The sequence below is a fragment of the Styela clava genome, chromosome 2, assembly GCF_964204865.1.
Source record: "Styela clava chromosome 2, kaStyClav1.hap1.2, whole genome shotgun sequence".
Lineage (NCBI taxonomy): Eukaryota > Metazoa > Chordata > Ascidiacea > Stolidobranchia > Styelidae > Styela > Styela clava.
In genome coordinates, this window is record NC_135251.1 from 19,487,308 (window position 1) to 19,559,396 (window position 72,089).

General features: G+C 36.6%; 5 protein-coding genes and 1 long non-coding RNA gene across 9 annotated transcripts; 2 read left to right on the forward strand and 4 right to left on the reverse strand.

Moving 5' to 3' along the window:
- The first annotated feature begins 3,641 nt into the window (after positions 1 to 3,641).
- Positions 3,642 to 5,681, forward strand: LOC144432014 (uncharacterized). The gene has a single exon (XM_078120020.1). It carries the CDS (start codon positions 3,642 to 3,644, stop codon positions 5,679 to 5,681), a length of 2,040 nt encoding a protein of 679 aa, XP_077976146.1.
- An 18,956-nt stretch (positions 5,682 to 24,637) lies between these two features.
- Positions 24,638 to 27,273, forward strand: LOC120335925 (cleavage and polyadenylation specificity factor subunit 5-like). Its single transcript, XM_039403550.2, has 3 exons — positions 24,638 to 24,868; positions 25,736 to 25,915; positions 26,606 to 27,273. The coding sequence occupies exons 1-3, from the start codon at positions 24,684 to 24,686 to the stop codon at positions 26,919 to 26,921; spliced, it is 681 nt and encodes a 226-aa protein (XP_039259484.1). The 5' UTR covers positions 24,638 to 24,683; the 3' UTR covers positions 26,922 to 27,273.
- Positions 27,274 to 29,948: 2,675 nt separating this feature from the next.
- Positions 29,949 to 35,084, reverse strand: LOC120335890 (uncharacterized). The gene is made up of 3 exons (XR_013471684.1): positions 35,011 to 35,084; positions 33,418 to 34,021; positions 29,949 to 33,141 (listed from the first exon to the last, which is right to left on the reverse strand). It is a non-coding gene; the product is annotated as an uncharacterized LOC120335890 (long non-coding RNA).
- Positions 35,085 to 38,579: 3,495 nt separating this feature from the next.
- Positions 38,580 to 46,118, reverse strand: LOC120335927 (uncharacterized). Of its 4 annotated transcripts, none has more exons than XM_078109733.1 (6): positions 45,978 to 46,118; positions 41,433 to 41,566; positions 41,019 to 41,104; positions 40,671 to 40,736; positions 40,216 to 40,299; positions 38,580 to 39,845 (listed from the first exon to the last, which is right to left on the reverse strand). In XM_078109733.1, exons 2-6 carry the CDS (start codon positions 41,492 to 41,494, stop codon positions 39,688 to 39,690), a joined length of 456 nt encoding a protein of 151 aa, XP_077965859.1. In that variant the 5' UTR covers positions 41,495 to 41,566; positions 45,978 to 46,118; the 3' UTR covers positions 38,580 to 39,687. The 4 variants fall into 4 exon arrangements, with proteins under 4 accessions (XP_077965859.1, XP_077965860.1, XP_039259486.2 ...); XM_078109734.1 differs by lacking the exon at positions 45,978 to 46,118 and adding an exon at positions 42,355 to 42,408; XM_039403551.2 differs by lacking the exon at positions 45,978 to 46,118 and adding an exon at positions 41,823 to 42,307 and having other exon boundaries at positions 38,587 to 39,845.
- Positions 44,482 to 50,455, reverse strand: LOC120335929 (uncharacterized). Its single transcript, XM_039403557.2, has 6 exons — positions 48,684 to 50,455; positions 48,279 to 48,412; positions 48,051 to 48,133; positions 47,504 to 47,569; positions 47,012 to 47,095; positions 44,482 to 46,234 (listed from the first exon to the last, which is right to left on the reverse strand). Exons 1-6 carry the CDS (start codon positions 48,807 to 48,809, stop codon positions 46,098 to 46,100), a joined length of 630 nt encoding a protein of 209 aa, XP_039259491.2. The 5' UTR covers positions 48,810 to 50,455; the 3' UTR covers positions 44,482 to 46,097.
- Positions 50,456 to 50,590: 135 nt separating this feature from the next.
- On the reverse strand, positions 50,591 to 55,923 carry LOC120335888 (GPN-loop GTPase 1-like). Its single transcript, XM_039403509.2, has 9 exons — positions 54,742 to 55,923; positions 54,004 to 54,204; positions 53,692 to 53,808; positions 53,449 to 53,589; positions 52,721 to 52,867; positions 52,477 to 52,559; positions 51,975 to 52,099; positions 51,024 to 51,119; positions 50,591 to 50,924 (listed from the first exon to the last, which is right to left on the reverse strand). Exons 1-9 carry the CDS (start codon positions 54,847 to 54,849, stop codon positions 50,839 to 50,841), a joined length of 1,104 nt encoding a protein of 367 aa, XP_039259443.2. The 5' UTR covers positions 54,850 to 55,923; the 3' UTR covers positions 50,591 to 50,838.
- Positions 55,924 to 72,089: the final 16,166 nt, after the last annotated feature.

Consider the following 72,089-nt stretch of genomic DNA (forward strand, 5'->3'; position numbering starts at 1 on the left):
TAACCCCGAGTCAACGTGAACAGTTGGTCAATTTGATTTGTGAATTTCATGATGTATTTGCAGGACCAAATGGTGAACTTGGCCGTACTCCAGCAGCAAAGCATAGGATCATCACAACAACGCCACAGCCGATTCGGCAGGCTCCTCGTCGAATGGGGTGGGCGCGTAGGAAGATGGCCGAAGAAGCGGTTGATAATATAATATGCTGGCTCAGGGTGTCATAGAACCCAGTGATTCTCCATATTCTTCTCCTATTGTCCTAGTTCCTAAAAAGGATGGTTCTACTAGATTTCGTGTGGACTTTAGATTGCCTAATGACGTCACATACAAGGACGCATATCCCTTGCCGCGTATTGAGGATATCATCGAGTCCTTAAACGGTGCACAATGGTTCTCAACACTTGACCTTGCAAGCGGGTATTGGCAAGTGGGGGTTGACCCTGCAGATCGCGAAAAAACAGCATTCAGCATCCCTGGCCGTGGACATTTTCACTTTGTAGTGATGCCATTTGGTTTAGCGAATGCCCTCGCAACATTCGAACGGATGATGGACAAGATCCTTGGTGATCTCCTGTGGAACGGGTGTTTCAATTTTCTTGATGATGTTTTGGCTCATGGTAGTGATTTTTCAATGGCACTCTCCAATCTTCGGGAAGTTTTTATAAGACTTCGCCGTGCCGGTTTACGATTGAAGCCCTCGAAATGTAAACTTTTCCGTCGAAGCACCTCTTATCTTGGTTATCTTATTTCATCTGAAGGTGTCTGTTGCGCCCCTGGAAATGTTGCGGCTATCAAAGAATGGAAAACGCCTAATTCTGTCAGCGATATTCGCAGTTTTCTAGGCACAGCGAACTACTACCGGAAGTTTGTTCAAGATTATTCAACAATTGCTGGACCTCTTATTAGATTGACCAGGAAGAATATTCCTTTTGTATGGAGTACTGAATATCAAAAGGCTTTTGAAACTCTGAAACACTGTCTGACGTCAGCCCCAATTCTTAGCTTTCCTAGAACAATCGGCGAATTTGTATTGAATACTGATGCCAGTGGTTTTGGAATTGGTGCAGTGTTATCTCAAGTACAGGGCGACCATGAACGTGTTCTTTCTTATGCTAGTAAGACTATGTCCAAGTCTCAACGTAGATACTGTGCTACACGCCGGGAATTATTAGCCGTGGTGTGGGCTGTTCGTTATTTTAGCCATTTTCTTCTTGGAAGACCTTTTAGAATTCGCACAGACCATGCTGCTCTCAAATGGCTGATCAATTTTTGTGAACCTCAAGGAATGTTGGCAAGATGGATATTAACACTTGGCGCTTATGACTTTAAGATTGAACACAGACCTGGCGTGAAACATGGCAATGCTGATGGATTGTCACGCCAAGTTCGCAAATGCAAACGAGAAGATTGTTTTGATTGTGGTACCAATGGTGATGTGGCTGTGAGTAATGTTAGTGTAAGTGCAAAATCAAAACAGCCCGGTCAATCATCGTCAGACGGTTCCGATTGTAATTGGCTAGATACCTACACGGATGAGCAAATTGAAACTTGGCAAAGTGAAGATCCAGATATTTCTGCTGTTTTGAAATGGAAACAACTTACTGCTCAGAAACCTGACATTCAAGAATACATGCCTGAGTCAACAGTGACCAAACGGTTGATGTCGCAATGGGATTTGATTTTTGTAGATAATGGACTTCTGTATCGTCGTTGGATTCCTGATTGTAAATCGGAGGAATCGCATATCCAATTGATTGTTCCATTAAATTTGAGGCAGTATTTGTTCCATAAGCTCCATTCTTTGCGCACTGCAGGTCACCTTGGTGCCAATCGAACTTTCAAGAGTATAAGGCGCAGATTTTATTGGCTTGTGCTTCAACAAAGAAGCTTTACGGAAGAAGGCAAGGAGATCTCAAACAACTTATATCTGGAGCTCCTATGGAAAGGATTGCCATTGATTTTCTTGGACCATTGCCTGTAACTGAAAATGGAAATGAACACATTTTGGTTTTGTCGGACTATTTCTCTAAATGGGTGGAATGTTTTGCTTTACCAAATCAGCGAGCTGACACCACTGCTGATTCATTGGTTACTCAATTCTTTTCGAGATTTGGGGTACCAAGAATTCTCCATTCAGATCAAGGAAGAGACTTTGAATCAAATTTATTTTCAGAAATGTGTCAATTGTACGGGTTTCAAAAGACTCGAACAACTCAATATCATCCTCGTTCAGATGGACAAGTTGAACGTTTCAACAGGACCATGCAGCAGATGTTGAAAGCTTTTGTAAATGAGAATCGAAATGATTGGGACGACCATCTCCCATATCTTTGCATGGCATATCGCTCCACTGTGCATGATAGTACAGGATATTCACCGAACAAGTTAATGCTTGGACGAGAAATCGAGATGCCTGTTGATGTTATGTTTGGCAAACCAGAGTCATCTACTCATCCTTGTTACACTGAGTTTGTCGAATGGTTTTCCTGTGCAACCGAAAAAGCTTTTCCTCATGCTAGGCAACATCTAAATGCTGCTGCAACCAGACAAAAGCGAAATTTTGATCTGGGTGTTAAACCACTTACATTCCAGAGAGATGAATTGGTGTGGTACTATTACCCACCTAAGCATCGCAAGCTGAGTATTCCTTGGATTGGACCTTATCGAATTGTGGATTGTTTACCTAATCACTTGTATAGGATTCAGAAGAATTCGGGGACACGTTCTCGAGTTGTACATGTTGACAAGTTAAGACCTTACCTTCATGAAGGTGAAGAAGACAACAACATTGACTTAACCGGATTTGACATTTTACCTGATGTGGAACCTATTATGGAAAAGAATGAGCGGATTGCTCATGATATATTTGAAGAATTACCTTTCTCTTCAAGGCCGGACACTGTACCACAAGAGGTTACAGTTGATGCGAACTCTGATGAAGGACAACGTACTACGTGAAGGCCTAGATATTTGGATGATTACATTTAATTTGACTGTGATAATGCTTTTATCAAGCTTTTAACAATTGATTGTTTTGATTTTAGATAGACATTTCGTTTGAGTGTACAGTTCTTTACAGTTTCTTCACATGTTTATGAATTTTCAATTTTGAAGATGGAAAATTGCTTCGTAATTTCCCATCTGAAAAAGGGGGGAGTAATGAGACGACCACGTCTATAACTCTGTTTTGTTCTGTATGCCCATATTTATTCTTACCACTTGAGTCATTAGTGAGCAGCTGAGTATCTTTCATTTTTAGCTGGTTTGTCAGAGTTGTCATACAATAGGTATAATATTGTATTATTGTTATGCTCTAATGACTTTTCATGCGTGCCCTATTTTCTTTATGTATGTTGTGGCGCATGAATATCTTGTTTGAGTGTGTCTTCGTTTCGCTGTTTTAGGAGTAACACATAAATTTGATGCTGTGCTGTGTTAGAAGTAAATGTGAATACTTGAATATATGAGCGGATTGTTGGTGTGGATGGTTGGGAAGTAAGGTGCCTCAATAATAATAATTATAGTTGCCATCAACAAGGAGAACTATAACATGGTGTCAGAAGTGGGATTATAATTTACTGAAAACCAACGCTGGATTAAAACTTCGTACCGGTAAGCCTATTTTGCCTTAACAAAGCATAATGGCGGATAAATTTAAAACACCGGAGATGGACTGGACGAGTGCAGGCAATATGCATAAGCGGTTTAAGTTATTCAAACAGAAGTTCGACCTTATCTTCGACGGGCCACTTGCTGATAAACCGGAAGCCTACAAGGTGAGAATGTTATTACTCTGGATCAATGATAAAGGTCTTGAAATTTACAATACATCTGTTTGGACAGAGGAGGGTGATAACATGAAGTTGGCAAGAGTATTGGAAAAGCTTGAAGCCTATACTAAACCGCAAAGTAACCAGATACTAGCTCGTTTTCAATTGCGAAGTTTGAAACAAGGTGACACATCTCTAGAAGAGTTTGTCACAAAAGCACGATCTCTCATTGATGAAAGTGGTTATGCTGCAACTGCAGTAGATGAAAGACTACGAGATACATTGGTTTTTGGTTTAAAATCCGACAAAGTGCGTAAAGATGCAATTGCTTTGGGTAATATGTTGACATTCAAACAAATTTATGATCTTGCTAAAACAGAGGAAAGTACCAAAGCACAAATGGAGATTATTACAACAAATAACACAACCAATGATTTACATGCAATGAAGAGACAACCAGCATATAGAAAATCCAACAACAAGTCAGTGTTTCAAAGACAAAGACACAGTAAGCCAAGCATGAAGGATGAAAATAAGTCCAGTGCAGATAGATGTCAAAAATGCGGTGGAAGACACTACAGATATGATGATTGCCCTGCAGCAGGAGTACGATGTAATCACTGTGGGCGAATCGGGCACTTCAAAAGAGTTTGCCGCATAATGCAAAGAGAAAGACATAAGCTACACGAAGTAGTGGATGAATTTGATAGCCATTACATTGATGATGGTGGATCAAGCGAAGACGAAACAAGGAATATTGGGTGCATAAGCTCAAATAAGTTGCATAGACAACACAGTATAGTGAATGGTATGAGTTCACGAAGAGGATCAGTCTCTGTCAAAAAGAAAATATTTGTCCAAGTGAAGTTGAATGATAAATTTAATGTAAAACTAAAAATTGATACAGGAGCAGATATATGTACAATCACGAGAGATGATTTACGATGCTTGGATATAAAGCTCCATGTAAAAGACAATAGCTGCATACTACATAAGTATGGCGGTGGAAGAATAAAAACATTTGGACAAGCAAAGATAAAAGTTACTTTCAATGGAAAATCAATGTGGATTAATTTCATTATAGTTGAAGGTAATGGAAGCCCATCAGTTCTTGGATGCAAACAGTCGCAAGAATTGGATGTAATATCAGTAAATATCCATGATATTGACAGCGGAAAGCAGAAAAATGTGAATCCGTGTAATACAGAAAATTCTTGTCAAGAAGCTGCTGAGAAAGGAATTCTCACAAAAAGTCAATTGCTTGATGAATATAAGGATTGTTTTGACAAGATTGGTCGTTTTCCACATGATAGATACCACATTCAGTTAAAAGATAATGCACAACGAGTTGTACATCCACCTCGAACAGTGCCTGCACACATTTTACCTTTGTACAAAAAGGAGTTGGAAAATATGATTGCAAATGATGTGGTAGAACCAGTTACACAGCCTACTGACTGGGTAAACTCAATTGTGTGCAACGTCACAAAGACAAGTGATGGAAAACAAAAGGTACGCCTATGCTTAGACCCAAAGGACCTAAATAAAAATATAAAGAGGGAACATTATTACAGTCGAACAATCGATGAAATCTTGCCAAAATTGCATGCGAAGAAATATTTCTCTGTTGTCGATACAAAAAAGAGATTTTGGCATGTAGAGCTAGACGACGAGTCAAGTCTACTATGCACATTCAATACACCATTTGGAAGACATAGATTTAAGCGACTCGCATTTGGCACATGTGTTTCCCAGGATATATTCCAGAAGAAGCTGGATGATATATTTCAAAATATCCCCAATGTGACTGGTATATCCGACGATATAATCGTGTATGGTGAAACACCAGAAGAACATGACAAATCATTCATAAAAATGTTGAATGAATGCAAAAAAATAATATTGGACTGAATAGTGAGAAATTGCAGTTCAAGCAGAGAAAAGTTGAATTCTATGGACATTCCTTGTCAGATAAAGGAATACAACCATCTGAGGATAAATTGAGAGTGATAAACAATATAAAATCACCGGAAAATGCAAAGGAATTGCTCACCATCCTCGGAATGATAACATATCTCAACAGATTTCCAACGAAAATTGCAGAATTATCAGCACCGCTGAGAAGATTAACAAAGAAAAGTGTACAATTTGTTTGGGAGTTTGAACACCAACAGTTCAGTGAGTTATGTAATAAATATCATTCTGCTCAAGCAAAAATGCCAATGATGAAACCTGATTTACCTTCAAGGCCATGGAAAAAACTTGGAACAGATATTTTTGAGTTCCAAGGCAAGAAGTATTTAATGATTGTGGATTACTTTTCAAGATTTCCAGTTGTGAGAAAACTGCAAGATATGACAGCTGAATCAGTATGTGAACAATTTAAAATGTACTTGCAGAATATGGTTTATGTTACACAATACTAGCAGATTTTGGATCTCAATATGTGAGTCAATTGTTCAGAGGAAAATGTGATGCTAATGGAATTACAATGACCTTCAGTTCACCTTATCATCACCAAGCAAATAGTCTCGCAGAAAGAGCTATTGGCACTTGTAAATCATTATGGAAAAAAGCCAAAGAAGAGGGGAAATCTCTGGAATCAAGCTTATGGATTTATCGAGTCACACCACTTGATTATCAAACACCATCACCATTTGAATTGTTATTTGGTAGAAGACCAAGAACATTTATGCCTATGAATGAACGGTCTTTACAATCGAAAAGTACAGAGCTTGAAAAGCAGCAAGAGATTAATGAAAATAAACAGGTGAAACAAAAAGAATTTTATGATCGAAAAGCTTCCATTGACAGAAGACCACTGTCGAAAAATGAAGATGTATATGTGTGGAATGATCTAAGAAGAATATGGGAGCAAGGAAAAATTGAAAATATACCAAATCCTGTTAGAGAGCCAAGAACCTTCACAGTTCTATTGAATTCGAAATTATATAGAAGAACTCGTGAACACCTAAAACCAAGAATTACTGCAAATAAGTCAAAGTAAAATGAAAAGAAATTTGAATTGAAACCATTTTATTATACACAAGCTCCAGTGATTGATAATAATCTAAATAACAGTACAACTCCTGAAGAAGTACAAAATCAGGAAAAAGAAATAAAAGCAGAAGAGACACATAGAGAACCTCAACCTACAATGGATAGAAATACTGGATTTATACCAAAAGCTCAGACAACCAAGTCAGGAAGAACTACACAAGTTCCAGCCAAGTTTAGGGATTAGAGTGTACCCCTTTTATGTGCATATAATGGTTTTTTTATTTATCGAAAAAGGGGGGATGTCATACAATAGGTATATTATTGTATTATTGTTATGCTCTAATGACTTTTCATGCGTGCCCTATTTTCTTTATGTATGTTGTGGCGCATGAATATCTTGTTTGAGTGTGTCTTCGTTTCGCTGTTCTAGGAGTAACACATAAATTTGATGCTGTGCTGTGTTAGAAGTAAATGTGAATACTTGAATATATGAGCGGATTGTTGGTGTGGATGGTTGGGAAGTAAGGTGCCTCAATAATATTAATTATAGTTGCCATCAACAAGGAGAACTATAACAAGAGTGCCGGCAGTGTGGAATTCCCTCTGTGTTTTAGGTTATTATTATAGTGTTTTAGTGCCGTTAATCTGTGTAATTCTTGTTGTAAAATGATATTAGTAGTACAGGTTTACTATTTCTCCAGTTTGGCATAGCTCTGTTCACTAGTTAGCTTGTATTTAACACTTCCGTAACTAGTCTATTTTTTCAGTTTATTTCCTGTGTGATTTCTATGCGTATTTCCATGTATATTACGTGTTTGTCGATTAGATAGGATTTGTGTTGTATCTTTAGTGTCATGCTAGTTATTCTTATGTATATCTAGGTATGTTTTACGGGGTTTTTAGTATCCCTCTATAAGTAAATAGTTCATGACGGTGACGTCACAGACCAATTCCGTATCTTGTGTTACGTATGTATCCTACGGTATTTGTACTGTGTTTTTATTTGTTTATTGGCGTGGCGGTGTGGCTCAACGGGCTAAGCGTTAGGAATACGCTCGCCACCGCACCTCTAATTGCTCTGCGTGGGTTTGCAGGTTTGAATCCCATGCAGGGATGGTTATGTGCGAGAGGATTGCTGGACTCCTCGCCGTCGTTGGGTGGTTCACGTAACCGCTGGTCGGTTACGGCTTCCTCCACCACCAAGTCCATGCTTCCGAAAACAAACAATACAGTAAAAAACTAAATCCCATACCCGACTTGGAATGGTAACCGGACGAGAGGCCGTGGTTCGCCATATGGATAAGCCGTCTTATCGCCTTTCCTCTCCCCCGGGATAAATATGTAAATCATATCCTATTTCTTATTGGAGTATTTGGTTGTATTAAGTTCTTACAGGTGTATAATTAATCTAGTTAGTTAACTTAGTTACTCTGCTGTAATTGGAACCGCAAGAAGATTGGAACCGCAACAAGAACCTGAGTGGTGATACCAATTCCGGCACGCCACATACGCAATTCGGATATTAGCGTGACGATATATTGACCTGGGGTCGCACTGGACACTTGAAAGTTGTCTTTGGGGTCGTCCTGAAAAAAAGCTTGGGGAACCCCTGCTATAGAGCGTCCAAGATTCCCATGCACAGACCAGCGTGCGTAGAATTACCCCTTTTAACATTGCGCACCTCGTCTCCAACCTTCTCACTCCGAACTCGCCTCTGCATTCTACCATATGTAGCGTACCGGCAGTCTATGTAAGCGACAAGTAGCAGGCATCACAATGAAAAAAACAGAATATACACAATAAAAACCCTTTGAGCAGTAGTGATGATAGTTAATTTCCTGACAACAACCAAAAATACAACGCTAAAATAACTGCAATGGCACTGTACTGAAAAAATAATATCAGCCTACTGTCTAGCATAAAACATCCAACAAATCCCCATCCCGCAGTCACAAAACCACAAACAAACATCCCTGATAACCCACCGCAGACCAGAGGCACTCCCACAGACACTCATGACCAGAATCCAACCAAAAATCAACCACACTGTACCGGTACCAACCACAGCACATTGTCACAGCGCCCTCAGTACAATAAAAAATACAAAATATAGAGGACTTGCACGGGAGTGTGACTTGTTCACTGGACGGCGAAAAAACAAAAACATCCAGCACGCTCCTGTCAGTTGCAAGTCGGATTATAAATTACCGTTTTGCTTGGCTGTTGAGAATGGTTATTTCGTATTGTGCTGTTGAAAAAGGTTATTTCGTGTTGTGCAGTTGGCTGTACGTATAGAATAGACAACGAAATGGATCTTCAGGTATATTCCACTGTTTTCAAAAGATCCGGAACGTCGCGCAATGTGGATATCATCTCGCTTGTGTTTCACTGTTTGCGGACAGCGCTTCGTTGATGGTGAATGATAATGTGCCGTTATCAATTTCTTCAAATATTCATAAGCTTTGGGAAGCAGATGGCAAACTACTGTTATTGGTAGGCCTACTTGCGTGTCCAGTTGCAGACTTGACTTGTGTAAAGAATTAATCATCAGTTGCCATATGGTATTGTTTCCCTAGTTAACAGGTAATCTATTAGTAAGTGTGGGAGGTTGAATCGATAACTAAAGTTTAACGCCAGTGGTCATGCAAAAATAACCAGAATTCAATTGATTTCGCCAGCTAGGAATACGCTCGCCACCGCATCACCGATCACCCTTGTAGTTTCACAGGTTCCAATCCCATGCGGGGATAGTTATATGCGAAAGAACATAAATATGGACATAAATTTCACAACTTGATCGTTATGAAAACTTTACAATTATTACAAAGCTAGTGCAGGATCATGATATCGAATGAATCTGTATTCATTATCTTACAGATATGGATGTGACCATGGAATAGATGGATAGCAAAATATAAGTTGCAACAAGACCACAGTGGCACAAGACTTCAGCTTGTTTGACTTGATAAGACATCCTCAGTATCCATTTATTGATGCTTATCATAATGACAAAGTAACTCGTGATTACTGTGGATTGGTGGAGATAAAGTGTCCATTGTGCTTGAACGAAAGCAACTTCAATACGGCCCTGTCAAAAAAATTTTCTCTTTCGGTGGGTCTGGTATTGAAGATTTCAGTCGAAAGTTGGACACAAATACTACAATCAAATACAGTTGCAAATAAAACTTAGCGAGGTGTAATATTCCGACATTGTGATTTGAAAGAAAATTCTGATAAAAAGCCAGATAGCGGCAACCTTTTGTTCAAAGAACATTATAAGATATGAACTAAGAGTCTAAAATTTTATTTGAGAGGGGTGTTACCCAGGCTAATTTGCAAATGGTATTCATGGTACCAAATGTATCACACACTTTACAGTAATAATAAATTATATTTGAAAAATAAAGCACATCAAAAATGTATTTTTAAAAAACAATTGGTTTTATCTGCAGATACCAGGTTTATATTGAGGTTGAACATTTCAATCCTAAATTTTCCTTAGTCAAATCCATCGTGCTCAGATTCGACTGTTTTCATGGTATGAAGGCTCCAGCAACTGCTTAATAATTGGGTAGGGGAGATGCGGGTGACTTGAGCCACGAGGAGACTTGTTCCACCCTCAAATTTAGCAACATGCATTAGTAATAGAATGCTCGCGCGCCCTCTGTTGGTAGGTTGTGTCATTACTTTATATTTGGCTGTGAGAAGCAGACGTTCTGTAGCCCTGGTGAAAAACAGTTAATGAAAAAGCCGGAATCGCAGCAAAAAGTGAATTTCATGATCTCAGGTAATAATATTGCAGGTCGTGGTTTAGTCACATTAAGTCATTGTGTAGTCTATGTTGTGATGCTCTAATGGAGTCTATTGCAGCGCACGTCGAGTAGTCATTCGGCAGTAGTCGAGCTCAAATGTGAAGATGGCCGATCATGGGAGGGTTGATCCAGTGGTCACCAGGAGGGTTGCTCCGTGGCTCAACGCTCCTGCATTGAATATATTTTTCATCACATTTTTTCTTTATCAGACTATGCCGCAAACATACAAAAGAAAATCAACCCATGGAAGTGATCCGGCATTAGTCGAAAGGGCGGTAAAAGAGGGATGCAGTATTAAATCGGCAGCAAGAACATTTGATGTGGACCGAATGACGCTTTAGCGATACATGGATAAACAAAAACATGACCCGCTTGGTATTGAGTCCTGAAATGGAAGCTGAACTAGCTAGTCACATCAAAACACTTGCAGCAAACTACCATGGCCTATCCAAGGATAAATGCCAATGTTTGGCGTATGAGTTTGCAGAAAGAAACGATGTTGATGTGTCACAAAATTGGAAAATCAACAAAAAAGCTGGTCAAGGGTTTTGACTTGAAAGCACGCAATAACCTTGCAATTCGAAGTCCAGAAGCTACTTCATTAGCCAGAGCAACGGCATTTAATCGCCATACAGTGGGACAGTTCTACAAAAACCTTGCCAAAGTAATGGACCAACACAAATTCGAGACACAAGACGTATATAACATCGACGAAACAGGGTGGCATACGGTGCAAAAGCCTGAGAGCATTGTTACGGAAAAAGGGGTTAAGCAGATTGGTTCTGTCACATCAGGTGAAAGAGGTGAGCTGGTAACCGTAGTCAATGCGATCAACGCTGCTGGTGTATTTATTCCGCCCTACATGATATTTCCCCGTGTCACAAACTCCAGCCTTTAGACAAGACTGTTTATGGACCATACAAAAGAGCCTACGTGCGCGCGATGGAATCCGGGTAAGACTGTGTCTATATACGATATAGCTCATTTGGTGAACGAAGCTCACATCTGCGCATTTGTACCGCGTAATATCCTAGCTGGCTTCCACAGCTCTGGTATTATGCCTTTCAACAGCGACGTATTCTCAGATGAAGACTATGCGCCATCTTCAGTTACAGATCGCGAAAATCCAGTTTGCTTGGCAGTAGACAATGTTGAAAGTGTGTCAGGTTTACAGAGAAATTCCGATACACCCAAGAACCAACAAGATAACACAATTCAATCAGCAACTGGCGTTGAGAGCAATACTGGTTTGACTAGAGCAGTGCAGACTACCAACGCGGCGACTCCTTATGTGTCTCCAAGTGATATACTATCTTTACAGAAAGCAGGGCCAAGGAAGGTGAAAGCTTTCAATAGGAAAAAAGGTAGCACGAAAATTTTGACAGACACGCAAGTTAGATATGAAATAGCAGCGAAATCAGTGGCTAGGATAAAAAAAAAATAGAGCAAAGAACTTCGGCCGGGCTAAAAAAATGCTCTTTGCAAACAAGAAAACAGTTAGAGTGAGGGTAGCAACATCCGGTTGTAGCACTTCTTCGAGCGAAAGTGAATCTAACGAGAATGTATTGTGCGATGATACTGATGACTCAGAGGAGGAAGATCAAAATATTATCGAGGGCAATTTTGTCATAGTCAAAATTAGTGGAAAATCTCGAATTGTTCACTACGTCGCAAGAGTTGATGCTTTCGAAGGAGAAAAGTTCGAAGGATTATATCTCCGCCGAAGATGAAGCACTCTGGTCGAAGAAAGACATTGCAAGAAAGTTACCAATCCCTAGCATTATTGGAACTTCACGTCGCACCCAGTTCACGTTGTCGTGTGACCTCGATGAATGGAATCTTTGATTTTCACATACTCTGTCACACGCTATCTCAAATTATGAATAAACGTTTCTTTTCGATTTCTAGGTGCTACCAAGGTGTAATAAGAAGGCTTCGGTGGTATAATTCGTTTCCATTCTGTATTGGCTGACAAAAATAAATAAGATTATAGATGCATTGATTACTATTTAAGATTAGCTAAGTTAAATTTGCCCAGTTGCCTCACGGTTCCGATACAGAAGTATTTGCATCTCACATTTGTGAAAGATACTCTCCCGATTGCAACTTAAACGCTACTTTCCGTGCCATTCTGCATGTAGCGGCTCAACACTCATCAATGGTATGCACAACTCTCCTCAACATGCAGGAGACTTGTGACATCTGACATCCCTTTTTAAAACTGGTATACTCAGAAACAGGGTCAGTTGGATTAAAAAAGACATAACTGTAATATAGCAGAGGTAATGACCTTCGGACGATATGAGCGTCTTCAAATTGCTACGAACGATTAACCAAATATATAAAAAATGGCTCATCTTTCCCGCATCTCCTCTACACATGGGAATTTTCAGTGTGGCATGCATGGGTCACAATTGGAATCACTAACATCAATTTATATACCTATTAGCAAGGATAAGATAACCTGACAGTAACATTCCATAATTTAGAGTAAAAAATGCCTCCACAGCCCTTTCAAATGGAAGATATGATGCCTTGAGGGGTAATTTCCATCAAATATTTTACAGTGTTATGGTTCTCCTAGTAAAATAGGTTTAAGCGGCTTCTTTTAAAGTGCGGTAGGTCTAGTCGAAAGACACATTAAATGTTTATGCTAACAACTGCAAAGTGATATTGTACCGCATAAAAGTTAACAGAATTTGTTGAAATGGTCCTGCCTTTTACTTTTCTCCAAAATCCACCTTTTTCTAACTATTCTTTTACTCTCTGGGGAGGGCGAAAATTCAATTTCATAATCAGCTGATAATGGGTTATCTTTCCTTTTTCCTTAAAATAAATTACACACTAATCATCATTTGACAGTGCCAAGTTTGTGTATCAATAAGTTGATGTCGCTGAGCGCTTCTGGTTATTTAACACTGGTGTTATTTTCACGTTTATTAATAGAGTAATAGATTACCTCCTAACTTACGAAACAATCAGACAACACCTTCTGACCATTGATGAAGTTTTCTTTCAAGTTAAAACGCAAATATGCCTACCAATAAAGGTATCATATGGCGAACCACAGTCTCTCGTACAATTACCACTCTATGTCGGGATTTGTTAGCCAGTTATTTGTTTTCAGAAGCATGGACTTGATGATGGGGGATGTCGTAACCGACCAGCGGTCGTGTGAACCACCCTCAGTGGGAGGAGGGCTGCAATCCTCTCACACATAACTATCCCCGCATGCAACCTGTGAAACTACCAGGATAATCAGTGATGCGATGGCGAATTCAATTGAATTCTGGTTATTTTTTGCATGGCCACTGACGTTAAACTTTAATTATCTATTTTTCACACTTACTGATAGATTTCCTGCTAACAAGAGAAACAATACCTTATGGCAATTGATGACTAATTTCTCACCTCACACAAGTTATTCGCCAATTATTCGTTGTTTAAGTTTGCAGATGTTATTGTAATCTTTGGTTAGACCGACAATACGATAGCCTACTACTTTCTGCAACACGATACCTAGCTTCTGATGCTTTTTTGGAGACTGTGGAAGACGACTTCACAAAGGACTCTTGGTCCCTATTTTGACTTAATAACCGCTGGAAATAATTTATATTCTTGCGTGCATGAACGGCATGTTTCGTATTTAAGTGGCCCATAAGTTAACTCAGAAACATTGCATCATTTAAAAGTTGCTCCCAACAAATAACCCACTCTGGTTTTGGAGCATCTCCGTTAGCACAGCAAGAAAATTCATATTCGACGTAATCTTCCCTGTATTTCCTTTTGACAAGTTTTTTTTTCTAACGTTGCTTGTTACAATATGTTGCTCTGTATCAGTTATTCTTTTTTAAACTTAATCCATTTTGCTAAACTTTAACGTTCCTGGACTTTTTAATCAAATACCACTGGACACTGATTCTGCAAACTCACACTTTATTTGTATTCGATTACTACGCGTGGTATGTTTTGGCCGCGACAATAGACATTACATATACCTGTTTGACATAAAAGCCCACTCCTTGTTACGTCACAAATGCACAGTGGGGCGTCAGGAATTTGAATTGGTCTCGCTCAAGCTAACGTAAAAGCAGGTTAACTTTACGTTAGTATTAGTAGAGTAGTAGACTAACGCAAAATTAGCAAAAGATAAAAAATGATTTGTAAAAGAAAGAAAAAGTAATTCCTGTGTGGCACACCTGGCATCCTCTCGTGTGACACCGGTGGCCCGCGGCACACCGGTTGCGGAGCACTGCTCAAGATGTACAAGGAAATCCAAAGCCAGATTCTGGCAGCTATCTCGTCTCTCCAGGCCAAGCATCATACCGCCCTAATTGATTTTAATTATAAATACCGGTACTTTTATTGATTAACAATATTTAAAATAATTTGGAGGATTTAATTTGGTTAGTTTTGGCTTCTATCTGGTGAGTGAAGCAGGTCTAGCCCACTTATTCATGCATCCAACTTGGCAATTCTGTTTGGGCAATTTGGCATTAGGTGACTCCTACTATAATCAGCTCGGTGATATCTTTTGAGGAATATTTTTTTCTATCCACAGTACAAAACTCTTTTTGACTAATTCGGTATCCCATTCGGCAATCCTCATAAAAATATTAATTTGGTGTGGCAGAAGAATTTATTCATTTTTGTTTATTTGTTTGTATATTTTTCTTCTTACTGAGTAATTGATTTTATGTCTCGCTTTTTTCACTCCTGACCTTATCATGTCTCGATGATTGTATGTTTGTGTGTGTGTGCGTGCGTTAATTAGTTTTATTACTTTTGGGTGAGCGAATACGCACTACTTCTTTTATCAATACCTCCCCACCTAAAATATGTGCGATTTAAACCTAGCTTGAGGTTTCGTTTGCTTTCCCGACCCTATAATCAGTTTTATTTATTATGTTTTTATCAATTGCTTCATATTGCTGATTATGGAGTCGAAATAAACTCATACTTATTATACTTTTACTTAAGTCAAGTGGACACGCAAGTAGGCCTACGCCTACCAATAGCAGTAGTTTATCATCTGCTTTCCATTGAAATGGGGAAGCCCCATGAATATTAAAGAGACTGATAACGGCACATTATCACTCACCAGCAACGAAGTGCTGTCGCAAACAGTGAAAAAGCGAGATGACTTCTGGACTTGGACACCAAGCAGTTCAGCCAATATAGATGATATCCATCTTGCGCAACATTTTCAACAGCCAAGCAAAACGGGAACGTATAATCCGACTTGCAACTGACAGGAGCGAGCTGCACGTTTTTGTTTTTTTGTCGTCCGGTAAACGAAGTCAAAGCTTTGGAAAGCAGATGGCAAACTACTGTTATTGGTAGGCCTACTTGCGTGTCCAGTTGCAGACTTGACTTGTGTAAAGAATTAGTCATCAGTTGCCATATGGTATTGTTTCCCTAGTTAGCAGGTAATCTATTAGTAAGTGTGGGAGGTTGAATCGATAACTAAAGTTTAACGCCAGTGGTCATGCAAAAAAATAACAGAATTAATCATCAGTTGCCATATGATATTGTTTCCCTAGTTAGCAGGTAATCTATTAGTAAGTGTGGGAGGTTGAATCGATAACTAAAGTTTAACGCCAGTGGTCATGCAAAAAAATAACGAAGTCACGTGACCCGTGCAAGCCCTATAAATAGCAATAATATCACATGAAATCTTTTAACAGATAAAACAAGGGTCGTCACAAATAGGAGGAGGCATTTGTCCTTGGAACTCAGAACGATATTTATTGGTTAAGGAAGTGACATAATGACAAGCCACAATCAATGTATAGTGTTGAAGAAACCACCTTTTGTTCTGTATGATATCTGGATGTGCGGGTCTGTTTCCTTGAAGGCAGAAAACCACATGATGCTAAGCAGAATACGAAGACTGTAGAAATAAGTACACATCCTTGCTTTACTACGTTGGAGACTTGGGAATCGTTTTCGAACCCTCTATAACTCTCATGGCATTATTAATGCACATTATTATCTGCACCATTCTATTGGAGATTTCGATTTGTGTCAGGATACGCCAAGGACCATAAATTACCATGATTCTTGTTTTACTCTTTTCGCATCTACTGGATCTGTCTGGCCCACAATGCTTAAAAAAATGCCACAATTGTTGTCACAGTTGACTTTATCCTTGTACAAAACTACAAATGTGAGATTCTAGCATCGTTCATATCTTGAGACAGATATCCATCCTCTTAGCAAATGCCAAAAAATTCAAAGAATTTTCTTACCAACGGATAGCTACGGTTTCAATTGTTTTAGGTGGGACCCCATTGGATCTTGTTTTTGGCCGTACCAGAATTTCGAGTCAAAAGACATTTGACAGCAATAATAACTCTTACATTCCTTATACTTTCTCGATCTGGTCATTGAATTTCTACATTTGGAAGGACACACTCAATGTTATCGTCCACAAGATATTTTAATTAGTTTGAGTCCAAAAACTCTTCTTTATTAAAAAACTCCCGGCTTTGCTGAACACTGAATAAATTGCTGAAATACGATCGCGGAACTTCCACATACTGTGCCATTTTCAATTTAGATATGTCGTCAGACGAAATATCGTGGTGAAAACTAATCTCACGGAACCCTATTTTTTTTTAAATAAATAAAATTATTAGCTCAGTTCTAGCAGCAACAACAATCCTCAACAATAAAGCAATTGGTCTAATGGAAGTTTCCCCGACCCATGAGGTGACCCCTGAACGATTCTCCCTGTACTTTAAAAATTGTCTCTGTCTTAGCCATTGAGGTGTAACACCTCAATGGTCTTAGCGAAGTTACCTCACCGTGATTGTGATGTAACTATGGTCGGAGTGACATTCTAAACTTTCTATTATACGCCGTCGTGAGCATCTCAATGATTATCTAATGTTACGAAGGTGAACAAGGAAGTCTGTTCGGAGAAACATCCATAAACACGCTTGAAAATGCGGCTGAGTAAAAAAAAATGTCTCAGCGGGTAATAAAATTTTATTTGTAACGTTGCGACTTGCGAGTATTCATTTTGGCAGACTTAATAAAACAAGAAAATCGATCATCAGAAAAAACATGCATGTATGTTTCCTAGACATCATATGTTGGTAGAAAATATTTATGCACATATTCTACACATATTTCGAACTGAGTTCATCCAATGTCATTGGTTCATCTAATGGCCGAAATTTGCTCCGGTTTTGGATGTCCGGTAACATTCTGGTATCTCCTTCTACTACTTTGGCGCCACATGTCCGACAAAATAAACAAGCGCGATCGTCAGCTCTTCTGACCACTGTGAAGCTAGCAGCACTTTCAGCCAGAATATTTTTACACATTGAATATAGGTTCCACGCGCATATAATGTTCACTTATAGGTAAATATGAAAATTGAAAATGCTGATCAAAATATAATATTGTCACGAAAACAGATGAAAAATCTTTAAACTGAATGAATACATTAAATTTAACAAGAAAATAGTGTTAAAAAAAGACTAACTAAGCGAAAAATGAATTTTCAGGTATTCCGCAAATACAAAGTTTCGGAAAATTATCCTTTTCGGAACCTCGATTCCTCGAAAACCGCCAATAAAGGCAGCACCACGACACATTTGGAGAAAAGCAGATACCCCATCAATTCGATTTTTTTTTATAACAGAACAGTAGCAGCACGTTTTGGCTTGACCATATATATTACCAAACATATCGTGTAATCTAAATTTTAATAACGGCATGGACGTAACAAATTTAAAATTGATTTTGTATTTCAACTAAATTTGCTAGATAATGGATAAAATATCATTTTCTTTTTGTCACACATTAATACTGTACATCTTTTAAACTTGGAATACGTTGCGGGAAGTATAAAACAGCAAAAAATCATTTGCGACTCCTAGTGGATTCTGTCCTGGATTACAAAAAATTATCGTTTTTAAAATGGCGATTTTTCGAAAACCGCCAATAAAGGCAGCACTACGACATATTCGGATAAAAGCACATACATTATAGATTCGATTTTATTATGCCAGAACAGTAGCAGCACGTTTTGACTTGGCCATATATAATACCAAAAATAGCGTATATTCCTCGATTTTTAAAACAAAGGTACGTAACATATTAAAAAAGGGTTTGTATTTCAACTAAAGTTGCAGGATAATTGATCAAATATCTTTTTCTCTTTGTCGCACATCAATACTGTACGTCTATTAAAGTTAGAATAATTTTCAGAAAGTATAAAGTAATAATAAAAAAAATTTTGCGCACCCCCTTGAATTAGTTTGAGAATTTCGAAAATTATCGTTTTTGGATTAGTGATTTCTCAAAAACCGCCAATAAAGGCAGCATCACGACACATTCAGAGAAAAGCACATACCTTATAGATTCAATTTTATTATGTCAGAACGGTAGCAGAACGTTTTGACTTTGCCATATATAATACCAAACATAGCGTATACTCTTCAATTTTATGAACAATGTGGACGAAACAAATTTAAAAAGGAATTGTATGTCAACTAAATTAGCTGAACAATTGATAAAATATATATTTTTCTCTTTGTCACACATTAATACTGTACGTCTATTAAACTTAGAATGAGTTGCAGAAGAAAAGTATAAAATACCAGAAAAATTTTTTACGCCCTCTCGTGGATTCTTTTCAAAATTTTGAAAAATTATCGATTTTGTAAGGGGAATTTCTCGAAAACCGCCAATAAAGGCAGCACTACGACACATTCGGAAAAAAGTATATACCCTATAGATTTGATTTCACTATAACAAAACAGTGGCAGCATGTTTTGACTCGGCTACATATAATACCAAAATAGCGTGTATTCTCAGTTTTATAAACATTGTCGACGTAACAAATTTAATAGGGATTTGTATTTCAACTGAAGCTGCTGGAAAATTGATCAAATATATTTTTCTCTTTGTCACAAATGAATACTGTACGTTTATTAAACTAAGAATTAATTGGGAAAGTTTAAAATATAAAAAAAAACATTTTACGCTCTCTATGATGGGTTCTTTTCTGAATTCCGAAAAATAATCGTTTTTGAAAGGGCGATTTCTCGAAAACCGCCAATAAAGGCAGCACTACGACACATTCGGAAAAAAGCAAATACCTTATAGATTTGATTTCATTATGTCAGAACAGTAGCAGCACGTTTTGACTTGGTCATATATGATACCAAACATAGTGTGTATTCAAAATGTTATAAACAATGCAGACGTAACATATTTAAAAACCGTTTGGTATTTCAACTAAATTTACTAGATAATTTATCAAACATCATTTTCTTTTGGTATACATACATACTGTACGTCCATTAAACTTGGAAGGAGTTGCGGAAAGTAGGAAATACCGAAAAAATCATTTTACGCCCTCTTGTGGATTTTTTTTGGAATTTCAAAATAATATCGTTTTTGAAAGGGCGATTTCTCAAAAATTGCCAATAAAGGCAGCACTACGACACATTCGGAGAAAAGCAGATATCTCATATATTTGATTTCATTATGTCAGAACAGTAGCAGCAAGTTTTGACTTGGCCATATATAATACCAAACATAGTGTGTATTCAAAAAGTTATAAACAATGCAGACGTAACATATTCAAAAAACGTTTGGTATTTCAACTAAATTTCCTATATAATTTATCAAACATCTTTTTCTCTTGAACATACATATATACTATACGTTCATTAAACTTGGAATAAGTTGCGGAAAGTATAAAATACCAAAAAGCATTTAACGTCCTTTTGTGAATTATTTACACGTTATATTTGATATTATATATGGCCAAGTAAAAACGTGCTGCTGTTGTTCTGACATAATGAAATGGAATCTATATGGTATTTTCTTTTCTCCGAATGTGTCGTAGTGCTGCCTTTATTGGCGGTTTTTGGGAAATCGCCCTTTTAAAAACGATATTTTTTCAAAACTTCAAAAAAAAAACCACAAGAGAGCGTCAAATCATTTTTTGTTATTTTAGGATTCGCCGTCTTATTCCAAGTTTAATGAACATACAGTTTTGATGTATGACCAAAAGAGAAAAGTGTTTGGTGAATTATCCAGTAAATTAAGTTGAAATACCTAACCGTTTTTAAATATGTTACATCTACATAGTTGATAAAATTATATATGGCCAAGTCAAAACGTGCTGCTACTGTTCTGACATAATGAAAACAAATCTATAAGGTATCTGCTTCACTCCAAATGTGTCGTAGTGCTGCCTTTATTGGCGGTTTTTGTGAAATCGCCCTTTCAAAAACGATAATTTTTCGAAATTCCGAAAAGAATCCACAAGAGGGCGTCAAATCATTTTTGGCATTTTAAGATTTGCACACTAATTCCAAGTTTAATGTACCTACAGTTTTGTTGTATACCCAAGAGAAGAAAGTATTTGATGAATTATCCAGTAAATTTAGTTGAAATACCAAACCGTTTTTAAATATGTCACATCTACATTTTTTAATAAAATTGAAAATATACGCTATGTTTGGAATTATATATGGCCAAGTCAAAACGTGCTGCTACTGTTCTGACTTATTAAAATCGAATCTATAAGGTATCTGCTTCTCTCCGAATGTGTTGTAATGCTGCCTTTATTGGCGGTTTTCGAGAAATCGCTATTTCAATAACGATAATTTTTTGTTGAAGTTTCGAAAATAATCCACAAGAGGACGTAAAATGCTTTTTGGTATTTTATACTTTCCGTAACTTATTCCAAGTTTATTGAACGAATAGTATATAGGTATGTCCAAGAGAAAAAGATGTTTGATAAATTATCTAGAAAATTTAGTTGAAATATCAAACCGTTTTTAAATATGTTACGTCTGCATTGTTTATAACAGTTTAAATACACGCTATGTTTGGTATTATATATGACCGAGTCAAAACGTGCTGCTACTGTTCTGACATAATGAAATCAAATCTATAAGGTATCTGCTTTACTCCGAATGTGTCGTAGTGATGCCTTTATTGGCGGTTTTTGAGAAATCGCCCTTTTCAAAAACGATAATTTTTCGAAATTCCGAAAAGGATCCACAAGAGGGCGTCAAATCATTTTTTGGCATTTTAACATTTGCACACTAATTCCAAGTTTAATGAACGTACAGTTTTGTTGTATACCCAAGAGAAGAAAGTATTTGATGAATTTTCCAGTAAATTTAGTTGAAATACCAAACCGTTTTTAAATATGTCACAACTACATTTTTTTAATGAAATTAAAAATATACGCTATGTTTGGAATTATATTTGGCCAAGTCAAAACGTGCTGCTACTGTTCTGACATATTAAAATCGAATCTATAGGGTATCTGCTTTTCTTCGAATGTGTCGTAGTGCTGCCTTTATTGGCGGTTTTTGAGAAATCGCCCTTTCGAAAACGATAATTTTGTGAAATTTATCAAAGAATCCACAAGAGGGCGTAAATTTTTTTCAGTATTTCAAACTTTACTCAACTTATTCTAAGTTTAATGAAGTGCATTATTGTTGTGTGACAAAGAGAAAAATATCTTCTTTGATGAACTATCCAGTAATTTTATTTGAAATACAAAATCAGTTTCAAATTTGTTGTATATACATTGTTTTAAAAATTGAAGAATATACGCTATGTTTAGTATTATATATGGTCAAGTCAAAACGTGCTGAGACTGTTCTGACATATTGAAATCGAATCTTTGAGGTTTCTACTTTTCACCAATGGTGTTGCAATGCTGCCTTTATTGGAGGTTTTCATGAAACGACCATGTTACACGACGAAAATTCAGTCATTTTTAAACATCTCTCAGAGAATTATAAAAAAATTTTGTGCACTGTAACAGTCGCTTTAGCTTGTTTACCATATAATAATAATACGAGGAGTGTAGTTAATGATTGTTTTGCTTTAATTGCTATTGTGAAACTAATCAAAATATACATTTTCTTATAAAAATCATTGGGAACATTTAATTTTACGCGTGGGTATTTTCTGCGATTCTGTCAGTCACAATTTCGTGTTTTGCTGCTAGCTTCACAGAGGTGCTCTTCTGGTATGTGCTTAGTTAGACAGTATTCGGATAGCGATGATTATAGCATGTGATAAACATGCAGTTTGGAAATTTAGAAATTCTGTGAAATATGACAAAATACTTGACATGCAATTCGTTCTGGGAACTATGATATTTTTCTGAAGTGCCTACATACAGTCTGACCGTACCAGTACTGCAGTACCGGTACCGTAAGTCTGTAAGTGGTGATCCAGCGCATGCGACTTATTTTAATACAATACTAACTACTGTGATCCCGTAATGCATAATCGACAGGGGGTCTCCTGAGGTACGGGTCATCAAGTAGCATGATGATTTTATTAATATAGCCTAATACTCCTAACCCACCTGACTTGAGTACGGTACCGGTACGTCACCCCAAAATTACATCACTGCCACTTGCTAGTCTGCGACGTCACAACCGCGTCATAGAGCTTGCTAAAGTATAGCTACGATCGTCCGAAATGGAATCTGTGGCGAATATAATGAACTTACCAAAGTCAGCGATCTCTCTCTTATCGATATCATTTCGACAAGAAAACGACAGAAATAGCTTGCTCGATTTCTGGTGATCGTCTGCACGTGTTGGATGACCGTTCGTATAATTTGAAGGGCAATATTACGTCACTGACGTCGTGACGTAATTTTTGGATGAGGTAGTCAGGTGGGGGTTAGGATTGACATACCGTATATGCTCGTTTTACCGCCCGATCTTGATTAAGGGCCTGTTTGAATAGCCGTCCGTGTGAACAGAACATAAAAATAAATAAGGGCCGGTGTTTGAATACCCGCCCGATGTAAACGCTGATTTTTCAGTGGTAGAGAACAATAGGAAATAAGAAACGCTTTTGTCACAAGGCTGTTAAATTTTAAGGACCGGTATAAAACACTCACGCCTTAGGTGTCCAAGTACATACCAGATAGCATTGATTACAAAACACCATGATTCTCAAACTGCGTCTCAAATGATTCTCAAGTGCGTCTTTTCAATATTAGTTTAAATATATATCGGCGTCGCAAAACTTTTCTTCTTTTGCAGATTTGTACCTGCGGTGCGTAGAAAAAGTTAAAATTTTCTATATTCTTGTTTAAATCATACTTGAGAACTAGAAATAACAATATATTAATTATTGTAACGATTGAAAATAACAAGCGCCCGTGCTTGAATAAGGGCCCGGTTAGTGAGTTGGTTGAAAAAATATGGGCCCCGGGCTACAAAACGAACAAATACGGTATGCCAAAATTGTTGAGCCAGGCCAACTAGAAGTACTTGCGGACCCCCAACATGGAACATGTGGAATGGTAACGGGATGAGAGGCTGTGGCTTGCCATATGGGTAAGCCATCTTATCCGCTTTCCTCTCCCTTTGGGATAGATATGTAAATCCCATCCTATTACAGTCATAGACTCATAGGTCTGTCTGCCTGTCTGTAGTTGATGCTTCTCGATAACTATCACTGGTTTATCTAGTGTCCCCATTACACTGTAATGCTTTTTTTATCTTTCTCATTGTACAAATGTGTACTTTCGGCACGTCAAAAAATAAACTACTATATAACTGACAATCACAATAAAGTACTAACTGCTGGACCAGCTATCCATCCTAATGAACTAATGAATTTAGATTAAGTCTGTAAGTTAACCGATGCACAGGGACAAAAAAAAAGTAAAATGGACGTAATAACTTTCAAAATGACAATGAATTAGTTTTATCAATCTAATCAAAATCAAATTATGTGTTGAACACGCAAAATGGAACAAGTAAACCCAATAATGATATTCAAAACATAAAATTCCATGCTTCCGAAAACAAATAACCACCGTATGGGGAAGTGAGTCTAACATAAAATCATTATTGCATGTTGGGTAAAAAAGTCAAACATAGAATACGACGGTACCAGTAACAAAAGCCAGATTTTGAGATATTACCTGACCCGATATTCTGATGTCACTCTTGGTAATGGAAGAAAACGACTGATGAATGCAGGACATGACATTGTCTGCCTTTAATATTATCAACATCCTCCCTCTTTCGAACAAATTTTTAGTTGTATTTAAATCTTTGAATATTAGTACTGTAGTATGTCAACAAGACGACAAAGCAGTGGCGGTACTGGATGGCCAAGATATGGAACACAGACAGCAACTTATCCAGATGAAAAGAACTCATTACCTTTGAAACGAATGATCAGTCTGTATCCTCTCACAAATTATACTTTTGGAACTAAAGAACCATTGTTTGAGAGAGATACAAGTGTTCAATTGAGGTGAATTGTAAATTCTGAAATTGATTCGGGAATTTTATCCTAAATCAGTAAATAGTTTATATATCAGTTTTGATCAGCCTTTTAGTTGTTTCCTTAATTCTGCATTTCTTGACCCTAAATATTGGTATTCATATCTAAGAAACCAACAATAATCTGATGGAGGGCTTGCTTGTTCAGAGCTAACTGATTCTCAAACAGCAAGAACATTGACTACCACTTTTAGCAGAATAATATTAGGAAAACTTTTGTTTGTCCAGCAACCAAGTAAATTTTTAGCAGGGATATACAAAATGAACCGGTTACAGTATTCGAATATGTACGAAATTAATTTTGTTTAATATTCTTTTTTTTTTTCAGAATGATTTCATTCAAAAAATTTACAAATAAACTAAAAATCATATTCCGAATCCTGATAACATTTTAAATATAAAATCAATCTGAACAATATTTAGCTGGGTATTATTCTGTGTTTCAAATTTGTGATTCAAAGATTTCTTATATTGAAACTGAAGTAGGAATAACATGATTTATACTCAATTTTTACATTAACGATGCTGCAGTTGAAAACTGTTGTTAAAGATGTTCCACAAGGTTATTTTATTAAAATAGATGAACAGTATGTTAACATATCGTGTAACTGAATGCAAAAATTGTTCAACTTTTTATTTTATAGCAACTCTTTTTATCTTGAACCCATTCACACTTGTCTTTGAATAAGGCTAGAATGAATTCAGTTAAATTTTTTTTTTTATATTTATTTATCACCCAAACATAGATCAGGCTTTTTAATGAACTACGGTAGGTCTCCAAGGATCATTGCAATGGCTAAATGTTGTTACAAGTTTTATTATATTTTTCACTGTTAAGATTTCAACGTATGAGGGAAGAATTTGATAAATGTGGTCAAAGAAGATCAGTTGAAGGAGTTTTAATTGTTCATGAACATGGATTACCACATGTATTGCTGCTGCAACTTGGAACAACTTTCTTCAAATTGCCTGGTGGCGAATTACACCCTGGAGAAGACCAAGTTTCGGGATTGAAAAGGTAGCATGTGTATTTCATTTAATTCATCGGATTACAGAGTGTTATGGGATAAATTATTTCCACATTTCTAGTACATCTATCAGAGAGGATTTAACACGCTTTGAACAGGCATCTGATTGCGAGGTTATTGTTTTCATTTTACTAAATGTATTTCTGCTCGCTCCATCGTGGTTGAAATGTGAAATTCTGTTTATGCGTTTTAATAATGACTGGGGCCTAGTTTTCTTCATACTCCACCTTGGCATAGTGTTCATTAAATAGTCTTATTCAAAAGATCTCTTTCCCAGAATATTGCAATATCAAATCCAAGTCATGTCCATTCATCTGGAATATTTATGTAGGCTGTAGTTGATTGGTGTTCACCTTGTCAAAAATAGTGTTTCTTCGCAAATTGCAACTAAACAATTGTTTTCAATAATTGCTCAACGACTTGCATTGTTTCTGGGAGATATATTGTGCATCATATTGTTTGGTTCCAGATATCTTAAAATTGACAACTTGAAACTGTTTAAAGTCTTGCGTCAACCAGGATTTACAAGCATGCAATGCACTGCCAGACTGCCACAATTTTTTATGATTTGAGACTTTGAGTAGCTTTTGGCATTTAGGTAGTTGGTTACCCTTGACTTTGCTCGGGGGTCACTTTACTTTATTTTTGAGTGAATGCATGTTTCCATTCTATTGTCTTAGATTAATGACAGAGACCCTGGGAAGACAAGATGGAATAGCACAAGACTGGTTGATTGAGGATTGCATTGGGAATTGGTGGCGTCCTAATTTCGAACCACCGCTTTATCCGTATATTCCCGCACATATCACAAAACCGAAAGAACATAAGAAGCTGTTTTTGGTACAGCTTGGAGAAAAGGCTCTCTTTGCTGTCCCAAGGAATTACAAACTAGTTGCCGCACCACTTTTTGAGCTTTATGATAATTCGCCAGGTTATGGTCCAGTGATTTCAAGCTTGCCACAGCTTTTAAGTAGATTCAATTTTGTGTACAACTGAATTGAAATGCGGCTCTCCTACTATTTGAAGGTATCAATGCAAAATAAATTGTTTGAAACTGACCTGAACAGAACTGAAAAGGGGGTTATGGATTAGAACTCTGACGGGTGAGAAATTACCATCAATAGTTGTGCATATTTCAGAATTGTCTGTGTAACCAGATAGTCCAGATTTCTGAATTCCCAAATTGTGATTTCTTACAAATACGATTTTTACTATTAAAATGATGATCAAAATTATCTGAGAAAGGAAAATTTGTAACACATGTTTTTAATAATCATTGTTGTTTTTTTTTTTATCTTTTTGTGTCTTGTATGTTATCTTGAGGAACAATTAATGTTTCAATGAGCTATATGTCGACTTGACTTATTTATGTATAAATGTAAGATGCCAGTTCTATACAAAACATGAGGTGTCATTTCACTATACTAATTATCATGTACACACAAAAGAAAGTATGTTGAACTGCAGGTTAATTCACGTAGATTTCGAATTTGTTTGTGCCGATGCCGTTTGAGCACCAAGTATATGTTGACTTTCCCGCGAAAAAATCATACACAAACAATGAACACACAGAAGATTGGGAAAATCGGGAAACTGGCAAAGCCTTTAGAAAGGTTCAATACATGCGCCAGTTTACCCACATTCAACACACAAACATATATTCAAAATAAAAAAGACACGAACGGGTATCGTTCGGGCGCCGAACTTGTGTAACATAAACACCCGGTGGGTCCCAATTAAAAAATTACTTTGATAGGGTGAAATGCATGGCTATGGTATGTGTATCACACCAATGCTTTTTCTACAAAAATATGGAACAAAAAACACTCGTTGACGTGAAATGGTGATGATGTAGTTCAATTTCATTGCAAAAATGACCCAGTGACAAAAATTGTTACTAAAAAAAACAAGATCTGTAAATAGATAGAATGTGTCATAACAGTCTATGCACAAACATGGGTTGGGGTATCACACGTGTACTTGTGTGCTCATTATTATTCTCATGGCTGTACACACTGGTGTTGGGAGACTCCGGTGTTTCCCAAACTGTGTGTGTGGCGCGAGGGATTTTCAATTGTGCTGCGGAGGTTTTTGGAAAATAAGCTGTTTGTAATACACATAGGCATGCATGCGAGGGGCAAGCTTGTGAGACTTGAGTATCCATATTTAATTAGACTGAGAGTATTGCATTTGCCCTGTGGTTGTAGTAAGAGGGATTGTTTCGGCATAACTGTATTGCGATGTCATAATGTCTTTGTAAAGTAAACAAGACGTCCACCTTCCACCATGTTGACTTGCGCGCTCAGTTAGGCAACAGGAAAGCAAGTTTGGACGAGTTCTGGCTATCTGCATGTTTTCAAATTATATTCAATCATCTGATTGAAATTAAAAGCAAAAAGGTGGCGACGGAACTTTGTTTCTCAAATCTGACTCGCATTAACATTGTTGCAGAATATCTTGTTTAAGGTCAGCTTTATTTTTTCACAAGTGTGCTTCAAGATTTTTTTTTATTTGCTTAGTGCGCTGCGAGCAAAAAAAGTTTGAGAACCACTGCTCAGACAGATGTTTCAAAGACTCACTCTAGTCATCAAAACAAAATGACTTGAACTTGTACTCGACTCACCGCTTGAAAGACCCGACCTAAAAGGATTAGACTCTTAAGATAATTCTGAGAGTCTTGGATTAGATGAAAAATCCAGCTGAATAATATTTATTCTGTCCATTAATGCTGTAGTGTAAAAAAATCAATAATTCTTTATCTTGTTGCAGCCGTAATGCGAAATAGACGGTGTTGATTCCAATATTAAGTTGTTGGGAATAAAATGCCAGGATTTTAACATTCATCCCGGGAGCGGAAAGTCGATTTGGCGAATTAATTTTATGGCAAGCTGGGGTCTCTTAACCACTAATGGCCCATATCGTAATTTTACGTAGTTAACCAGTTAAATACTTCAAAAGAATTGACTCGATGGCAGAGGAACGCCAGATCATGCACGCGGAGTGAAATAATCTGGCCCGCAACGCTTCACTGAATTATAGTAACAAAACGACTGTTTTGACGATTAAAAAACTTAGCAAGTATTCAATTCACAACTAGTCGTTAAATAAGCATATTATTTAATTATATTTAGACAAATGGCAACAAAACGCAGAATAGAACGATAAGTGCAAAGGGCACAGGAAATATCCAAATGATATTTTTTGAGATACAACGCAATGAGAAAATAATTGTATATTACATTCGAGAAATGTGTCACTGCTAGATTTTTAAAATGAGTATCTTCTGGAAGGAAATCTCTATTCAAATTTGACAAATCATGCGAAAAATTTCATATCGATGTTTGGAAGCTCAGCCTCAGACGCATGCGAACAATTATTGGACACGTAGTGGACATAACGATCGTTTTGTTGTTCTTGTTCTTTGACACGTTTTGAAGAAATTGCTTTTCTCTTTGATTACTGGACCAATTGCTTTGAAAAAGATGCAAATTTTCTTCAGAAGGCTATTACTTTTTTGCTGTGACGTCATCAAAATTATTGCCTTTAGGTGGCGCTACATGTTCATATATTTGAGCATAGCTCTCTTGTTTTCGAAATGAACGTTGCAAAAAAAAGCTGAGAACTCGGATTATTAATTTCTATTTATAAAATATTCTAATCTTGACTTTCACCAGTGTCCCATTTAATGATGCCGAAAACCTATCGAGCGTGATGCAACAAATACAGTCACATTAAATATCATTTGTAAGTTTTTTTTTTAAGTGAGACGACTAAGTTGAGTTCAAGAATTGTTGCGGTTTTCACGCGCTGCTTGAAATTCAACTCCTGATCTGTGTGGAAAATAGCGATTCATCGGCCATCCGTTCAGTTTTTAACTTTCCAAATTTGTGCGGGCCGCCAAGACTTGCAAGTTGCAACCCTTAATTTTGGCCCGCGAGCGACTAAGAGTTGCCGACCCCTTGTTTACAGTGTCAAAATCTTTAGTCAAGTTTAAAAGTCAGTACTGTATAGTCTGTTAAGCCATTGTCTTAGGTGGGCTGGCGCAATTTAGGTACCGATATTGCTGATCGTTTCTATACTGTTAAAAGCATGTTGGTTCATAGTCATACCAAAGATTAGAAAATAAGATTACGGTATTTGCCTTACTGTTTCTTCAATATTGGACAGTTTTTATATCCCCTCGTATTGTAAAAGGTAAGGTAGACTGCTGCTTCGCTTTTCTTGTCGATATATTTGAGCATCGCTTTTTTTTCGAATCTGTTCGTTAAGCGGCGTCTACTGGCCAGTGGCCACACAAGAATAAATTGAAGAGCAGCTCAGATCGCGTCTGTGGTTTCTCCTGAGTACTCAGGTATAGCACTTTGGGTCGTTTGAACAATGTGTATATTTCTCGTTGCTAACTCTTATTCGATCCGATTTAGGTTGTTAAAGTCACCCCGAGAGGATGAAAACCAATTTAAAAAGGTACAAACAAAACCTAGATACTAAGTGCCTAAAACATTATCGCTCTCGACACGGAAGAAAAAAATTGACAATATGGTGCAATCCCTGAAATTACAGTAATTAAGTTCTTAAATCGTAAATATGTATACCATGCATTATAAAACGAAGTTGATTGAATATTCACATTACAGTATGAAATATGAGTACAAGTATGAAATGGCAGGGACGTAGCCAGAAATGTTCAAAGGGGGGGGTTCTGACATTTTTTGTTTGTCAAGCTAGATCGAAACAGCTAGCTGGTCCGATCGAACGCTGAAATAAACGTGTTTTTAGTAGTCTTTGGGGTCTAAAAAGCATTTCAAGCTACGGGAAAGGGCTACCTATGATACAGAAACATGATTTTTTTCCTCAAAAAGGGGAGGGGGGTTCGACCCGAAAACTACCCCCTGGCTACGCCACTGTGAAATGGTACCTTTCAATTTGTGTCAAGTATATAATAAATGAAGCCATTTTTGACATATATTTACACCCACGAAACAAGGCTGGTGAATACGTATGGCTCAGCAGGCATAATATTAATGTGATACGCGATGCAAACATTCCAAAACGTGAACATTCGTTGTGCGCTTACAAGTGATTCTGCATACATTAGGTTTTTACGACATCTCATGCAAACTAGAAGCTTTCCGAAACAGAAGCATCCATTTCTTATGTGTGCATGATTATGATATTTTCAATGAAATGACAAAATTTGAACAAAACTATCTAATAACACCACGAACACGTGTCACATGCGGTTGTCTTCAAACAAAATATTTGCAGTTAACTAAACACTGGATCAGTAGTCCGACTATCGTTTAAATCAATGCAGCAATCAAACATTTTTATCTTCGTTGAAAGAGTATTTCATCTAGTTTACTTGCGTATTTTCTTTCTTAGAAATTTATTTTTGTAGTAATAAATCCGTACGTATTCCTGATTAATATACGTTGATGATCAATGTACGATATTAATGAAATGAAAATTTTACTAATGATATACCGTATTTGCTCGTTTTATAGCCCGGGCCCATATTTTTTTCAACCAAACTCACTAACCGGGCCTTTATTCAAACCGGCCCTTGTTATTTTTAAAGTAAAATTACACACAAAAATATTTAAAAAAAAAACATATATGGATAAGATAGATCGTTACAATAATTAATATATTGTCATTTCCAGTTCTCAAGTATGATTTAAACGAGAATAACGAAAATTTTCACTTTTTCTACGCACCGCAGGTACAAATCCGCAAAAAAAAAAAAATTTGCGACGCCCTATCAATATTGAAACGACGGACTTGGCGTCGCGACGGCCAGTTTGAGAACCACGGTGTCACGTAATCAGGACGCCTAAGCGTTGTGACAAAAGCGCTTTTTATTTCCCATTGTTCTCTACCACTAAAAATCAGCTTTTACATCGGGCGGGTATTGACGCACCGGCCCTTATTTATTTTTATGTTCTGTTCACACTGGGCGGCTATTCAAACGGCCCCCGAATCAAGATCGGGCGGTAAAACGAGCATATATGGTATATAAGTGAATTACTTATGATTTGAATATGAAACAAACGATTAAAAGATTTAACTTTGGTCATGCCGCCCGGAATATGTCATAAATATGATCGTGCACTCATATTTCCGTCCTATCAGTAGGGATGGCGGAATCGAGTCCGGATTTGATTACAGAATCGATTCTTCGCGGAATCGACTAGAATCGATTCCGATGCACCGGAGTCGATTCTCGAGTTTGAAACTTGGATTGCAAACAATGTGTAACGTTTTGTGGCAATTTCTTCACATATATATATATGTATAAACTGCTTCACTGCTATGTTGAGTTGCTACGACACCGCAAACCTCACTATATATAATATATATATTATAAATATCGCTAGTAGGCTTTAACGTTTATTTATTTTAAAAATCTCTGTGGGTTCTGAGGGATTCGTTTTTTTTTGTGCGGTTTTGTCTCATGTGGCAGATTGGATACCCATACTACTTAGTTTCGGCCCTCTTGTCCGTCCAGAATTTGAACATCGCTGTCTTGCTTGATTTCATATGGTATTGCTTGGGTGGGTATATTTTTTCGGTATCGAGATTCGGAATCAGAATCGAAAATTTAGGAATTGGATAAGAATCGAATACTTGTAAGTACTCATACTTGGCATCCTTACCTATCAGCCGATATAATAAGGGAATCATGTCTTAATCATAGAAAAGTACCATATCATTCATACAGTTAATGTTGTTGTCACTGTTTCTGGCATCCCACGCTTTTTTGTAAGCTTATGCTGTGCTTCTATTTTTATTCGTTTGTTTTGTATCCAAACATGCACTATTGACATTCGCTCTGAACGATTCGAAAAATTGCAAATAACGCAGCATGTTTGGATAATCAAATTGATGTCATATATCATATTTCCGATGACCTCGTCATCAAATGATAATACAACAACTACTAGTATGACTGTCAGAACATGTGATGCAATGCATATGAGAGTCAAAATTAAAGCTCTTTTAATAAGCTTAACTCCTCGTTTAGCATTTTCATCTAATTGTGAGTTTTTTCCATGTAGGTGAATTGGGTAGCTCAACATACCCAGCAAAGTTATTTGTCCAAATGATGTGGATGCAACGAAAATACCATGCTTGATGTATTGCTCCGTTCTCCCGAGGCAAGTTTTTTTGAAAAGACAGAGGGTATATTCTGGCGTCCGAGTGCTGATGAAAATACCTGAAATTAGACGTTCAAGTATTTTACGTTGATTATAAAAACAACTTTTCGTGTAACTTTGCTTTAAGCTAGGTCATTATCGCTTATCTACAAACATTTAGGTATAGCTGAGTTATCGGTAGAGTAGTAATGGATCACCAGCTTGCCTCACCAACAGTTTAAGCCAGCTAAACGTTTCCAATCTATGTATAGATTTTCAGTGAATGTGTTGAAATCGTATAAATATTCTAAATAGTTATAAGTTGCTATTACCGTAGCCAGAAAAAGTTCTCTCACCGGCACTAAGCACACACAATCCTAGAAGTAGGATAAAGTACAAGTTATTCCCGACGAGGCAATATTTTGGAAAGTAAGTCTTCATTGTAGGTAGATTGTAAAACGCTCTTTGCCTTGAATATAAAAGTATGTAGATGCAAGACTGTCCGATAGAAAATATTGAATACTTTAGCAGAACCAAAACAGAGTAAGCTTTGTAATGTATGGGTCCGGATATAGCGGATTTTGTTAAGTCCACGTACACCACTAAACAGGAACAGACACATGTTATTGCAAGCAGAATGTCCATAACTTTCAGGTAAAGTACATCGGATGAAGATTTCCGGGTCAGAGATTTCCTGCCGCATTTAAACATATACAAATAGGTGGATACGGATATATATGTTATGAGAACACCAAAACATGAAAGAACCGGTATGACCCATTTTGGCGAATCAAACTTCACTGTTAGGTCCACGCCACCCGTGCTGTTGATAATGCTCCCCGTTCCACCAGTGGTGTTGATTATGGTAGACGACGCGTTCATACTGATATCCTTGCTAGATTCCAGTCTTCTATCATCTTCACACTAATATCTAAACTTAACATTCTGGTCTGTGTAAATCTAAATGTAGAATGCGCATAGTAATAATAATAATTGCGCTGTATATCAGTACAATCGGCTGGCTAAACTTTCAAATCAAATTAACGATCCAACGTGAGAAAAAAGGCATATCTGGTGCTAGAATTATGAAGCAATCTTAATTTTTAAATCCAATATTTACTTCACCTTCTATAATTTATTTGCTCTGAGTTTAGGAAACGATAGTTACTAGGGCCTGGAATTCCACTCTTTCAAGAATTTTTATCAGTTTTTGACCTAATTTGGAATGAGTAAATAATCCCCATATGTAGAACACATAAAGAAAAAAACACCATATATTGGTAACTTGGTCAATTATGCAGTCGTTTAAATTATTTCACCTGTTATGATGTTGTGATTCTATAGATAACACATAAAGAACAAGTGGGTTGTCTCTCAGCTGGTCAAGAACCTCGCAGAATCATGCTTGGCTTTAGCGAAGTTAACAACTAACAGCATTGGTAAGTGAAGGCATGTTTAAAGATGCGTATCTTTAATCTCATCACATTCATAAAAATATATCTCAGTTTCTCTAACAATACCTAATTTATAATACCTAAAGTTAATTTAACACAATGATAGCATGATCTACTGAACCAACTTTAGCTTTTTCGAAGCTACTGAGGATAAAAAAACAAAAAAAAAGTTTTTGCTTCTACTTTATAAATTGTAATATTAATATGAGACTATATGACATTTAAAAACTGCATTCATTATACGAATCAATTAGTTACCAGCCAATTTCAGTTCATCATTCCGAATACCAATACTCCGTTTGGCGTCGATTGCTTTAAAATGGGTAGCCCAAACGCATATTTAGGATCTGAACAGCTCTCTTAATGCACCACTAATCCTATTCGTTCTTTCTGAGAATTGCAGTATGGTACCCTTCGTACTAATAATCTCCAAGATACCATTTATATGCTATATCACGACGTGTCGGATCCTGAACAAAAGTAATTTCGTCTCACCTGTTTATCATTCGCTGAGCTCATCGGACGCACAAATCATGAATGTTCGGATTGACTCATCATGCTCATCGGCGCTTATACCAAAAACATACCAACCTAACGACTCAATTGCTTAAATGATGGTTTGTGAAAGATCCTTCTATACTCTCCGATTTCGTGCACGGTAAATTATTTCCGCCTGTAAATTGATATCTGCCCACGTTCAATCGTCCCACTTTCAACAAATGTACACTATGTATACCAGTCGGATTGTTTTGATAACATATGTCGCATAGTGTCAAACGTTAGTGAAAACTGAATGTTCGTTGGTGTAAACTGAATAGTAATTACTCTTTGAAAGCCCAAAGTCTTTATCAAATCAGAAATAAAATAATTTGATTCCGTACACATGTCACAAAAAACTTTGCAGAAATTTAGATGGACAAAACGCGAACTTTTTGTACTTTATGGGTCACATGTTATATTTGTATCATGGAAAAAAGAATTTTAGTCACAGATTTGATTATTATTTGAATCGATGAGAAACTTACTGTTGTATTTTGCAGCAAGTGTAATATCATGTTAGTGTGTAAATATGAACACTATAACTTAACACTTAATTAATAATTTATGTTTTGTTACATCATATTAGGTCTTTTACGTCACATCACGCAAACAATTAGTACAGCAGTAACGTGTAATAGATGTTTCCCCGACCTTTGACCCCATGAGAATTCATTCTATGGACCTTTCCCCGAACAACGACTTCCTTGTTTACTTCGTGACATTGGCTAATCAGCAAGCACAAAGTGACGTACAATGCTCCCTTTTCGTATCCGCCCAGACACTTTTCTCACTCAGACAGATTTTCAAGCGTGGTCGTAAACATTACCTCGTTTTTGCATTTTTGAACTCTACTCGCTAGTTTTCAGTTGTGTTTCGGAAACTTAATTGTAAATGAGATAACGCAGTGATCACTCTGTCCTCCTAGGAGTTTTAATTTATTTGCAGTAATAAAAATTAGTGTAGAAAAAGCTGTAATAGACTAGGCTAAAAATTTTTACCGGTACTTTTAAAAAACAGATTGTTGTATGCGATGAATCATAATGATGGTTTAAAACCCCATCTTACAGGCGCCAACTCGCCAAAGCACTCTTAAAATAGCCCCCAAAATTTTGCAAGTATAGAAAGAATTTTCGGGGTTAAAGGTCGGGGAAAGCTCCATACCTTTCCAATAATAAAATTTGTATTGAATTGCTATGAATACTTTTATAATTTCACAAAAACATATTTCATATAATTTCTTTGCAGTTCTGTAAACATCCGCGTCGTGTTGTGAATATATTAGCCGTTAGCCGTTAATCGAGTAAAATTAACCGGTCAACCGCGGCGTGACGTTCACGTAATAATTTATCATTTCAGCTTGTTACGTCACAATGGTTACAAAGAAATTTCGCTTAATCCTTTACCGGTATCGCTCAAAATTATTCACGAATCTAGATATTTTTATAATCGCTCTGCTGTAAGAGATATGCAGCGTGGTTCGAAAATATGGCAGTATTTTAGTAAAACCCGATTCCGTTATTAAATGTCATTTATGTGACAAATTTTCAGTGTTTGATGTGCGAATTCTACTTTGAGATATCATAAAGAAAACAGCATCAACAGCGCACTTGTTGGATGGCATTGAATATACAAATTGGCAATAAAATCGTGAACAATATATTTCGACCGAAAACTGATTCTCAATTTATCAAATTTTGCATAATCAGCAATTTTGAGTCCTTACCAATACAGTTGGGAATATTCTTTTGAACTAAACGCCACAGAAGATGAATTTGTGATGACGTAATCATTTCTGAAGGAAATTGTACATCATAAAGATGATTTGTACCAGAGATGTCAGTTAACGGTTAAAATGAATCGTACATGTTAATCATCTAAAATTGGTTAACCGATTAACCATTCCCAGCCCTACTAGTACAATTTGGTGGCATTTTGACATTCCGGTTAACTCTATTGTATGTTGGGATTTTATTGGCAATATGATGAAGAAATTTTCTCATGTAAGAATTTTGATAATTTTATCAAAACATCTGTATCTTGATTAATTTCAACAAAATAAAATAACGAGAATATTGGTCAGAGACCGAAGACTTATCGATCGAAAGTTAGGGATCCCCCAAAAGAGCGCTCTTACTCCATAGTGACACCTTGTGTCCCATCACTAATTAATTAATAACTCGGTAAATATACGACATAATTCATCCAATAAATAAATCAATCAATAGGCTTCTGGTCCGACATATGATGAATGCACATGCAAAATCTGGAGCATATTCAATCTCGCTTTCGTGAGATATCGCGTGCATCTAACAGACAGACAGACAGACAGACAAGTACCTATCAACATACTCACCGATTAAAATCGATAAGTAATAATTTAAATACAGTACTGGTGATCGTTATTGATATGTTGTTTATACGAAATATTGAACTGAGAAGTTGATCTCCACCGACCTCTTCTTTTTAATATAAACGTGTGTCATCGACATGTGTGGAAAGTATTCAAGTGATCTTTGCTATTTAAATGTTTATAAATAATTAAGCTATATTTAATTCGCATTTCTTCATATGCAATACTAATAAATGTCTTTATGCCAAACTTATGTGAAAACATATATAATGTTCAGTGCGTATATGGTATGTTGTTGCTCTTCTCTGCTTTCATGGGGCAATGCACCTTTATACGTGATGAAAATAGTCAAACACAGTAATATTTAATTTTCAAAATGAGGTTCATGTGACCGTATCAAACTCGTTTTGACACATTTAAATAATTATCAATATATGGCTACTGTTAGCACAGTATTCTTCAGTGTTAGGAACAGAGTTGCAGATATTGAACTATGTTTGTTTATAGTGCTCGGGTTTATAGTGGATAAATCCCAATGACTAAAATGCAAAGAGTTATATATTCAATATTCAGTAAAGCCATATTAAAGAAAGATAACTTCTGTCAAACTTCACTTTTTTGCACTCGTCTTGTGTCTTACGACTTACGAGCAACAGTCTAGTCATATAGGTGTTATTATTGCGTCGCAAGGATAACCGCAGCCAGCGGTGGGAGTGAGGCGTGTCTACTCTTAGAGTTGAATGTACTTATTTCGCAGTCGTGAGATAGTGCCACCGCGGAGCCACAGCCATGCGCACGTAAAACCAGTCGTGGTTGTGGCGAGTACTGCAGAGCGTAGCATACGAGTAACCGCCAGGACGTGCCTAAGACTGTCAGATAATTAAATTCTTTTTCCAAGGCATTGTTGGATTCGTTATTCGTCGTAATTTCAGGATATTTAGCTTGCTTTTCATTCGAAGGTTCACGCCCCCTGACCTATCTTCACACCCAGCTAGGGGTGCGCGCCTCCTAGTTTAAAAACCACTGCTCTTGACCTAGAGCATCGACAATGAAACAGGTAGATGTATGTGTTATTCGGCAATTGAATACTAAGTTTGAAATTCTATTATCGGAACCAATGCCGTCGGCATTAATTAAAAAGAGATTACATAAAACAGACTTCTTTTCAGTGGCATGCGTCATCAAATATAGTGTATATATTTTAAGTTGACGGAATTCCACTTTCGCGCTTGATCATGCAAAATTGGATGTAAATGTTTTAAAACACTATAACATTATTATAATAAAATTTTACTAAACAAATCTACTGATACGAATTGAACAAGGTTTTTAGAATTTACCGCGATAAATCGCGAATCAAATAATATTGGAATATTGTCTCCCGAAAATCTGTAGGACTAAATACGTACTTTCGTTGGCAAACACGCTGCTACTGTAGGTAGAGTACCTGCGACGTGTAATTACGTCTTACTTCATATTAATATAAACCGCAAAGGGCCTGCCGTGGCTGTGTGAGTTGTTGAACTCTTTCAGTAAAAGTATGATCAATGCGCACTTTCACGAACAAATTAGCGTAAAAAAGCGATGTTCTTAACTGGAGACGTTGCATAATTTTTCCCTTTGAATGCCCTGCAGAACACCGACTTCTTGGTGTCAGGATAACAAAGGCTTCGCGATCCCATATCATAAAAAAACAGCGAAAATCCTTAATGCTTTAAAGTTGAACTACATCGTTGAGTGTTATAGTAGTGGGATTCAGGAATTTGAACGGGTTCACGCGAACCCTTTTTCAAAATATCGTGATAATCAACAAACGCGTTACTGTTTTTAGTTTCACATGACTAGCGTTTTACTCGACGTTCCGAAAATTATCATTGAACTTATGTAAAGCTTTTCATGTCAATGTAGCTTACGTAATGAGATCAAATATAAACAGGGTTGAGATTTTTAAAATTTTAAGATCATGTTCTCGTTTGTTTCGAACTTACCATTCACAGGTTTCCTCTTACCAGAAACGTATATATCATAACACACACAAGTAAAGTAGACTAATAAAAAAATTATCTCAATAACACGATCAAAATTCAAGCCGATTTACACCTAAAGGCAATCCCCAAAATTGACATAAATATTTTTGCAAGAATATGTATTTCTTCTATAATGGAACTCATTGATGAATACAACGTAGAATAATTACAAGTATTTTTTGTTTTCCTGAACATGGATTTTTATGGGAGCATTGAGTATGCACGTAGAAATATATTTTTTATATACGTATAAATTTATTGTTCATATTCATATTCTCTTTTAATGCAAGAATCGCATTCAGATACTTGGAGTGGCAAGTAGATGCCGTGGTCGTGAAGAGCTTTCCAAACATGTAGCACATCGTTTGCGGTCGGTACCGAGTTTCTAATGTATGGGCGTACATACCAATGGCCTGTAAAATTATGATATTTTAGGTTATGTTATCTGCAAGGACAGCCCTTTCATTTAATACAATTATGTAAAAAATATGCAGTAGGGATGGCATATGCAATATGGATGACACCAAAGCCTAGATAAATGAAAGCGATTCGAGCAATGACTTTGGAAACTTGAAAAGATGTCCCCTTCAAATTTTAACCGAGCACAATTTTTATATAGATTAACCAATTTAACATCTTTGTATCTATAAAACCCAACACTAAATACAACTCCCAATTGTAACATTTTTGGCAGATTTTCGACTATCGCGTAAATAAAATAAATAAATCTTATATGTAATGAGGATTGTTTCTAATTTATGAATGCTATTATAAATATATTACCATTCTTGTTGCAACGTATGACAATGACATAGTTCTCATAGTCGGTAATCTTGAATGGAGGCTGTTCGAGATGGATATGGATGTCTTAAAAACAAGACAGCGATGCTCAAGTATATGCACACAAAGTGGTAATCTCCCACGGTACCGTATCGTAGATCAGCAGCAGATTTGAACTTACCGGAAAGCTGAACCACCACAACGAGAGCAATTTTTAATTTTGATGACATCATCTCACACAAAAAAACGATGTTTCTTGCACTCATTCTGGGATTGTTTTAAATTTATTGATTATACTAAAAGAAGGATAGCCAGGCAGATTCCAAGCGCAGCATTTTTTTAACCGACGCAATTGAACATTTTTTCAATAGAAAGAAAAATTTGCCTGTATAGAATGAAGTTGAATATTGACTACATCACTATTAAACGCCAAATTAAGGGCAAACACAAAAAGTCACCTTCAAACTCTTTTCTCCAATTGATTCTTCCATCTTGTTCCACTAAGTCAGGTAGATCAATCTTTGCTACAAAATTGAATCAGGTTGCCAAATTTTTTAGTTGTGCGCATCAGAATATAAAAATAATTAGAATGGCTGTTTTTAGTTCAAAACTTTAATGTAAAATGATTGATATGTTAGCAAAATGAAAATTCGTGGCACAAGGAATGTTTCATGTACATAATGAGACACCAGTAGAAGAAATCCTCTTTGTATGTTTGCAATAATCTCTCGTACATAAAATAAGTCTGATATTCTTGAGTACCTATATATAAACAGTTTGAAAACTTTAACGACGTATTGAGTTACCTGCTACTCTTTCTAAAACTTCATAATATCCGTCGTTTACAGTAATAAAACGAAGTCGCACTGGGTTCTCCGGTTTGGTAGGTGTTCTGAAATATCAAACTTGGTGATTGTTGACGTCGAGTAACAGTAGTTTATATATCTAGAACCGGTATTAACTTCGACTCAAGGAATAGTTTAAAGAATAATAATATAATTTCAGATATATATCCGGAAAGGGAACAGTATGTGGTCAACCGTATGTTCAGTAATAATTTCTTTATTCAGGTCGTCGAATATTTTGCTATTTTTATCTTGTGCAAAATTCGAAGAATATTGAAAGAATAAATATTACCACATAATACAAGATATTATAACAAAATGGCTTCAATTGTCATAATTCTGCATTGTTACGACAGGAAATTTAAAAGTTCTCACGCATGAAGGTATTTGACAAAAGTCCCTCTGTATCCGCCAATCACAGCCGTGATATTTGTCATAACGACACAAGCAACTTCCTTTGATGTTACACTTCCGTCGTTGAGCGAGAGGTAGAATGTCTTCCCTTCAAGCTGAAATAATTTTATATCAATTTTATGATTATTAACCTTGATTATTAGTTTCTGCGTTTATCACTAATTTCGAATTTATTTCATAGATATAAATTAGACATTTCAAATCCTTCAAATATAATCTATCTATATTATAGATTTGATATAGATTCTATATCCAAAGCATTGAGCATTCAATTGAAAGTCGGCTATACTTTTTAATCGTTTACACTGTTATTGAAATTCGTTCGCAAATAATTAACGTTGAGGGAAGAACCTTTGTCCAATTTATAGGCGGCGGCAATACTTCTGGATACTGGCATTTTTCATTGCATCTTGGTTTACTTGTCTGGAACGAAAAATGCAACAAAGCCAAAAGTACAGCACAAAATAAACTTTTCATTTTCCAACGGTTTGAAACTCAGAAAATGATTTTAGACCCATGTAATCCTAACTGACCCAATGTACAGATTAGGAAAATTTGTAGATGTTTATCTGTTATATACCGATAACTTGATAATTAATCTTTCTCAGTACGAACGCCGGCGGCAAATACTCATAGGTATTAAACGCATCTAGTTTTATGTTGACACATAAGAGCTTTAAAAAAACGTTATTGATGTTAAGCCATTTCAAATACTCACGTCCTATTTCATATCGTCACAGACAATAAATAATATGCGCTTCGTCGATACCGGAACAATTTTAATTATATACTCAATACTTATATTTATAACTCAATTTGACAGTTGGCATGAATTGTCATAAGACTATCTGAAACCAGAGAAGAAAAGATCAAGGAAACGTACCCTTGTATAATAATATTATGTCGACGATACTCGTATATCAAACTCGGTTCCCATTTGCGCGATCTTGATTTTAATGCTGTTGTATTTTATACTTTTGTTTGGACACCTCGTGCAAGGATAAAAAACCATATATTTTGCAATTCAGCATAATATTAATTATATAATACGGATGTAGATTAAAGATAAACAGACCAAGACGTAATTCCCAAGTTGTTTATCACGATTTGCGCGTTTGTTGTTTATCAACACACAGAACAAAGGCCCCGGGCGTGTGGAAAAGTTACCTGTAAATAATTACGACATTTTGTGCGTTGATTTTTTTCTCTACTTAATCTAGCTGATGAACCCAAAACGCATTTCTTGTTTGTGTATAACACAAATTATGTACATTTTGAAACAGCTTTAATATTTTGCACTTTTTAAAAAGGTATTGAAAAATCAGTGCTTTATTCACTACTGCAGCTACCATTCTTAATACTGTGTGAACTTCTGCTACGTTGGGTGCAATTTAGGCAGATGCAATGGAATAATAATAATAATTAATGTGTATCTTAGCCCTTAGGTAATAAATACATTACTGTAATAAATTAAGAGTTCTTGAACCCCTGTGACTGTCGTATTTGGAGATTTTCCTGCTGCTGCTCCACTGCATTTGTCGTATTTTAAGTCATCAAACAAGCATAAAGTTTTGTTAAATTGATGTGTCACTATCGCTATAATAATATGTATTTTCTGCTATCCAGATAGCGAAATATTTCATCATTTTGTTTACAAAAATTGGATTTGTGGCTGAGCACAAATTTCAAGTTGTGTTGGTCGGTCTGCACTGATGGAGCATTTATCACAGACCAACAAAAATTATACCTCAACATGTAAACCGATAGGAAAAGCCAACAGCTAGAACTCTAATGCTAAAATCGTTTCATTGTCGCAAATGAACAAACTATTTATCGGTAATTCACATCACCCATATTGTAGAAGATCGGGTGGTATGGTATACGCTGAACCAAAATAGCTGAGCACGAGTTTGCTTAAAAGATGAGCGGGCAAGCATGACCAAATGAAGTGTTACTATGTTCCATGAAAATATCCCCAATAAATGAAACAACATAGTTTTAGGTGGAAAATAGGATCCGGACTCATAGAAAATACGAGGAAAAAAAGTTTAGTCTTTTAGCGGTTTCAACTAAAATTTTGAAATCGATTGCGAAGAAAAGCGAAACTTATCAACAACAACACGAATAACAATTTATCTAAACGATCTATGTATACACTTCGTGACCAGTAAACTTTCTTGAAAGGTTTTTGTTTATTGGACGTCACTCAGTAAGCTCGTCAAACATTTTTATATCTTGTTTTATTTTTGCAGAATGACAAAATGAGAAAATATAATCATCTTGCCTATAATGAATATCGATGCGATAATCGACCTTATTTTCTAATGTAACTCTTACTAAATTACCAGTGTGCGGCTGTAAGCATTTTTGGTTGCAACGAGTTTGTATTATTCCAAGCATTTACAGCATAATCATTGGTAGTACTAGCAAAGCAACACTCTTCATTACCAACAATTTCAAAACACGGTCAATAGAACAGTAGAATGGACTGAGTAAGCAATAATATAATAAAAACAATGCTGCTGTATCCCACTGCCCTATCAACGAAAAGCTATAATCATAGTTTACTGAAAATAGCTCGCTTTTTGTTTTGCGGATAGTTGAACCCATACTAACCCTAACTCATGGGTTTTATCACCCGCATATAGATTGAACCCGCGGATATACACATGGGTTCAAATGTACGTGGGTTCAAATGTACGGTCACCCAGTAACGCATCACTCATGCGTATAGCGACCGACCGTGAGCGAGCTATTTTCAGTAAACTATGATTATAGCTTTTCGTTGATAGGGCAGTGGGATACAGCAGCATTGTTTTTATTATATTATTATTTACTCAGTCCATTCTACTGTTCTATTGACCGTGTTTTGAAATTGTTGGTAATGAAGAGTGTTGCTTTGCTAGTACTATCAAGCTCGCTCACGGTCGGTCGCTATACGCATGAGTGATGCGTTACTGGGTGACCGTACATTTGAACCCACGTACATTTGTACCCATGTGTATATCCGCGGGTTCAATCTATATGCGGGTGATAAAACCCATGAGTTAGGGTTAGTATGGGTTCAACTATCCGCAAAACAAAAAAAATTCCAAAGGTGCAATTGTATGCAGGTGCAATTATCGTGGGTTCAAATGTACGGGAACCGCGTTACTACGTCATCAGTTTGTTATATTTTGAAGCTCACAAAAGAGGATTTCCATTTGAATTTATTTGCGTATTTGGAATGGTTTTGTTGGTTGAAATAAATGAAAAGATACACTGAGGCATTAGGATAAAGTAGGGGATCGTGGCATCTGCCAGTCATCTCTGCGTCGGTACCGGGATGGACGGTATAGAATCGAATCCCTAGGACTCGGTTTCCGCCTCTTCGGCGCGGTGCGTCAATTTTTGTATTTCGGATTTATAATTTAATAATCAGGAACGAGCGTTATTCATTTGCCACGAAATCTGTCTCGTGTGATTATACTTGTGCTTTCTCGCAAAGAGTCCGCAAAAGCGTTTGTGGCAGACATCAAACACCGTAATCCCAGCTTGAATGTTCAGAACTCGGAGATGGCGTTATTGCACCATTTCATTTCTTATTATTGGTGCCGACTGCCATCTTACTGGCGATTTTCCGAATGTAACAATCTTAATTTCTTGGAATAGTGAAACATTCTCCATTTTAAATTAAATGACTTTTCGAGTTCTCACAGAAAATGATGAGTACCCGACGTTAGATGATTAAACATTATTTGCGATTAATTTAGATCAAATTTTACTTTTCACTACACCCGGTTTCCGAAAATACGAAGTTATACCGCAAAACAATTCGTTTTGTTACATTTATTTTGCGCTCCCAATAAAATACATATATCTTGGATTTCGAGTCGCTGTCGAATCCCGTTCTTTCGCCCAAGCGCGACACACGCCTGGTCGAGTGTCGGGCGGTATTTTAGTCGACGATAAATTAAAAAAGTTGCCACACGGGGTATGTATAACGATGATAACTGCATATTTGGTAACAGAAATAAATTTTTATCTCAAGATGTTATTTTATGAGTTTTGGTCGCAGAAGCAATCGATTTCTGTCAAAGGCACATGACATTAAAACAATATATAACGATATCATATCAGTCCGATTACATACATACCCATTAGACATCGACTACAGCCAGATAGCTAAGAACTACACGCCCCACAATATCGCGTGGAGACAATACCATGACGCATCACTCAAGCGTAACGAGAGAACTGGGTAACATAAATAAACAGAGATGAAAAAAGCGTGAGCGAACTATATTAAGTTAACTATGCTATGATATTCTCTTCAAGCGTCAATGAAAAGCAAACATCCACACTATAATAATAATAACTCAGTTAGGTTTTGTGTTTGTAATAAGGTTTGAATACGAAGTGCAAAATAGCAAAGTAGTCTTGTAATTGTATGCCACATTCAAATTAAGAGTTTGTCTGATTTCAATGCATTAAATTATGGTGTATTCAATAGCGTATTGAACATACCGTAAATGCGAAGCCATTTCCGATATTGGTGTGAATTGTCCACTTTTCACGAGAACCCGGTATAGAAGCTTTTGCGAAGAAAACACGGCATATAGTGTCAATTTTCAAGTACCAAAAGTTCTAGAGTATTTTATCGCATGCAGACAAATGAAGTGCTGGCAGGTGAATTCCGTGTTCATGGAGAACCTTCCAAACTAGCAGAACATCATTTGCGGTTGGCACGGGGTTTTTGATGTATGGACGAACATACCATTTTCCTGTGAATTATATGATGAAAAAGCTAATGAGGAAGCTTGTAGAACTCCAAGTTACCGTAATACTCACAAAAGACATGGGATCAAGAATGAGCCATCAGTAAATGCTCAATTTCGTAGAGCTTATCTGAACATTAATTTACAGGGAGACACGCCGACACAATTCCTTTAGACCAGGGATCACCAATTTTTTTTTTTACTGCGGGCCGGGTATGACTCAAACTGTGTTGAAACGGGAAAAGACGTGAATGAAGGGACGTCGCGGGCCGGATCTGGCCAGCGGGCCGAAGTTTGGTGACCTCTGCTTTAGATGTTGAATTGTCGGTGTTTACAGGGATGCAAAGATTGCGAAGTCATCAAACACATTCTTTGACTTTTGTGGTAGGATTTGCCCAAAAACTCCATACAGAACGGCATGGAATTATTGCGTTATCTCTTTCAACTAAATGCTAACCCTCGAGGGGCTAGGTGCATTTGTCGAAGTCATACATATAGGTATTTTGGCGCTGCCAAAGTATGTGCAACAAGATGGCGTACAACCTGAACCCTAACCTGGTACACATACTATGTTCAGGTTGTGCGCCATCTTGGTGCACATACTTCTGGAGCTTTGTTAATTTCTATATAAGAATCTAAATTTTGCCTGTTTATTGCTAAAAACCCATGAATTTTCTTCCTCGAGGTTCTCTGTATTAGTTAACATATTACGACACAGCAGTTTTATATATTTTATGAATTTTGTTTAAATATTTCGGATTAAAATATTTATAAAATCCTTACCATTTTTCAGGCAACGTAGACCAATGACGTAATTCTCGTAGTCAGTCAACGTGTAGTATGGGTCTTCCAGCGCAGAACGAATGCCTTGAAAAAAACTCAATATTTGAAAACTATTTATTTATTATATATAAAAATTTTCTATATGCTACCGTATTTACGCAGTCCATTTCATATTCATATCCTTCATGTTTACAATTAATTTTAAATTAATTTTACTCACTTTGTACGGTTCACATAAATGTATAGAACTGACAAAGTCGATGCTAATGCCGAATATAGCCTAATACAGTATTGTCTTCACCGCTGCACAAGACAAACTACTTGGAAGTAGCCCTGTTGACAAGGATATTCGTCCGACTCGATTTATTCTGATTATTTAAGACAGCATAATAGTTAAATTACAACAGGCAGTATGCCTATAGTTTTTCAACGTTCCGCAATACACTGAGCGCGAATGGTATGCAATAGGTTCTAATAACAAAAGTAACATACTTTCCGATTCTTTTTCCCAGTCAATGCGTCCATCTTTTTCTACCAATTCAGGCAAACGAAGCTTTGCTGTAAAATTACATCTAGTTATTTTGTATTGTTGTGCACGAAGAAGAATTACAACAGCGTTTCTCAAACTGTGTTCCGCGAGCTTCTTCTGAGAGTTCCGCAGAACAGGGATCGGAATTACGACTAAATTGTTCGCCATGACGATTTTGATCGTATCTCGGCGACTCTGGGTGGTAAATTTGTCTCCCAATTAGCGACAGAAACACGAACATGCCTTGCTATCTTAACAGGCGGGCTGTCCTCGTGCCAGTCTGGAAAGCATGGCGTTTCCGTTAACCGTTCAATATCGTTAACCGTCGGCCTAATTTGTTAATAGTAAACTTTACAGCAAACTTTATAATTTTACCATAGGCCAATTTTTTTTGAAACCGGGTGTTCCGTGGCAAACCGGTGTTACGGAGCAAAAAAAGTTCGATAAACGCTGAAGAAGAATACAAGAACAATACAGTGTAAATGCATATTCATCAGCTTTGCAACAAACCTGCTACTTTTTCTATGACGTCATAATATCCTCCATCTGTGTTTAGGAAACGGAATGGCATGGGTATAGGATTGCTGGGTGAACTGGAATACCAAAAAAAAAAAAATTTCGAATTTAAATATCATCTAGCTGAAAATCGATACGCAATTCTAAGTTTATACACACTTTTAATATAGTTTTAAACCAATACTGAGTTGCTTGCAGCAAATTCAAAGCGAGAAATCTTACCTATGAAGATATTTTAGAAAGGTTGCTCTGAATCCATGAATCGCGGTCGTAATGTTTGTCATAACGTAACAGGCAATTCCAACTTCGTATTCTAGATTGCCGTGTAGCGATAAATAGAAAGATTTCCCTTCAAGCTGAAACAAAGAAAGGCTGGAGTGTGTCTTATTAGCATTTTGATGGCCGAAAAACATACCTTAATACTTAATAATTTTCTATTTAAATAGAAATATTCGATGAATGCATGTTCAAACATGTTATTTGAAGCAAATGGTATTGTTGGGCACACTTAACCAACGAAAAACAAATACAGGTTTTCAATTATTCACTATTAAATGGTAAGGTATTTGTAATCTCTAATTGACTACAAAAAATTATACAATACACTAAAAACAATATGTAAAAAACCTTCGTCCAATTTAATGGTTTCGGCGTTTCCTCAGGATACTTGCATATTTCGTTGCATGTAGGTTGCCGTGTTTGAAACGACAAATGGATCGAAGCAAAAACAGTAGCATAAAAAAGGCTTCTCATTTTTACTATGGTTGTACACTCATATATAATTGAAAAATAGGTAGGCGATGTTGGCGGCTACACAGAAATATGAAGCCTTTTCATCAATATACGTCACTTAAATACCAATACACTTTTATTCAAAGAAACAGGTTCGCTAAATCGCCTTCGGCGTTTAATTTAAAATTTTATTACCTAAATTATATATATATTAAATAAGCATAGAGAAGACTTAGTTAAATGATAACCCATCCGAAGAAAAAAGCCAGTAATGTGCCAGTTTTGCAATAATATATAAGGCAAATTCTGATATCCATCCGATTAGTGATATATAAATTATGTTGATCATGTCAACCAGTAGTGGGTTTCGCGTTCTGGAAATGCATTGAAAATAGGGAAATCCCGCACTGAATGTCTTTCGTGCATCGCAGCTAGCGATATATTTGGCGTTTGTTTCGAATGTTACGTGGCCTCTTAGATTTATGTGAAGTGTGCCACGTTAATGTAGCCTATGCTGTTACATAAATACATTTGAATCTTTAGTGCGGAACCCCCGCCAAAAACACCCCCTAAAGCTAAAAATAAGAAAATTAGCAATTTTCCCATTAAGAAACCATATAGCGCAAATTCTTAAATCATTCCTAACCCTAAATGGATAATTTTTCAGTTTAAAACGTGGCAGTTTTTTTTTCTAAAATCACATTTTCGTATTAGTCGTGGGGGCTTTGTACAAAAGATTCATACAATTTTCCTAAATAAGAGAACCTGTTGTTAGTGAAGATAGACTGTTATATATAGAGATTTTAAATTTCATTATTGATGTCAGCTAAATCATCACGGAAAATCCAAAAACACAATTTAAAAATCTTCGCTGCAGATCGAGAGAATTTCGTTTGGCATTCTAATATGGAACTATCACAAAACCCTTTTTTCTCAATACGAATTTGATATTTACGAAACACCAATACCTCATCTCATATCCGGTTTAGATTGTGTTGTCAACGTCAGGAATGTTGTTTTGAATTCCGTAAACAACAATTAATTTTAGTTTCTAGCTTCCAGCTATTATCACACTATTAAAGTTTAACGAGAATATCGGTAGGAAACCGAAGACTTATCGATCGATAGTTAGGGGATCCCCCAAAACAGAAACTGCAGTTTCGATTCACTCGGCGGGTCTCAAAATTCTCTCGCTTTACAAATATCTAGATCACTATATCAATAATTGGTTGATAACTCGCTAATTATACGACATAATTCGCCCAAAATCAATAGGATTCTGGTCCGAGATAAGATGAATGCACATGCAAAATCTGGAGCAGATTCAATCGTGCTTTTGTGAGATATCGCGTGCATCTAACAGACAAACATACAAATACCTATCAACATACTTACCGATTAAAATCGATAAGTAATAACTACCGGCTGTTAATAACTAATAACAGACGGACGCGGGTTATCACCCATCTTTGGTTTCCTCGTTTTGATGATAGCATTTTCAAGTCGTCTTCAACGCAAAAATCGGAGACTACAGTAAGTTCATATTTGCATTTTAATGTATCAAATAAACAATGATACACAGAACCGCGATATCAAATCACCGTTACATTAAACGAGTGTACCACTCAGTACAGTATCAAACTAAATCCACTGTGAAGATGTGCAGCTATTGCAAGAGGTCGAGGAAATACAGTACTTCACTGGGTAAATATATGGCTGGCGATCAGTATCTTTAAGCACATATGTCGTACGACTCACGCACAGACACCTTCGCTATTTTCAATATTACAAAAATCACAATGTTTTGAAGTCAGAAATGGTATTCAATAATTATTATTCAAGTAATTATTTAAAATCAAAAGTACATTTAAAAACGATCATAGAAACCACCACAACAACACCTTGTGCGGGTTTGCATTGAATGTTTTGTCGAATTTAATTCGAACGAGCTCTTCAACAATCCAGTCTGGCAGATGACGGAGTTGCTTCCCCAACCATGGAATTATGGGTGATATCACAGACCATGAAGACAGAACATTTGACTTGGATATCATGTTCCTTGTTTTGTTTCTGATAGGGATTTGTGTTTTTCTAAAAAGCGTTTGAGCGAGTCGCCCTCTCTCATCTCCGCTTCTTCTGTTGAGAATAAGGAGCATATTTGAGTGATAATAATTTATAGGCCTATCGGTCTCAGACACAGTTTTAAACCAGTTATTGGATTTTAAATTGTCTCACCGTCCGCATCCATTTCATCACTCAAAGAATCATTATTTCCATCACTCTCATCAGAACACCCTCTTGTTGCCAGTAAATCAGATGCTCTCATCGTTTCTACAAACATTTTAGCATTATGGAACAGATGAAGTATTATTGATTAGTGGTTGGAACAAATTTCCACCCATGATTATAATTATAACTGTAGTTAATACTAATAGACAGATTATCATTTTATAACTATTTTCAGTTCCCATATTCAGATGCTAAGTGCAAAAGGTTCAATGGCGCTGAATATATTCAAATGGAATTTTATGAGATGCATTGCAATGAGGAAATAAATCTATATTATATTCGAGAGATGTATCACTGCTTGACTTTATTATAAAAAGTATCATCTGTTTGGTTTTCAACATTGTAAAAATATGTGCGGCCCACCAATGACTTGCAGGTTGCAACCCTTAATTTTGGCCCGCAAGCGACAAAAGGTTGCCGTCCCCAGCTCTTGACACTCGAGTGTCCGCCCATAATTTCTCTCGAACATAAGTCTCTTTTGTATCAGAGTGAGGGTACTCCCGTAGTATGTGAACCAAGATGGCGGACATCGGAACGTAGTATGTGTACCAGGTTAGAGTTAGGCCATAATTTTATTCAATTTCGGGGACTAGCCAAGTGACTCCCATAGTATTTGTATCTGAAATTATTGCCTAACACTAACCTGGTACACATACTACGTTCCGATGTCCGCCATCTTGGTTCACATACTACGGGAGTACCGGAGTGAGTATGGGTGAGCTGACCTTGCTTTGAGCAAATTCCCTTCACAAACTGGAGATAGTATTGAGGCATTCGTGAAAAATATTAATGAGAGCATTTTATAAACTTTATGTAATAGAAAAAAATAAATAAACACAGTTTTTAAGACGCAGCAATACATATATTGATTTATGCTTGTTGTAGTAAAACACTCACCACTTCTAATCGGATCATTTGTACCCAAATCTTGTTTGAATTTATCATCTTGTTGTTCCTTTCTTTTCTCATTCATTTCTTCAAGCTTTCTTTTCTTCAATTTATCATACTCAGGTTTATATTCACTACAAAAAAACAGAAATTTGCCAAGACAAAATCAGTTAAAGTCAGTAGCGACTGATTCTTTGACACATTCCATAGAATGCAATCATAGGACATGGGAGCCAGATCTAATACTAGTTTTTGAAATCACTATCCAAAAGTAATGATTGATTAAAATAATGAGGTATGCGTATGCCTCTACTTTATTAATGCGTTAGCTGCTCTTGTCCTATAATTGAATTACGAGACAAGCTTGGTTTGCAGAATGAATATTTTGCTAAAAACTAGAAATGTATAAAGAAAACCTAAACAAACTAAATTAACTTTTTAAGTCTTCCAGTACCTCGGTATATCATTATAATAGAACTTTAATGAATGATAAATAACAAAAAATAATTACTTGTCATATTCCTGCCTTGCCTCAGAAATTGCATTCAATAGATTGTCCATTCCATCCCCAGTTACTGCAGAAAATCCAACAAGCTGAAACAGATGCATGTTTAATTGGTTTTGTAACTAAAAATATAATAGCTGATATTACAACTATATGCATATCATAAGCTCACAGCTCCTATCATTCTTTTCATTAAAATTCGATTTTAAAATATAGATGTATGCAATAATGTAAAACTGATTAAACAAACCTTTAAATTATTGTAGAATTCATCAAGAACCAAGCTCATAGATCTTGTTAAGTTTCCGATATAATTTTGTTCAGAATTCAATGCTTCTTGAAATGCTTCAAAATCTTGTGTCCACTCAACAGCAAAGCTATGATCAACTATGTCTGTCTGCAATATATAGATGAGCTGTTTTAGTTTGGTTCACAAATCCATTCATAGCCCCACTCAGGGTAAATAAAATTTAACAGAGCTCAAGTGGGCGCCCAGAAGTGTGTGTACCCATATGAAGGTTCACTAATTTTGTTTGCCTATTTTACATCAAGTTGTGAAAAAGAACTGAAACCTGTGGGTATAGTATATTTACTTGGCTAACCCGGACAGTCCCCAAACTCGTAATAGAACTAAAATAAGGAGAACCAGAATAAAATTATGGCCTAACCCTAAGCCTACACACACTACGAGAGTAGATAAAATTGGATAAACCATGTTGAATTATGCCTAAGTCTTCAAAAAAGTGATAAGTTGATGTCACAGTTTTAGAATTTAGAAATATATATCTATGCAATTCGCTAGTACACTCACTTTCTCTAAGCCTATTTCAAGAGGATCAGAAGATGAATCAGATTCAAAAATACCATTTATGGAATATCCATAGTACAGAGTGCTATGTTGACAAGATCGAGCCTAGAGGCTACAATAACAAGTCGAAGTAAAGAAATAATTTTATGCTCTGATAAAAAGAAGCTCACCTTGTTCATCACAACAATGAATGGCAGTTTTGTTTTATATAATATACTACAGGCATATAACATATTAGACATAAAAGTAACTGGATTTGTACTTCGTGCAGTGTCCATCACATAAACAACAACTGTAGGAAAAGTTGAAGCCTAAAAAATGAATATATTGCAGAGACACTAAATTAGTGTTTGTTGTCGAAAAAAGGATAATGATTTTGAAATGAAAAATAGAATAGAAATATACTAACATACCAATGTTTCAGTTATGATTGCACCAGATGCTGACCATGTGAAGACTTCAATCTGACCAGGTGTATCAAATATAACATATTCACATTCAGAGGCTCGTTTTTCAATGAATGTCATGACCTGAAAGTTTATGGATGTCAAAATGAGGAAAGCTCACATCAATTGAGTATATGTCTCTAAAGTCGTTGAACTTTATATCCTATTCACCTATCCATTTTTTATGCAAGAATCTACTAAGATGTAGGAGTTCCACGGAAAAACGAGAAATTTCCAGTTTGCTACTTTCACATTGAATGTAAGATAAATTGCAATCACCTGATCGAATTTAGTTGTGAATAGATTCAAAGCAGTCATTATACCACCATTTGGTCCAAGCCCATATTGTTTCATCACTTCTTTATATTTAACAGTATCTCGTATATCAATGTTTGTTGGAAAAGGAACTGAGTGAACAGCAGGATCAAGATTCACAACATATGGTGGACTTTTTATTGCATGTAAATGAGCAGTCAATCTCTGAAACAAAATAAATAAATTTAAACACGATATGGCATGATTTTGATATACTTTCATGAAAAATGGCTCCCTCATAAGGAAGTGCTCCATAACACCTGAATTGCATCAAATGTTCAAAAAAGAATAACTCACAACTTATAGAAAGTGATGCGAATTGCCCTAAATCAGTAAATGTGGAAACCCCATGGTTGACGTTTATAAGTTATTATAGTTACTTAGCGCAGTGGCAGTGCGGCGCATCATGCTAAGCCAGTAAGCGTTGGTAATATGCTTGTCACCGCACCTCTGATCACCCTGTGTGAGGGAGTGAAGGCAGCTTAATCATATGGCTGTATCTGTGTATAGTGAACCACCGTCTATGGTCAGATCGTCCAGTAGTCCATGTTAGATATGGCATCAGTTGGCGGAAAATTTGTTTTGAGATGCGTGGACTTGCAACTTGATGGTGGAGAAAGCCGTCCCGGTAACTGACCAGCCGTATCACCAACGAGTTACGGTACTACTGTACGCTACCGGTAAAGTACCGTAACTACTAACCTGAACAAAAGTTGTTTTTCCAGAACCCGCCATTCCCAATACAATTACTGTCGTAGCTTTTGCGGCATTCTTTTCACTTGAAGACGTAGAACTCCCACCCGAAGCCATTTCTAAACCTTTAGGATAGGATTTAGCCTACATATTTATCCAGGGGGAGAGGAAAGTCAATAAGACAGCTTAACCATATGGCGAACCACGGCCTCTCGTCCGGTAACAGCTAGGTACCGGTACAAGGTACCGTACCGGTACAGTACCGTAGGTACATTTTTATTTCCTGTTTAGGATCTACTGGTACAGATTTAAATAACATCATACATAGTCTAACTAATCTATCATACGCTGCTTATTCTACATCCAATCAGCAATATGTCGAACTCCAAAGCTGACATGGCTACCTTCAATTACACCACAAAGCCAACGCCATAACCACGCATGATTAGAAGCCTACAGGTACCGGTACTGTACCAGATTCGTCGTTGTTTACACAAACTTAAAACATACCGGTACTTCCTCTATTATTTTTCCAGGGCAGAATTCTAGTGTTGAAATGCAAAAAATATCCAAATTTAAAATAATTCCTATCTGGGGAACGTATAATAAATTAAACAAAATCTAAGTTGGGCTGTAATTCGGCAAACAATAGACTACCGGTACCGGTACCGTACTGTTAAATACATGCTTTCCTGTCCTGTTTTCGGAAGTAGGGTTCTGAAATAAATAATTTACACACTTTACAGATCGAGAGACAATCTCTCGTTTTAGAGAAACCTATTTTAACGGTGATCGAATATCCCTCCTTCGATGGACGTCTGGCGGATTTTGTCTCCCGATATCGATAAATTGAAGCTGCGCAGTAAACTAACAAAAAGCGCAATCTAAAACCATCACCATTGAATTCCTCGTGAAAAAATAATCAGATCTACCGATGTAAAAAAAATTTTACCGGTGCGTTCGAGAGAAATGAGCAAAAAACGATTGACGGCGTGTGACGTCACTGAATTTCAATCGACGCACGCAGGCACGCATCGGCCGTTCCTCGACGTAAACCTTGGCGTGCCGTGTTTCTCTCATTTTCAATGTAGATAGGATGGCGTGTTAACGATAATAAATGGATCAGCGATAATAAAAATTACATTTTGATAACACACAATCGATAAACAGTAAAATTAATGCCTCGATATAGCATTAGATGAATTAGTTCATAAAGCAATAATTTAATCTAATGCCGCAACGAGACATTCACATGCCGCAAAATGTGCAACTTGCGTAATCGGCGAAAAACGAGAATCAAATTAGCAAAATAACTTAATATAATGCCACATCGATGTATTCATATGCCGCAAATGTTCAGTTTGCATAATTTATACTAATATAGGTGGGTAAAAAACAAGATTCAAAATAATATAATGTCCCATCGATACATTCATATGTCGCGAATGTTTAACTTCGAAAGTTACAGTATACGAGAATAATTTAATTCAATGCCACATCGAGGCATTCATATGCCACAAATGTTAATCTATACGAAAATAATTTAATTCATATGCCGCAAATGATCAACTTGCGTAATTTATACTAGTATAGATCGGTAAAAAATAAGATTCAAAATAATATAATGTACCATCGATACATTCATATGCCGCAAATGTTTAACTTCGAAAGTTACGGTACCGGTATACGAGAATAATTTAATTCAATGCCACATCGAGGCATTCATATGCCACAAATGTTAATCTATACGAAAATAATTTAATTCATATGCCGCAAATGATCAACTTGCGTAATTTACACAATAATAGATCGGCAAGAAACAAGAATCAAATTAGCAAAATAATGTAATATCATGCCGCATCGATGTATTCATATGCCGCAAATGTTCAATTTGCGTAATTTATACTAGTATAGATTGATGAAAAACAAGATTCAAACTAATATAATGCGGCATCGATACATTCATATGTCGCGAATGTTTAACTTCGAAGTATACGGAATACGAGAATATTTTAATTCAATGCCACGTCGAGGCAATCATATACCGCAAATGTTAATTTGCGTGATTTATGCAAGAATAGATAGGTGAAAAACAAGAATCAAATTAATATAATGCCGCATTGATGCATTCGTATGCCGCAAATGATCAACTTGCGTAGTCTGTGAAAAACAAGAATCAAATTGGCAAAATAGTTTAATCCAATTAATCATCGAGGCTTTTATTTTACTATAGATTGTTGACGCTCAAATTTAAATAAAAATCTCGAATATAATTATTAAATGATATCGTAATTCGTAATCGTTGTGCGTTCTGGAAGTTTCAGTTCTAAATAAACGAAGATGCTATGTTAAATTGTTGTGATTACAGGTATTAACGGGCATACAAAGTTTCACTATCGATATTAATTTAACTATTGAAAAAAAAAAACTTCGATATCGTGCATCGTTTTGACTTCGTTATACGACAATTCAAACGATGTCATGTAGTCACAAACACTTATAATAAAATTAGTTGGACTCGTAGACGTATTAATCGAAACGCATTATTTTATTCACAGACGTTTGCATTTACGCGACATTATTTTAATTAGGCACTACCAACAGTAGACTGAATATAATGATTCAGAAATACATCGTATATCTAACCATATAGGTCAGTATACATCGGTAAAAAACGAAAATCAAATTAGCAAAATTCGAGAGCCGTGCCGAACTGCCGATCTGTGCGTGACTTTCTTTGACGTCATATCCAGACATCTGACGTTCTCACGCATCGAGCTCGCAGACGACTCGACGCCCCCGGTTTCACAGACGCCTATTCATATTTTGGCTCTTCCGGAATGTAGACGCAAATCCGGATTCGGGATAGTGTGCCGTACTGTATAAAGAATTAAATTCCGATCAGGAACATTCGTTTGTATAATAAACAAGAGAGCAACGCTCTCGAATTTATGAACACGAGCAAATAGGCTATATAAACACGATAACCAGAGCGAAGCAACCTCACCTTTGACGCTACCCTCAAAAAAGTTCCTAGTTTCGCGTAGCAAAAATTTACAGAATAAAACCGGACAGCCAGTGTTTCCATGGATGAAATAATACAGCGGAATTTTGGACGAAATATCAGATTTCATACAAAATTTATAACGTTGTAATAGCCTCATGGCAAAAAAATCAATCTATAAAACTGAAAATTTCGAAGCAATTGATTTCGTAATCGAAGAGAAAAGCATTTTCTTAATGAAAATCATGACGAATATCAAGAACAACAGCATAATATTGAAACGATCGTTATGTCCACTGACGTGTCCAATACAGGATTGCCAGACCCCAGCGATCAAAAAAGCCAAATCAAGACATAAAAAAGACAACAATTTTACTAAGTACAAAAGCCCCATGGTTTGTCAGATTTTAAGCCCTTGGCAACGTACTGATGATGATGTAGAGCCACCAGTTTATTCAGTGAGGCACACAAATAGAAAGTAAAGATCCTATAGAACTGTAGAAGGTAAAATAAATATCAAGCGGGCAGCATTATTTTACCATTCAATATATACAATACAGGGTGCAGCTTCAAGCTTCAGTCTGTCAGTATGTAATATACCTACAATATGTTTCTACTTAAACTTGTGCCACATCTCGAAAAATTCTCCCTATATCGTACTTTACTATTGAAAAATTTTTCACTTTTAAAATTTATAAACCATCAATTTTATTAAAAAATTATCTAACCCCCTGCCGCTCACAGGTGGACCACTGATATCTAATTCAGTAATTTTAGCGTAGTTAATCACATCGTTACTGCAATTGCAATATTAAACTAAATCTGAAAGCTCACATAAACCATATCAGGCATAATGAAAATTGAGTTATACAACTATATTTTGGTAACAGAACGTAAACTGACAAATAACACGCAAAACTATAAAAACGAGGCAATGTTTACAACCCTGCTTGAACATCTGTCTGAGCAGCTGCAGAAACTGCACTTATTTCTTATTGGGTATGGTTAAGAGTTAATGTAACAAACAAGGAAATCGATGCTCCAGGAAATCCTAATGTTAAGTAGCTAAGTACAGGTAATAGGCTATTGTTCAGTTGTTACACACTAAATATTGTATTTCATATGGCAACCCTGGTCCAATAAACCAATTAATATCTGGGCGATATCTGGTCCAATAAACCAATTAATATCTGGGCGATCTCATTATTGAGGGTCAACATAAAGATGCCACTCTGTGTGACGTCATAGGTTCCACATGAGTAACGAGGTATGGACTTCTCAGCTTTCCCTTTGCGACCAAATATTTAAGCCGAACGTTTGTTTGTTGCGACAAACTACGCGTATTTTCAAGTTATTTGTGGTTAGCTTAGCACTCTAAAATCAAGCTACCTTCGTTTAAATGCGGTATTTATGTCACAGACTGTGAACTGACACAGTACCGTAAGTTACTGACAGAGTAATAATCATATTCAGGGGTTCCATTACATTTTAACCCACGACAATTGCACTTATGGAATTTTTTTTTTACGGATATTTGAACCCATACTAACCCTAACCCATAGATTTTAGCACCGTCATATAGATTGAACCCACGGATATACGGGTGCAAATGTGTGGGTTCAAATGTACGTTCACCATATCCAGGTATTGTTATCTCATTTTCCGTACGGTATCTGGCTATTTTGTTTTCAGGCCCATACCCAGATACCACAGTATTCTTGGCAAATTGGCTCTAATTTATTTGCCAGTACCGAAATAATTCTAATCGTACTAGAATAGGAATACGGTATTTCAACTTTTGTGAAGAAGGGACGACAGTTTCGAGAAGCAAATCAAGCATTTGTGGTATCAGAGATAGAAAGTTATTATTCGTCAACCAGAAAAAAAGCATTATCATTCTCTGTGATCTCATGACATCCGCGCTTTATATGACATCGTGTTACATTAGTGACAGTCTTGTTTTCAAGATTTATCTTTTTGCAGAATCGGGTGCTGGGAGTCGGCGGCCAGGGTAGCCCATGTTGTATGTGCAAGACTGTTCTCGGAGTTCGCGCACAAATTCAGAAATATCAATGGAAACGTTGTGACTGAAAAAGCTTGCCTAATTTGTTATTGTTGTTGGGATTAGAAGTCAACCTAAACCCGAGATGGGCACTTTTTTTTATTTTATTTTTGCAAGAGCTGCATTGATCACATCATATAGTTACCTTCATTCAATACGCAAAATATCACTATTTGATAACTTTTGAAGAAATTCATTAGATGACAAAGCAGAAACATTAACTACACAAATCTATTTGACCATAAATAAGATTTGACAAAGCAAATTACGGTAAATCTTTTTTAATGTTCATGGAAATAATTCTCATAAAATATCATAAACCATAATAAATTATCTAACGTAAGACAAGAAAGCATATAGTATTCTAAGATGCACTTCATTCATGTATTCTGAAAAATAATGATAAAATTATGTTATTTTTTATTGAATCATTCGAATTTATATCATGATAATATTTAAAAAATGCAATAAGGTTGGTATACTATATTTCAATACTGTTGTTTTGTCGGATCATAAAAAGACAATAGAGCTATGCTCAAATATATGGGCAGGTAGCGCCACCCAGTGGGAATAATTTTGATGACGTCATAGCGAAAAAAAAGTAATAGCCTTCTGGAGAAAAATTTTATCTTCAACCACTGAAAATTTCAAAACAATTGGTCCAGTATTCGAAGAGAAAAGCGATTTCTTCAAAACGTGTCAAAGAACAAGGACACTAGAACAACAACAACATAATATTGAAACGATCGCTATGTTCACTACGTGTCCAAAAAAACCAGTAGACTACTGCAAAAGATTAGATTAACCGCACTCATTTCATTTATTTAAGTATTCCTTTCTTATTTGAATGTGAATGCGAGTCTTGCCGTCGGTATGCTACGCTATTGTTATTGGCAAATTTAGTGAAGTTTTATATGAGGATGAATATGCTCTGCTTTGTTACTTATCAATTTTAATCGGTAAGTATGTTGGTAGGTATTTGTCTGTGTGTTTGTCTGTCTGTCTGTTAGACGCACGCGATATCCCACGAAAGCGAGATTGAATCTGCTCCAGATTTTGCATGTGCATCATCATATGTCGTACCAGGAGCCTATTGATTTTGGATGATTTATGTCGTAACATTAGCGAGTTTAATAAGTGATGGGACACAAGGTGTCACTTTGGAATAAGAGCGCTGTTTTGGGGATCTTCGGTCTGTGACCGATATTCTCGTTTCATATTTAATAAATATTGGCCCCCATTGCGAGAAAGCACTGTATTGAATGACCTGATAACTTGTGTCATTTCATCATTGTCGTGTAATCTCTCCAGATATTGTGGCTCCTCATTCAGAATTGGTGTAATATTATTGGACACGGAGTAGACCTGGATATCGATATTCGATACTATTTCGTTTTGGTTTTCGTGTCGATATAACTATAGGTAGGGCATTATTAAATATATATTGCAAGATAAAACCATTTTTGAAATACTTGATTTTAATTATATATATATTATAGTCAACAGGCCATGTTAAGTAAGTCTCTGATCAGAAATTCAATTTTTATTCAATAAGAAGGGAGAAAAATAAAAAACACTTTTTGGAGCTATTTGGATTTTTGATAATCAAGAACAATGATATACAACAGGAGAAGGGAAAAAAATAAAAAAACACTTTTTGGAGCTATTTGGATTTTTGATAATCAAGAACAATGATATACAACAGGGTGGTCCATAGTTGCGAGGTTGAAGGCCCCCAAAAGCTTTTGAGGAGGTCTCGTGGGCTGCAGTCGGAGAAAACCCAAAAGTGATCAAAATATTCAAGAATGAGAGTTTATCGTTATAATCAGTTTTTCAAGGTAACTATATGAAGTCTTTAGTTCTTTTAAAAGTGCTTCCCGAGAAATATCGTGGTATTTTCGGTATCTTTCTCGTGTTTGGTTTTGTAATGTCGCTTAAAATTATATTCTTCCGTGACAGATATTACTTAAAAACACACCGTTAACGTTGTTGTGGGTAAGAAAATACGTTTACCTCGGTCACTTTTTCTACACTCATTGTATGATGAATTTATTACTTGTAACGTGAGCAGGCCTAGTGCTACCGTCAAAAAACAACCAAGTCCGTCAACCTCGTACCAAAATAAGAAAAAAAAAACGGGTCGCGCGGCGCTAAGTCAGCCCTGCGGTTCGTCACCGCTGTCACATGGCTAACGCTTAAAAATAGAGTAGCCTAGTGTTTTGACTAAAATAAAAGCACAAAACGTCTCTTCAAATGAAAAGAAAAGGACTATTACCAGTTGGAATAGTTTAAAAATAAATCAAAATTGTTCTAATAATAAATACAAATATATATCTGCCAATGATTTCGTAGTGTACGCGAAAATTGTTCTGCGTGCCGTACGGAATGTGTCGTCGGGCCGCATGCTGCCCGCGGGCCGCAGTTTGGACCAAACCGATTTGCAATCATGAAGTTTTACGCGCAAAATTTATTTATAATGCACCAACGACTATCAAGCATGAATCTGTTAATATTTATATTTGGCTTCACACTCATTGAAGATTGTTGATCCTCATTTGTGGAAGAATCGATATATGCGCCCGAGAACATGCTGATATCTTGCTTTCTTTCCTGGACTACAATCTGTGGAATAATTGCATTTGATATGGACATATTAAATAGAATTCCTCAATCGCGTATACGGTATACCCAAGTTTATATTATATCGCTTCCTCAGAAGCATATACATCTGAGAAATGATATACGAAGGGTGTACAGCATAAGCTAGGGTTTTCAAATGTAATATAATAGAAAATTCAACAATGTAAACGCGGCGCATGTAGTTTTCGGGCGGTCCCGATCGCGAAGGGGACATCGTAAGTTTATTACCTTCCGATTTGAGTTCAGCCCGTCTTCGGGTTGCATCTAACGTTGACATTCTTTGGCGTTTCGTCGTTCGCATAACGTATGTCTATGCAAAGCCGTAATCAGGGCGGGACTTTTTTAAAACAGTGTCAAAGACATCCTTCAGCTGGCCCTATATTCTAATTTACGCTTCGACATTTAAAACAATGAAATATAAATGTCATTTCCGCAAAGAACCGACTTGAGCGCATTGTTACATTACAATTTATATAGATAACAGCAGGCACATGTCTTGGTTAAAGGTAAACATTATTCCTGTTGTAGCTAGGATCGGGCTGTTAAAGAATCCCCGTGTAACTCCGGAAATTTGGTCCCGGTGTTGAATTCGCCGACACGCTTGACTTGGTGCTGACAGATTATTATTGCTTCGAAAATTATCGTGCGACTTCCTGCGTTTTTCTGTGTTCTGACGACGCTGTCTCGCGTCAAGATTAAGTGAGTGACTTATAAATATTCAAGTTAGTTGTGCACATGGAATATTACACGATATACTTGACTATAGAACTGATAGAATGCAGATTACAAAACAAAATAGAGGAACAATCAATTGAGTGGGAAGGCCCTAGGACCGGTTGAGCACTCGAAAGCACATTGACAGTAAGATTTTAAATTCACTTTAAAGCTCCCATGAGTAGATGTAGTCTAGTAGACAGCCGCTTTGTGCTACGATTGTTCAGCATAAAAAAGAGTAAGTTATAAATGTTCTTATAGGTACCCAATACAGTAATGATTTGTCGAGAAATGTAAATTTTGATAAGAGATATGTGTATTTTCGGATCATAAAAAATTGCAGTGTGAGGATTTATGCTGTGTGATCAAAGCAGTAAGCAAGAATGTAAATTGACTGATGGGTGATTGAAATTGTGAAAATACGACGTTTGTATGAAAAACATAAATTAAACACACATATTTTAACTTCAATTAATTAGTGTTTTATGATGGAGTTCTACTGATCTTGATAATTTTTCCCTAGACTCATTCTGTCATTGTATGGGAAGTCACCGGCTGCATATTACAACATAAGAGGTGTTTTACGTTTGCATTGATAATCAATTTTGCTTGATTTCAGGCTGGTACTAAAAACTTTTTTCACATAAATTGGATAACTATTAGTGCTATTATCTAAACATGGCTTCAACATATATATATATTTATAATTTTAGATGTGCCAAAAAGTTTTGAATTATTTTGTCGAGTGTTTTTAAATTATTGATTTGTGATCAATAGCAATAACTTTTTTTGCTGTAGAATGTAGAGAACACCTAATGGCATGATAGGTGTTTTTCAGATTATTTGTCTAATCATTTAAAATTTTTGTTTTCCATATAAAATTATAATAATAGACAACTTGATTATTTGTATTGTATGGCAGTTTGGTATAACTGCTGATAATGGAAATAATTTGTTCTAAAGGTTACATGGGTTGCCATTTCATGAACGTGGACTCAATTTAAATTGGATATATCTGTATATGAAATATTATGGGTAAATGTATCTGGATTATTCAATATTTGTCATTATTTATCTTTGTATTGTACACTTTTAAACTTTATGATATCACCTAAATTTCCTGAAAAATTGGGCTTCATGCAACTAAATTGAAATAATATATTTGGATAAATTAAAATCGTCATATTCACAAATCCGAATTTGCAATGGATTTGAATTTGGCAAAAAAAAAGAAAAAAATATATGTGCTTAGTCTTGTAGAGTTTTGATTGTGCATCTGTGCATAGGCACTTGAAAATTCAGAAATTAGGCACTTCCAAAAAAAGTTAAAATGGGCGTAATAAGGTTTACTTGTCGCATTTTGCGTGTTAAACATTTAATCTAACTATTTTTTAACTAATTCATTATCTTTTTAAAAGTAATAACGTCCATTTTATCATCCCTTTTTGCGAAGGGCCTACCGTCTGACCGTACCGGTAACGTAAGTCTGTAATTGGTGATCGAGCTCATGCGACTTATTTTAATACAAAACTAACTACTGAACTACTGTGATCCTGTAATGCATACCCGACATGGGGTCTCCTGAAGTACGCGCCATCAAGTACTTCCAGACTTCTAGTGGGCGTAGCATGATGATTTTATTAATATATTATTCCTAACCCCACCGTAGTCGTAGGTCTGTCTGCCTGTTTGTAGGTGATGATTCTCGATAACTATCACTGGTTTATCTGGTGTCCCCATTACACTGTAATGCTTTTTTTTCATCTTTCTCAATGTACAATGTGTATTTTCGACACGTCAAAAATAAACTATTGACTGACAATGACAATAAAGTACTAACTGCTGGACCAGCTATCCATCCTAATGAACTAATAAATTTAGATTGAGTTAACCGATGCACAGGGGCGGAAAAAAGTAAAATGGACGTAATAACTCCTAAAATGACATTGAATTAGTTTTATCAATCAAATCAAAATCAAATTATGTGTTGAACACGCAAAATGGAACAAGTGAACCCAATAATGATATTTAAAACGTAAATTTCATGCCTCTGAAAACAAATAACTACTGTCTGGGGAAGTGAGTCCAACATATAATCATTATTGCATGTTGAGTAAAAAAGTCAAACATAGAATATGACGGTATCGGTAACAAAAGCCAGATTTTGAGATATTAACTGACCCGATATTCCGATGTCACTCTTGGTAATGGAAGAAAACGACTGATGAATGCAGGACATGACATTGTCTGCTTTTAATATCAACATCCTCTCTTCCAAACGAATTTTTAGTTGTATTTGAATATTAGTACTGTAGTATGTCAACGAGACGACAAAGCAGTGGCGGTACTGGATGGCCAAGATTTGGAACACAGACAGCAACTTATCCAGATGAGAAGAACTCATTACCTTTGAAACGAATGATCAGTCTGTATCCTCTAACAAATTATACTTTTGGAACTAAAGAACCATTGTTTGAGAGAGATACGAGTGTTTAATTGAGATGAGTTGTAAATTCTGAAATTGATTCGGAAATTTTATCCTAAATCAGTAAATACTGATTTTTTGATCAGCCTTTTAGCTGTTTCATTAATTCTGCATCTCTTGACCCTAAATATTGGTATTCATATCTAAGAAACCAACAATAATCTGATGGAGGGCTTGTTCAGAGCTAACTGATTCTCAAACAGCAAAAACATTGACTACCACTTTTAGCAGAATAATATTATGAAAACTTTTGTTTGTCCAGCAACCAAGTAAATTTATAGCAGGGATATACAAAATGAACCGGTTACAGTATTCGAATATGTGCAAAATTAATTTTGTTCAATATTCCTTTTTTTTTCAGAATGATTTCATTCAAAAAATTTACAAATAAACAAAAATCATATCCCAACTCCTGATAACATTTTAAATATAAAATCAATCTGAACAGTATTTAGCTGAGTATTATTCTGTGTTTCAAATTTGTGATTCAAAGATTTCTTATATCGAGACTGAAGTAGGAATAACTTGATTTATACTCAATTTTTACATAACGATGCTGCAGTTGAAAACTGTTGTTAAAAATGTTCCACAAGGTTATTTTATTAAAATAGATGAACAGTATGTTAACATATCGTGTATATCGTATAAGATGCCAGTTCTATACAAAACACGAGGTCGCATTTCACTATAACAATTATCATGTACACCCAAAAGAAAGTATGTTGAGCTGCAGATACTTTCACTTAGTTTACGTCGGATTTCGAATTTGTTTGTGTCGATGCCATTTGAGCACAAATATGCTTGTGTGCTCATTATTATTCTTATGGCTGTACACACTGATGTTGAGAGACTCTCCTTAGGCTGATAAGATTATTGCATTTGCCCTGTCTTATGGCTGTACACACTGATGTTGGGAGACTCTCCTTAGGCTGGTAAGATTATTGCATTTGCCCTGTCCTTGTAGTAAGGGGGATTGTTTCAGTATAATAATTGTGATGCCATAATGTCTTTGTGGACACGACGTTCACCTTCTACCATGTTGACCTGCAATATAATGTTGTTAGGAATAAAAGGCCAGGATTTTGAAATTTATCCCAGGGTAAGGAAAATCGATTTGGCTGGGGTATCTTACCCACTAGGGGTCCATGAGTTGTTGTTTAAATAGTTAATGCACTTCAGATGCATTGACTCGATGGCGAAGAAACGCCAGATCAGGCATGCGGAGTGAAATAATCTGGACCGCAACGCTTGAATAATAGTAACAAAACGACTATTTTGACCATTATATTCTTTATGTAGCGGAGTTTATTGTGAGACGCGTTTGGACTAAATTATATTGCAACCTAGCAAGTATTTAATTCACAACTACTCGTTTAATGAGCATATCACTTAATTATAATTAGACAAATGGCAACAAAACGCAGAATAGAATGATAAGTGCAAAAGGTTTAAGGGCATAGAAAATATTCAAATGGACTGTTTTGAGATGCAACGCAATAAGAAAATGAACGTATATTCTAATCGAGAGATGTGTCACTGCTTGATTTTTATGATAAGTATCTTCTTGAAGGAAATCTCTATCCAAATATGACAAACCATGCGGAAAATTTCACATCGATGTTTGGAAGTACATATGCATGCGAACAATTATTTTCGAAAATGAACATTGCAAAGAACAAGCTGAGAATTCGGATTATTAATTTCCATTTATAAAATGTTCTAATCTTGACTTTCACCAGTCCCATTTAGTGATGTCGAAAACCTATCAAGCGTGATGCAACAAATACAGTTACATTAAATATCATATGTACGTTTTTTCTTCAAGTAAGACGACTAAGTTGAGTTCACGAGTTGTCGCAGTTTTCATGCGCTGCTTGAAATTCAACTCCTGATCTGTGTGGAAAAATAATGATTCATCGGCCCTCCGTTGGGTTTTTAATTTTCCAAATTTGTGCGGGCCGCCAATACTTGCAAGTTGCAACCCCTCAATTTTGGCCCGCGAGCGACAAAAGGTTGCCGACCCCTGGTTAACAGTGTCAAAAGCAGTGGCAGCGCGTCAATAGGGCCAATGCCCCGGTTGTTTTTTCGGTATAATAAAAAATATTCGAAAAATACCTCAATATCGGTTGCACAGACTGTCTACACTAGCCATATTCTCCCGACATGGTTCATTTTTCGCTCGCAAAGCCTTCGCCGAACGTTGACGGGGCGACGCCGATTTTGCCCCGGTTGCTCATTGTATATCGTATTCTCTCTTTTATCTTCCACTCGCCGCGTTTGTTTTCTGTTTCTTTTACTAATCATCGGGGCCGATCAGGGCTAGCCCCGAAATTATGACGACACAATGCCGACGTTTCTTACAACAACGTGTTGACATATTCACGCATTCCTTCTCGTTCGTTGGTTGCTTGAAGAGTTGATAGTTTCCTCGCCTTCGTTTTTGTCGCTTGTTTCGTTATTTGAATCAGTCAGAGACCTTTAGTCCATTTGCTTTCGATTTTCCACATTCCTTTTGAGCTCCTCACTTCTTTCCGGCTTCGCATTTCTTAGCCTTAGACCTCATAATGAATAAGGTTGATGCACTACTTCGCACTCCGTTTTCGCAGCTGCCGCTGGAACAAACATTAGAGGTACAACGTCTTCGGCCTTATCAACGAAAAAATTGTTCACTGGAACAATCCCATGACGGAGGAAAGCGGCGGCGTACATTCTGCGCAGAAACTTAGTATAAAAAACACGAATGGTTGTGTTACAGCGAGGACAAAAATGCACTTTTTTGTTTTTATTACCTACTTTTTGCTACCGCCCGTGACTCACGTTGGTGTAAATTTGGTTTTAGAGATCTTAAACATCTTTCCGAGCGTGCCAGGGACCATCAATCTTCTATGGAGCATCTGGACAATGCAGTAAAATACCGAACATTCGGAAATGTTGATATTGCAGCACAGTTGGATGAAGGACGCGCGGTTTCTATTCGTCGGCACAACCAAAACGTCGAGAAAAACCGCCATGTTCTCGGTCGATTGATAGATGTTTTGAAGTTCATTGGTTGTCACGAGCTGTCCCTCCGTGGGCACGATGAACGGGCTGGCTCTTCTAATAGAGGGGTATTTTTGGATATGGTGGAATACACCGCATCCCTAGATACAGTATTGAGAGATCATCTTGATGCCGCAACTGTTTCGAAAGGGACATCTAAGGATATCCAAAATGATTTGCTCGACTCAATGTATAAAATTTATTTACAACATTTGGCTCTGGAAATTGAGAATTGCCAGTTCCTTTCGATTCAGTCTGACGAGACAACTGAGATCATGTGCGTTTCCCAACTGGCTGTGATTTTTCGGTTTGTGAAAGATGGTAAACCTACCGAGAGATTTCACAGCTTTGTACCAATCGTTGATCGCACGGCTTGCGGGATATCGGCTGTACTGAAAGAAGTGTTACAGCCTTACAACGCGAAGTCAAAATTGATAGCTCAAACTTATGACGGCGCGGCAGTCATGAGTGGGTCGAAACATGGTGTTCAAGTTTATATAAAAGAAGATTTTCCTCATGCGCATTTTTTACATTGTTATGCACACCAATTTAACCTCGTTGTTAAAAATATTTGTCTTGATACCCCTCTCGTCCGTATATTTTTTGCAAATGTTTCGGGGTTTTCTTCATTTTTTTCCGTTTCGCCGAAGCGCTCTGACCTCCTTCGCCAGATATGTAGCCGCCGTCTCCCAGCTTGTGCACCAACACGTTGGAACTTCCAATCACGCGTGGTGCAGGGCGTGTCCGAAATTAGGTCTGAGCTCATTGAGTGTTTCAATGGCATTCAGAGCTCTCCGGTTTGGGACGAACGCTCTGTGAGGGAGGCGGCAGGTCTAAAGCGTCTGCTAGAAGATGGTGAGTTTTCATTTTTTCTCGCTTTTTTCTCCACAATATTCTATCACGTGGATGTATTATACGGCGCATTCCAGTCAAGGCTAATGGACGGAGCGTCTGTGCAGTCGTGTATTTCAGACTTCTGCGATGCTGTATCTCGTATCCGGGAAACAATGAAATACGACGACACATGGAGTGCTTCTTTACGCCGCGGGCAAACAACGCAGCGTTTGATTTTGTCTGCAAAGGAATGCTGTGACATTCTGGTGAATCAAATAGGCGATCGTCTGCGCACTGAACACCTTGCCCGTTCTCTTTGATGAACCCAAAAAAATTTTCAAAATTTGCACGTCAATTTCCCATCCATTTGTTGGCTACTGTCTCCAAATTTTACCCCATGATAAACGTGGGTAAATTGGAAAATGAATTGCGATGTATATACACCAATCAAACTTTTTTGAACATCACATCAACTTGCGCGCTCTATGGGTTCCTCATAGATAACACTCTAGTAACTACCTTTGCGGCGTATGCAAAATTTCTGGACATCATTTTGACGACGCCTATTTTTTTCCGCCGACGCAGAGCGAACATTCAGCACGCTGAAGCGTATTAAAACGTATCTCAGAAACACAATGAAGCAAGATAGATTAAATTTCTTGGCTGTTTTATCCATTCACAGAGACGTTATTTCTGGGATGCATGACTTTAATCAGCGCGCTATTGAGCATTTTGCTTCCAAGAAACCGCGGCGTTATGCATATATGTTCAAGCAGTAGAAGTCTAGCAGCATATATATCTATGAGTGAGCGACGCATGTCCTTATCTTTGCATTACCTCTCCTTTCTTCATAGTAACGTTTTAAACCTTATTTTAGGTTTTGTCTGCTTTCCCGAAGTTTCTGTTAATATGTCATTGTATTTATCTAGGTAAATATTGCCTTTCCTTTTGAAAGAGGTTTCAAAATAAACTATGTCTATATTTATTAATCCCTTGAGTTGGACCGGTTTTAAAGACACTTTCTTATCGTTAAAAATTGTCGCTTTTGCCGATTGGTTGTTACCGATGGAATGGTTTTTATACTCATGAAATGATGGGAGAACTTACAGCGCTCATCCTGTCCCCGTAGATGGGGGTGACTTGGTCCCGCAGTAGATTGCCCCGGTTGTCAAAATGACCACTCGCCGCCAGTGGTCAAAAGCTTAGTCAAGTTTAAAAGTCAGTACTATATTTGGGGCTCCCGAATTATGCGAACCAAGATGGCGGACATCGGAATGTAATATGTGTACTAGGTTAGGGTTAGGCCATAATTTTAGGTATAAATACTACGGGAGGCTCTTGGCTAGTCTTCGAACTGATAATAGAACTGAAATAAGGAAAATCGGAAAAAAATTAACGATATAGTGCAATCCCTGAAATTATTGTAACTAAGTTCATAAATCGTAAATATGTGCACCATGCATTAAGTAACGAAGTTGACTGAATATTCACATTACAGTATGAAATATGAGTACAAGTAGGAAATGGTACCTTACAATTGGTGTCGAGTATATGATGAATGAAGCAATTTTTGACATATAGTTACACCCACGAAACAAGGCTGGTGAATACGTATGACTCACGTATAAGGTAAAGCATCATTAGAATCAGGTAAACTATCATTTTGTTTAGCACATGGAGAAATTTTGGATTGATTCCATCTACGACCATCACTTGTAGAATATGTAGCAGGACCATGCACACCAGTAATCTGTACAGGTTCTCCGAACTTCATTCGACCTTTTGCAACATGACCAGGTTTTTTAATTCTCGCATAGTCACCAATATTCAAATCAAGTTGTTTGGCACCACGTTTCTCATCAGTATATTCTTTACTTGCATTTTGTTTCTTCATAACATGTTTGTATACGTTTTTACTTGACCAGTCTTTCATCATATTATGAATATCAAGACCAGTTCTCATTTGTCTATTGTGTAGCAGAACAGAAGGAGAATGTCCAGTAGTAGCATGTTTAGTGCATCTATATATACAAAGAAATAGTTGAATAGCATCTTTCAACGGCTGTACATTCAGTAGAGCAGTTTTTAAAGCATTCCAGCGTTCAATTTCACCAGATGCTTGGGGATAGTAAAGTGAAGAGTAACTATGTTTAATATTTCTTTGGCGTAAAAATTCTTCAAACATTTGTGATCGAAATTGTACACCATTGTCACTGACAATTTCATTGCAATAACCTTCTTTGCAAAAAACAGTTTTTAAGAACTTTATCACAGTAGGTGTATCCACTTTCGAAGTAAACATAACTTCAGGCCATTTGCTGTAGTAATCAATCAATGTTATAGCAAAACGACATTCAGCAGGAGCACTTTCATTAGGACTAACAATGTCAATACCAAGCTTTTGCCAAGGTCGTTTAGGCAAAGGAACAGGTTTCAATGGAGCGAATACAGGCTTAGTAGATTTATCATGAGTATTGCAGACAGAGCAATGACCAATCAAGTCTTCAACTTGTTTATCCACACCTTTCCACCAGTATAGATCTCGTAATCTTTGTTTAGTACGAACAATCCCTTGATGT

Bases quoted from the DNA above. Each gene is read 5' to 3' on its own strand.
- LOC120335929 (XM_039403557.2), bottom strand. From the start codon at position 48,809: ATGAGAAGCCTTTTTTATGCTACTGTTTTTGCTTCGATCCATTTGTCG. The intron at 47,570-48,050 runs GTTTGTTGCAAA...GTAATTTTACAG, and splicing joins CGTCATAGAAAAAGTAGCAG to CAAAGCTTCGTTTGCCTGAA. The intron at 47,096-47,503 runs GTATGTTACTTT...GTTTTTTTCAAG, and splicing joins CTGGGAAAAAGAATCGGAAA to GCATTCGTTCTGCGCTGGAA.
- LOC120335925 (XM_039403550.2), top strand. From the start codon at position 24,684: ATGTCAACAAGACGACAAAGCAGTGGCGGTACTGGATGGCCAAGATAT. The intron at 24,869-25,735 runs GTGAATTGTAAA...TTCACTGTTAAG, and splicing joins GATACAAGTGTTCAATTGAG to ATTTCAACGTATGAGGGAAG. The intron at 25,916-26,605 runs GTAGCATGTGTA...CTATTGTCTTAG, and splicing joins CAAGTTTCGGGATTGAAAAG to ATTAATGACAGAGACCCTGG.
- LOC120335927 (XM_039403551.2), bottom strand. From the start codon at position 41,948: ATGAAAAGTTTATTTTGTGCTGTACTTTTGGCTTTGTTGCATTTTTCG. The intron at 41,105-41,432 runs GTGAGAACTTTT...TTGATATTTCAG, and splicing joins TTTGTCAAATACCTTCATGC to AACACCTACCAAACCGGAGA. The intron at 40,300-40,670 runs GTGACTTTTTGT...CTTGTTTTTAAG, and splicing joins TTGGAGAAAAGAGTTTGAAG to ACATCCATATCCATCTCGAA.
- LOC120335888 (XM_039403509.2), bottom strand. From the start codon at position 54,849: ATGGCTTCGGGTGGGAGTTCTACGTCTTCAAGTGAAAAGAATGCCGCA. The intron at 54,205-54,741 runs GTTAGTAGTTAC...ATTTTGTTTCAG, and splicing joins GAAAAACAACTTTTGTTCAG to AGATTGACTGCTCATTTACA. The intron at 53,809-54,003 runs GTGATTGCAATT...ATAAACTTTCAG, and splicing joins TCACAACTAAATTCGATCAG to GTCATGACATTCATTGAAAA.
- LOC144432014 (XM_078120020.1), top strand. From the start codon at position 3,642: ATGGCGGATAAATTTAAAACACCGGAGATGGACTGGACGAGTGCAGGC.